Genomic DNA, 72089 nt, shown 5'->3' on the forward strand with positions numbered 1-72089 from the left:
CTGGTCAGTATCTCTCTGTGTATGTTTATTCTGTCTCGTCTGTCTTGTTTGTCGCTCTGGACACCAAGGACCAGCAAACTCATACGGCCATCTTTGTGTCTACCTTCACTCACATAGCCTCCAGTCTTTTGTCTCTGTGCTCACCTCCTGGGACTCCTGCTGATAACCAGATTCCAAACACTAGGCCAAGCAGTCAGGCCACCTTCTGCCTGGGCTGGAATGCAGAGGGTGTGTCTGAACCCTTTCCACCTGTTTGTGTGTTTCGTGTTTGCAGCTCTGCAGTGCTTTCTCTAAAATGTTCTGCTTCCCCTTTCTCTCACCCTAAACAAAGACCTGACTAACGTCCATGTAAACTGGCCATAAAGCCAGACCCCCCTCCCTCTCCTTGGCTTCCATTGTGTCTTTCTGTTCCGAGGTCTTTGTCTGTGGGTTAAAGCTGCAGGCCTGCGCCAGGGAACCCTCTTGTTCTGGAGATTCCAGGACTTTCCCACTGGGCCCCTAGCTCTGACCAGTACACCTCTCAGGGTTACCGGGGCACCTCCTGACCGATAGGTGCGAATGGGGACCAGGGGACGCCCTTCTTCTCTGTCCGTACCCCCTGCAGTTTGAGACACAATAGGAAGTCTTCTGTCCCAACTCCCTAAGGACAGTCCTTTGGGGTGCCCACTGCCAACCTTACTGAATTGGGTTTGGTTCCAGATCTCTGCCCTAAACGCCTGGTCTTTTTCTGTAACCAAGTTTGGCCTCAATACCAATTGGACACTGCGTTGCGCTAGCCAGAAAATAGCATTTTCGATTTTAACATTCTCTGCAACCTCAACATTTTTTGACAACAAACTCAAATAATCAGAAGTCCTATATGCTCAGGTATTTTTCTCTCTCTTTGCTCCCGTCCCTCTCTACTACCTGTTAGCCTGCTCAAAATCTCTTAGCCAAACACTCTTAATCAGGCCCAGACAGTACTCCCCTTCCGTCTTTCTCTGGACCCCCTGACTCCTTATCTGCATCCCCGGTAAAGCTTTTTCCATATTCTGGGTACCCCTCGCCATCACCTCCCCCGCTACCCTCCTCAACTCCCAAAGGCTGAGGCACTGTGCCTCTGACATCCATCCCCAGCCCAGAGCCAGACCTCTCAGACTCCCTGGAGTCTTTCCCACTCTCCCCTTCTCAGCTCCCTCCCTGCTCAGCCTCCTCTGAGCCAACACCCGCAGCCTCTGACTGACCTCCCAGATAGGGAATCCGAGAGCACAAATCCATGGTCGCTACCCTGAGACCAGCGAGAGGGAGGGGTCAGAAAGCTCTGGTAAGTATCAACTTTTGCCGCACTTTTAATTTCAATATCCTCTGAAATCTCCACTATTTCTGCCAGTAAGCTCAAAAAGAGTCTGAGATTCTGTACATCTAGGCTGCCTTTCCTCTGAGCTTTCGTCCCTTTCTCTTTATTTCCTGCTCCCCTTCCCCAGTCCTCTTGACTAAAGAAAATTCCTCCTCTCCTCCTGCTTCTGGACCCCCTCTGGTGTCTGCCTTTTTGTACCTGCCTGAACACCTTGTCTTCCCTCCCCTCCTACTCACCGCTCTCCCTATTCTGGCCACAACCAGAGCCCCGCCACGTTCTCTTTTCCAAATCTACCTGCCTCGCTGGAGGAACCCAATCTGCACTTGCCCGCCCACTGGTTAGCTAACACGTGAGATCGCAGAACCCCCCTTGTCCTTTGTCCACTCTGGAAAGTGGCGGGAACTGAAAGTGGTCCGGTTCATGTTCCCTTCTCTCTTACTGATTTATGTCAAATTAAAAAGTGCTTAAGCTCCTTTATAATGATCCCACCACTATGTTAAGAAGTTTCAATATTTAACTCAAGCTTATGCTTTGTCCTGGCATGATATTTTTGTCATCCTTCCCTCTACCTTAACCGCCGATAAGAGGGAATGCTTTTTTCTCACTGTTCAGCAGCACCCCCATCAGGCTCATTTAACCTACCCTGATCTAGGCGAATTCCAGACAAAAACCTGACTGGAGTCATCAAATTAACAATTAAGAGGTAAAAACAACATGCCCACCACAGTAAAATGCTTCAGTGTGTCCTGGCTTGGCTTCAGGCCATTTCCCATGTAGGAGTCAATTTTTAAAATCTTAGGATCACTCAAAAGCCTGACCAAAAAATCCAGCCACCTTTTTAAGCTGCTTAACTGATGCTTTACATGAAAAGCTTTTTTTAAAAAAGCAGAAGAAAGGCCCTCAAACCCTGGTCCAAGATTTAGCGAGTATGGCATTTAAGGTTTTAACAGCCGTGAGGAGCAGGCAGTCAGCCCGTGATGCCTGGTTCTAACAGAAGGTAAAATTTCAACTCAAGCCTTAATAGCCCAGGCCTCAGGCGGGCAGCGTGGGGCAAGGGTGTATGGAACATCGACCGCCACCTGGCGCCTGCTTCAAGTGCAGAGAAGGGCACTGGTCACAGAAGTGCCCCAGGCTGCAGCTCCAACCAAACCCTGCCCGGCGTGTGGTCAAAGCGGACACTGGAAGTCCGACTGTCCTTGGAAAAGCGACAGACCCTTTGCGTCTCCACGTGGGGGGACTGGCCTTCCAATTCCTGACCTGCCGTTGACCCTGCTGGGATTGGCTGAGGTCTGAAAAGTCCCTGACTGGACCCCCATCAGCCTCGCCAAGCCTGGGGTATTGCTCAAGGTATTGGGTGAGTAAATTTCCTTCTTACACAGAAGCTATCTTTTCTGACCTGCCCTCATTTTCTGGGCTAAGCAATCCTTCCTAAATTTCGGTCATGGATATTGATGGCAAGCCTACCTGCCCCAGGTGTACTAGCCCTTTACTCATTCTTCCTTAGAATCCCTTTGTGCCTGGTCCCTCTGTTGAGAAAAATAAAACATTTAAAATTAGTTAGGAACCGCCTTACACCTTACTTTTGGTCTCACAGCACCTCTGATCCTTCCCCTTCTTTCACCCGACCTGGAGGAACTGGCCCTACAGACCCCGTTGCTTTCCGATGTTAACCCATCATACAACGCTTCCTTTCTAACAACCTCATTATTTCTACCCACTCTCCCTGAAACACTCCAATCTTACCAGTAAAAAAACCCAAATGGTACTTATCATTTGGTCCAGGACCTGCGCCTCATTAACAAAGCTGTTATCACCAAACACCCAGTAGCACCCAACCCCTATATTTTTTATCCCACATTCCCCCCTCCACTATACTTTTTTCACCATCCCCCTTAACCCAGCTTGTCAACATTCCTTTGCCTTTACCTGCAGCCCCTCCTAAAACAGTTCTAAAGCAGACACAGCCCAACTCCCTTAAATTCTCTCTCCCTCAAGACACACCTATCTCATTCCACTGCTATCTGTTTAAGCCTTTGCGACACCCCCACCACTCAGAGTTTAAGTCAAAGCTGCCTTTAACAAACTCCAACACAACACGCCCTCCTTCACCCCCACCCCTGCATCTACCAAAACCCGCCAAATCTTTTTATTCTACACAGGCAAAAAACAAGGTAAAGCAGTCAGAGTCTTGGCTCAGCCCCTGGGGCCCACTCTATCCCCTATAGCTTGTCTGTCTAAGCAACTAGATATAACAGTCAGGGTTGGCAACCCTGCCTCCAGGCCTTGGCGACAGCTGCCACCCGCACCCAAAAAGCCCTAAAGTTAACCCAAGAAAAGCCTACTCCCACAGGCTGTAGGACTTCCTCTCACACCTAGTACAGTCTTTGCTGTCTCCAAGCTGCTTGCAGAAAATCTATTGCATGTTTATTGAAAACCCTAACATAACTCTGCGCCAGCCCCCCTCTTTAAACCCAGCGACCCTTTTGCCTCAGCTCCTAAACTCGCTAAAACTTAGTGGTCACTCCTGCCCCCAGGCAGTTGAGGTACTAACACTGCCCCGACCCAGACTCTGATCAACTGTATCCTAACTCAGATCTAACTTTGTTTGTTGATGGCAGTTCTGTCATTGATGCCCCGGGGCAACAGCAGGCTGCATATGCTGTCCTCTCACTTGACCAATACTGGAAAGCTGCATGCCTCCCAATAAAACTACTTCTCAAAAAGGGAAACTTGTGCTTTCCATCTAGCTAAAGGGAAAAAACACGGCTAATAGGCTAATATATATTCTGATTCTAATTATGCATTCCTTATAGCTCACTATCATGCCACTATCTGGAAGGAGCGGGGATTTTCTAACTACCAAAGGGTCCCCCATAGTAAACGGTAACTTAATAATTAATCTCTTACAGGCTCTTCAGCCGCCAGCAAAAGTAGCCATCATCCATTGCAAAGAACCTCAAACTGATAACTCTTGTCTCCCTCCAAAGGCAGTTAACATCCTTAGCACGAATCACCCGATAATATCACTAAGCTCTTGACTTATTAACAGCAGATGAAAGAGGAACATGCATGTTCCTAAATAAAGACTGTTGTTATTATATTAATGAATTGGGCATAGTTAAAGAAAATGTTAAGGCACTCCGCACCATGGCAAATAAAACCAGGAAACATCAGTGGAGCACCACCAGCTTCTCATGGTTTCAAAATCCTGCCATGGCCTGGGTTATGCCCCTCATAGGGCCTCTGATAACAATCTGTGTACTTTTCCTTTTAGCTCTTTGTGTATTTAAAATCTTGCAGGAGCAGATGAAAGATATCTCCAACCTGACCTTCAATCAGCTTCTTCACCCTTACAGTCCACTGCTGACCAGCCCTGCCCTGAAACTTCCAAATCTTAATCCCGTTCTTTACTCTATCTCAGCAGGAAGTAGTTAAGACAGAAAACGTTGCCCCATTACCAATATTAAGAAGTCTGGAATGTTTGACTGTCTGAACTAGGCAGCCCCCCCATTTGGATTAAACTGAAGAAGGTCCGGGTCCTGCACGAGATTCCCTTCATAACACCAAGGTCAGCAGTAGCAGATAAGATCACCAGTGAAACCAGATGTTACTGTCTCAAAGAAAGCAGCAAGGAGTCCACCAGCAATTCTCCTGGTTTCCATGCCCCTTATGCTAATTACCCTACATTCCTCACCACTCCTTTAAAAAGCCCTCACCCCAGCTGCTGAGCACCACTTCCCTGACCTTTTGTCATAAGTCATGGAACCTGGTCCGGGAGAGCTGTCCCCACCTAAAAAAGCTATTTCTGCTCTCACTTGTCCTGTCATGTCCACCTTCCTCCCTGTTCCTCAGTTTTGTCTCTACACTTACCAATAAGGTTATAGGCTCAATTAATCCATTTTGCCTTTCAGACTTCTCACACTGTATGATTTTACAATCTTGCAATCACCTCTCTTGGTTAACTTCACTCATTCCTTCCATGTTGGATTTAAAGGAAGTTAATAGGAGGGTCTTATGCCCTCCTGAATGCCCTAAGGAAATGTTCCTGTATCCAAAGTTTAAAAACCTCTTCCCTTCAATTTTAATTCATGTGGGGGCGCTGCTGTTTCCCGACAACAGCATTCCAAAAGACCCCTTGATTTAAAGTGTGGTTAGATTTCTCAAGTACTCTTTCCTGATAGACATACATTTTTACTCTAGGAATGCAAGGAAGCAAAAATTGGCTTAAGCAATCTTCTTTTATAAACCATTATATATTAGAATTCATCATTGTTTTATATAATTCTCATCTCCTAGCAATTGATGAACCCCTATATCTATGCCATCTTCTGCATTTTTCTGTGCTCGTGCAAGGGCTGCTTTGTTTTAAAGCATCTGATATTGCAAAGATTATAAAGGGGAAAAGCACACTTTCATCAAAGCTTTCCAGTCTGCCGGGATCCAACATTCCACATCTGTCATATTCTTGACCATGTCAATTACAAATGGTGAATCTGGACCATAACTAGATACTGCTTGCTTGAGATCTTTCAGTAGCTTAAGGGGAAAGGCAGTATATTGCCTTTCTTGATTCCCTTTGGGGTGATTCTAATCATGCTCCCTGTCTATAATTCTAACAGGATAAACCATTCTGAATTCTAAATCTGCTTCTTGAGCTATACACTTCTCCACCCTTGAGAGTAAAGGTGCTTTCTTACTCCCTGACTCTTTGCCTCTCACTTTCTGAGCCTCACTTTCTAGGTTAAGTCTCGCTATTTGCATTTCTTTGGATCTAATCTCTTCTCCTCCAGCACTGGCTTGCTTGATAGTATTGTGGTTCTCTGAGCTATACTCTGGTGGGGCAGATGCTTCTACTCTGCCATTTCTTGATTCAAACTTCACCTTCTCAGCTACACTTAAAATCTTCTCATCCCCCTGAAACTCATTCTGCCTGCTTCTCACCTGACTCAAGTCTGTGTAGCTTAGAGGGTTCTCACTGCTCTGCTGGTCTTGCTCCGCCTTCGCTCTCTCACCCTGCAGCAGCTCCAACACTACTTTAATCTGCACCCACAGCTCCCAGGCCTCCATGGTTATGCTCTGTCCTTCCCTGTGTGTTTTTCTAAATTAATGGCCACCTTAATCCAGATCTCCATATCAAAGGTTCCTGACTCCAGAAAAGAAGGATTAAATTTCTTTACCACTTGAAGAAACTCTTTCATTCTCTTATTGATTACCACTACATTTTGTTTCTTCAAGAGGTGGCAAAGAGTAATACCATACTCTGTATCCTTGCTCTTTGCCTGACCCATATCTCACTCAGACTAAAAACTTCACACTTAAAAAATAAACTCAAAAAATAAAAACTTTCCCGATTAACATTCACTGTCCGATGAGGCCATACAATTGTTATACACAGGATATAACTCAAAAGAGTTCTTTTCCTTCAGGGCTCCACGTAATGGGCACCATTTGTCTGGGGAAGCCAGCCCATAACACATCATTACGGGTTTGGTGGCACAATTGTACAGCGATAATAAGTAAAGATTAAAGTAAAGTTATAGAGACCATGAGAGATAGAAGTATTTAAATTAATGGAGTCAGACGCAATTCATAATAGCATGCTCACCTCAGCCCCGCTTAGTGGTCCACATGGAGGGAGAGAGAGACTCTTAAATGCTACCCAAGGCTTTTATCCTCTGGGGATATGCAAGCCCCCTATTACAGGTGAAGACATAAGTCACAGGAAGGGGTTGTGCTGTAGGTAATACAGTAATGAGAGGGGTTGATCTAGGGGTATCCACGCAAGAGGAAGAGGAGGGATTGGGGTACATATGTGGCAAGATGGGTGGATCCTAGATACAGGATGGCAGCCTAACTTTTGATGTCACAGAGCTGGGTTGGCCTGTTCCCTGGATCAACTGATAGAGACCATTATCAGTGGGGTGAGAACTCCACCTACAGGAACCAAGCTAATGGTCGCAGGCCCCCACACCTGTGGTGTAGGGAGACAGCGGTGTGGCAGGGATTGCCTTCAGGGAAGATGCCTGTGAACATCTGACCTTCCCCCATATGCGGCCAAGAGGTTTCCTAGACCCTTTTAAACCTGAGGTGATGTCACTAAGGCCTGGTCAAGATGATAGAGCAAGGGTTGAGTGGAACTTCTGGGAACTCTTCTTACAAGGGAAGGGTGTGGTCCTCCAGCTCCTTCCACTGTTCTGCTGCCAGAAACAGGGATGTGATGGATGGAGACGCAGTCAGACCCTGGAGGATTAAGGGTCAGAATGAGAGGCGCACCATCCTAAATTAGAAGAGCCTTGGGTGCCAGTCTTCTCTATGAGAAAAAAAGACACAATTCTAGCTTTCTTCAATCACTGGTATTTTAGGGTCTTGATAAGATCCAGTTCTCTGTACGTCTCAGTGCTACAGTCTGCATGCTGCTATTCTGTGCCAGCCCTGAGCTTAAATCTTTCACTCCTTCTCCATGATCTCATTGGTCTTGATCTCCCTGAGCCTCCTGATTCCCCCTGCCACATTTGGTCACATATTTTCTTGGGTGACAGGAAACGGGAATACTTCCCAGCTCCTGAACTGCTACTACTGGACTCCCTGTTGAAGGGTCACTTCAGGCAGGGAATAAGTGTCCACTGGGTGCAGTGCTTTGGCACAAGTTGCTTATCTGTCCCCTGCCCTCCTGGAGTCATCTTGAGACGTTTGAACAGACCCATGTTGCTTAGGATTTTCCAGAAGAACAGTGAGGTGGGGTGGGGAGGGGTAGAATGCTTAAAAGAATCATCTGGAGTTAGAATAGTCTCTGTAGACAATGGGGGCCAGAGAAGAACGGCCACTGTCGAGAGTTTAAACAGTGGAGGTTTCTACCTCCTGGGTTGCATCCTTGTTGGAAAGGTTGCCTGAAATGTTGTCAGAGTCCAGCAGCTCCACTATGCTGTAGGGGGAGCAGTCCTCCAGATCCAGCTTGCTACAGAGCCAACCACAGAAACCTTTCTCCATGTCCTGAGCTGCGTGCCACCAGGCACCCCAGGACCAGGAGAGCTGCACCACAGCAGCATAGAGGCCCAGGGAAGATGCCAAGGCCATGATGAGCACTGGGTAGAAAAGAACGAGGCAGGGGCAATAGGAAATCTTGTGCCAGAAGGTCCTCTCCTCGTTGTACACAAGAAAGATGTTATACCAGGTGATGGTGCCGTAATAGAAAGAGACAACAAAAGAGAGGACAAAGACCACTGGCAGGCAGACCAGTGTCCAGAGGACCACATGAGGCCCACGGTCAGCTCCCATGGCACAGACCTTCCTTCCTTCAGGGGTAGATTCCCTCGATGATTCTCTCGGCTTGGTCAATTCCTGCAGCTCCTTCTCTGTCAGTGTGACATGGATGTCCACCATCTGACCCTTTTTCTTCCCTCGCGTGATAGTCCCAGTTAAGGTGACGTAGTGGCTATCCAAGGGCATGTTCCACATACCTACAGGCCACAGAGGAGGTGAAAGTCAAGATCAGGAAAGAGACCATGGCATGTACAAATGTGCTTGCCACAATGGGTGACTGGATGGATTGTGATGAGTTGTATGAGCCCCCGATAAAATGTTTGTTAAAAGAGGTTGAGGTGGAGATGAGGATGTCTGTCCTCTTACACAATGCTGGCCACAGTGTCCAGGGAAACTCAGTGACTTTGGTGACTGAATGGGCCTCCTTCAGAAGGCCACTGGCTGTATTTCTCCCACTCCCGCTCCCCGAGAGGATTCACACACATCTGTCCTCTGATAAAACTGTGAAGTGCACTGTCTGTCTTTCATACCTTCTCTCTGACTTTCTGGGCCTCCTTCATGGCAGGGTCTCTGTGATGTGGACAAACGTAGGGAGACAAGTTTCAACCCTTTTCAAAGCATCCATACTCTTTGGGTGGGTGTTATCCACCCTATATATAACACAAGCAGGTAGCAATTGATACCTCCATAATATAAGTACCATAGAGTGGCTATGGCCGGCATCAACTCAATGGCAAGGCGTTTGGGTTAAAATACATACATAACCATATGCATATGCACATAAATACACTTCTATCCAACACACACAGATCATGAATCCAGGGCAAGACTCCGTCTGGAAGCCCCTGATAAGTTGTGTACCGCACCCACTTGCTTTGATTCCCGTGACAACACAAGAGTACCAGTGGAGTCAATTCCCTAACACCACAAGTTGGAAAGAAAGAGTTTATTTGTCACAAGGTGGCCTCAGTGAGGAGACTGACAACCAAAGCACCGTCTTATTGGTGTCTTGTTGGAAATCAGAGTCCATGGACAGTACAGACTTCTTGCCTCAGAGTTCCCGCCCTGGGGGAGTCACATGCAGATGCTTTACATAAACTCAGATTTTAGGATAGCCACGGAAACAATTGTTGACCTTGAGAAAGTAAACAGAGCCACAGCTTCTGTACGTTTTTGGCCATTCTCAGGAAGTTTCTGTTAAGAAAAGAGTTATCTGGCCCTTCAGAGACACAGTCTGTTTGCCTCTGAGCAGTGTAGTGACTTGGGAAAAGTTCATAGAGACTGCATGAAGTCAAGTACCTTAGGCTAACTGCATTGAGTAAAGTAATTTGGGCTACATCTTCTTGTGTCTGTCATATGTCCATAGGCCTGTGGACATCGTATCTGACATATGCAAATATTTTATACACATATACACACTCACCACCACCACATTGACAAACAGCTGTCCATCGGCTGCTCTGGAAGTGAATGGAGGTGAAGGTATGAAAACAGGCCATTCCATGGTCCTTGGCAAACAAAAAGGTTGTCTAGAAGTTAAATAGGTGTGTGTGTGTGTGTGTGTGTGTGTGTTGGGGTGCACAGTAGTGATAGACAGGCTCTTTTCAGACACGTCTCCTGGGCCTTGGAAACTCCTTGGTTGTTGAAGGGCGGGGCAGAGCCATCTAAGGAGAAGGACGAGGAGAGTTGGCCATCTTTGCCAAGATGTAGAGGTTGTACTAGTCCCCAAGGCCCAAGTTCCAATCTCCCTCATCTCAGTAAACGATGGCTCCTGTGTGAGTCTGGGTTGACCAGAGAAATAAATTCATAGACACTCATGGGTGTATAAGAGGGAGTTTTATATAAAAGAGCAGTTGGATATCGAGAAAACATCCAGCCCAGTCCAGATCAAGTCCATAAGTCTGATATTAGGTCACATGTCCGATACCAATCTATCAACTCCTCTTCAGACTCACGAAACACATGCAATGATGCCGAATGCAGAAGATCACAGGCCAGTTGGTGGAAGGTCTTGTGCTTCCAGCAACGGTGTGAGCATCTCAGCACTGGCAGGGTCCTCCAGTGGCTCCTCCAGTTCCAGAGCTCTAGCAATGCTCCATGTGCCTTGTCAATGGAGATGTCTTGCAGGGAGTGAGCCTGTGTCCCGCCTCCACAAGCTCTCTATCTCCTTAGTGCCTCCACATGAGGTCATCAAGTTGCGACCTAATTGACAGCCTAAACTACACCCCTTCCCTCATAAGTCTCAAATTGACAACTTCCACACCACCTTCTGTCCTTTCAGTTACTCATGTCATCATTGATCCTTCTCTTTCCTGCACCCGCAATGTCTAATCTATCAGCAAGTTCTAAATGACACTCTGGATTGCTACACCTCTCTGGAGCTGTCCCTCTAATCCTAGTTTCTACGTTCATGTCATTGTGCTTGCAGTGCTGCAATAGGCTCCCATTGGCTTGTCTTTACCCTTTGTAATCCATTCTTCACAGAGGAGACAAAGTGAGTTTAAAACAAAAAAAACTCTCTAAGTGAGATGAAGGAACTCTTCTATTTCAGTGTCTTCCATGGATGTTCCCTTGCACTCCTAACAAGCTCAAAGCTTCTTCTTACAACTTATGAGGCCCAACATGGTCTACATATTGATCTGAGGCCTTAAAGGCCAACCACGGCCCATCTTTCAGACTTCTTCTCACCATCTTCCTGTGAGTGCTACTTGCTGTTACTGTTGTCATGTACTATTGAGTTGACCCCACCTCAGAGGAAAGAACAGAATTGTACTGTGGGGTTTCCTAGCCCAATATCTTTATGGAAACAGATTATCTGCTCTTTCTTTTGTTGCATGGAGCAACTAACGGGTTCAAGCCACTGACACTGACCTTTCTAATCATAGTTGAGCACTTAGGCATTGTGCCCCCAGGGCTGCCCATACTCTGCTGTTGTGGTGAAGTGCTATGGAGTCAGCTCCAACCCATGTCGACCCTGCATGTTGCTGTGTGATCCTCAGAATTGTTCCAAAGTCTGAAGCCATTGTTGCAACCACAATTCAACCCATCTCGTTGAGGGCCTACCTCTTTTTCACTGCCCTCTACTTTATCAAGCATGGTGTCCTTCTCCAGGGATTGGTCTCTCCTGACCATATGTCCAAAGTATGTAAGACGAAGTCTTGCCATCCTTGCCGCTAAGGAGAACTCCGGCCCTACTTCTTCCCAGAGAGATGTTTGTCCATGCATCAAGCCATGGTATTTTCAATATTCTTCTGCAGTCACACAGAAATAATTCCATTCCATAAATGGGCCAAGGTTACTCTTATCTCTAGAGTCTCACCTCTGCTGTCTGCCCTTCTGGAAATGCTCTGCCAAGACCTCTTCACGGCTGGCTCCTTCAGATCAGCTCAAACATCCCTTCCTCAGAGAGGCCTTCCATTATCTGCAATCTCTCCCCCAGGACGTTCCATCATCATCATGGTTTCATGTTCTTTATAACACTCACCTCTACCTGAAATGATCGCAGATTGTGACTATATCCCCCTGACCCGACGCTAAGCTGCATGGCCCCAGGGACGACGCCCCTTGTTCTCGCTGGCGGCATCTATGATCCAGACCCATCCATAGGTGCAAATTGATCGATTTCCCCTGTTTCTTGGTACACAGGAATCCTGCATGAGCACACTCCCAGTTTCCTTTGCTGCAGCAGCAGCAGCAACATGCTTGTACCGACCTCCTGATGCTCATGGGCATAGATTCCCTGGAGTAGATGGGAACTAGACAGTTGAATTTCTGGATTTTAACCCAAATTGATCCACTTCCCTCCGGAGTGGTTTCCACTTCCCCCTGAGTGTATGAGGGGGCCTTCACTTCCTCGCATTGATGTGCTCGTGTTTTCACTATTTTAGAAATCTGAACTCCTCACTGATGTTATCACTTGTATTTTCCTGGTCATTCTTGAAGGAATTAGTATTGTTTCATGGTTAGTAACGAACAGGGTTGACTTGTCTTACTTATTTTTGTGGACAGACAGCTCCGTCCATTACCCTAGGAGCTCCCAAAATGCAGAGATCGCGTCCACATAACGCAGCGTAGAACATAGTAGGTGTTCAGAAAATACTGTCCGATGATTGAGTGCATACTCTGAAGCACTGTGAGAATAAAGGTCATCACGAAGAGCCCTGGTGGTGTAGTGGTTAAGCGTTTGGCTCCAATCCACATAGTCAGCAGTTCAGGACCACCAGCATCTCTGCAGGAGAAAGACTACTCCCGTCAACCGTTGGCATCTCAGAAACCCACAGAGGTCACATGACTCAGCAATGAATTGCTGGCAATGAGTTTGGGCTTTTAAAAGAAGATACTGGCTGTGCTTTCTCCCTATCTCTACCCTTGTGGTGTACACAGCACACTTCCTCACGTGTCATCTCAGAAGACTGTCAGGATCAATAGATTCCTGGGCAGGACCTCAATGCAGCACTGTCCTAGTCCTTGATGGACTCGAATGAAAACAGATCATAACATCAGGCACAGCTCCAGGAGGAGGCCCTGGAGAAGGAAACGCCGGGGCTGTAAGGAGTTGTACATACAAAGGCTCTATCGAGTTCATCTGTATTTCACCACACCAAGCGGAAGAGGTTGCCATTACCTGAAAGATGGGTTTGGTAATAAATGGGTGGGACGTGTTATTTGAAAGAAAAGAAGAAATAAATCCGTGAGGGGATACCTGCCTATTATCAGACATTCTTGTCTAGTTTCTTCCCATGCCTATTCGCTCACGGCCACAGAGACGCCCATCGCCATTGGCTGTGCTTAGGCTCACGGCCACAGAGACTCCCATCGCCATTGGCTGTGCTTAGGCTCACGGCCACAGAGACTCCCATCGCCATTGGCTGTGCTTAGGCTCACGGCCACAGAGACTCCCATCGCCATTGGCTGTGCTTAGGCTCACGGCCACACAAACTCACCATCATCTGCGGGGTTGTCTAGAAAGTCATCTCCTTCCTCTTCTTTAGGCCGCTCTCCACCTTCCAATTCCTCTGGATCCTCATCCATTTGCTCATTATCCGACCGGTAAATAATGATAGATTCTGGGCGGGACTCTTTCTTCTTCCTTTTCCTGTGACTCATGGTAGATTCCCCATCCAGGGTCAAGGCAGCAGCCATAGCCTTCCTTAGAGTGCCCTGCTGGGAGCTTGGGAGCTGGCTCTCTCCTTCCACAATTGCTGGCTCTTCCATCCCCGTGCCCACAGCAAGTTCTGTTCAGGAAAGGGCCCAGCTTGCTTGAGATAAATTCACAACCCACACATCTCAGAGTCTCTTTATGGAGGCAGTGAGGCATAGAAGTAACCACGGTGTGTTGTACCTGAAAGGGGGAAAGTCTAAGTCATCCACAGGAAGCAAATAGAGTGATCAAGAGAGGGCCCTGTTGGGAAATGGCCTTTGATGAGGCAGAAGTCTTCTCCTCTCCTTATTTCTCTCTTGGAGTGCTGTTGCAAAGACTGTTACAAGAATGAACTGTTGTGATAACGTGGTTGTGGTACTACCAGTGGTCATATTTGTGCCATGCATACATACAAGGTTGTTATGAGTCAGACAGACTTGATAGCAGTGAGTTAGACACTAATATTATGTGAACCATTAACATAGTGGGAGAATTGAAGTACAGGAAGTTGGGTGGGGGAGTACTCTAGAGCAGTGGTTCTTAATCTGTGGGTCTCAACCCTCTTGGGGTCGAATGACCCTTTCACAGGGTTCACCCAAATCATACAGTATCCCTGTGGTTTTATTTCCATTTGGGAACACGGTTTTCTTTGTCATGTTAATGAGTCAGTATTACTGTAGGGTGCATCTTTTTTTTCTTTGTTTTTCAATGAATAGACAGAAGCTAAATCGAAAATGTTCAAGTAGGAACAGAGTACCATTCACAGTGTGTCTCCTTTATGATATTTGGCAATCTGTATAGGCCCTGCAATAGGGCCCTTAAGTTTGTCCCAATTCTCCATTGATTATCCTGATAGCTCTGGGGTTTACATTTGGTTTCTAATCTATCTTAAGTTCATTTTTGTGCATGGGGCTAGATATGAGTCCTTGTCCATTCTTGGGCAGGTGGAGATAAAATTTTTTCCAGTGCCATTAGTTAAAGAGGTTGTCCTTTTTACCAAGTAATGCTTTTTTTGGTCTTTTGTTGAAAATCAGTTGCCTGCAGCGGTCAAGAAATCTGATGCAATGAATACGCATGAAGAAGCCTTGATGGACTGTGTGAGGACATCAAGAACATCATTCACGAAGAAAGTGAAAGGTCATTAAAAAGAAAATAAAGAAAGGATCAAGTTGGACATCAGAAGAGACACTGCAACTTGCTCTTAATTACAGATATTAGAAGAAATGATGAAGTCAAAGAACTGAATAGAAAATTTCAAAGGGCAGTCCACAAAATAAAGTGAAATATTATAATGGAATATGCCAAGTCCTGGAGTTAGAAAGCCAAAATGGAAGAACACACTCAACATATCTTAAACTAAAAGAACTCAAGAAAAGAATTCAAGACTCAAGCTGCCATATTGAAAGAGTATATATGCAAAATATTGAGTGACGCAGAAAGCTTAAAAAGAAGATGGAAAAAATACACAGTTACACTTTACAAAAAGAACTAGTAGACATGCAAACCTTCCAGGATGAGTGAGCATAAAAGCAAGAACCAATGGTACTTAAAGAAGAAGTTCAAGCTTCACTAAAACCATTAGTCCAAAACAAGGCTCCAGGAATTGATGGAATACCAACTGAAATGCATCACCAAGGTGATAAACCACTGGAAGCACTCACTTGTGCATACCAGGAAATTTTGGAAGACAGCTACTTGGCCAACTGACTGGAAGAGATCCTTATTTGTGCCCATTCCAAAGAAAGGTGACCCAATAGATACTCTAATTAGAGTATGACATCATTGATATCACATGCAATTAAAATTTTGCCTAAGATCATCTTATAAAAGTTACAGCATGACAGTAATCTGAAAGAGGTTCAGGCCAGATTCAGATGAGAATGTGGAAAAGAGGATATCATTGCTGATGTTGGCTAGATCTCAGCTGAAAGCAGAGACTACCAGAAAACATTTATTTGTGTTTCATTGACTGTGCAAAAGCCCTCAACTGTGTGGATCAAAACAAATTATGGACTACCTTGAGAAGGAGGAAAATCCCAGATCATTCATTCATTGTGGGAAACATAAAGATTTTTCCCAAGTTGTCTCCCCCAAATATGTTGGACTAAGGCACTGCTTGCAGCTAGCGGAAAATGATGTTCAAGTTGCTGCCTTGAAAGCAGTCTGTTGCCAAACAACTACTGTCTGGAGTGGTAGGGCCCACTCCCTGCTGTTAAAGGCAATGGGCTACTTCTCCCTAAAAGCTTACAGTAATCAATTTAGGTGGACTTTTATACCATACTGATAATGGTTTCTTTAGTGAGTCGGAGAACAGGCCAAACCAGCTCAGTGACATCCAGAGTTAGGCTGCCATCCTGAATCTAGGGTCTGCCCATCTTATCACATGTATATCCCCAATACCTCCCCTTCCTAGTACGTGGATACCCCTAGATCACGCCCTGTCCCATTACTGTATTACCTATAGCACAACCCTTTCCTGTGACATATGTCTTCAAATGTAATTAGAGGGCTTGCATGTCCCCAGAGAATATAAAAGCTTTGGTTAACAATAAATCTCTCTCTCTCTCTCCACGTGGACCACCAAGTGAGGCTGAGGTGAGCATTGCGTCTGACTCCATGATTTGACTCTCTCTTCTATCTCTCATGCTCTCTATGACTCTATTATATTCTTTATTTATTGTCGTTGTACAATTGCACCTACCTGTCCCAGGATGATGTGGTAGGGCAGGTACCCTGACACTTCCTTGTGCTCATGCAGCATTTGTACATGGTTATGGAGACAATCGTGTGAACAGCACACGGAATGATACATGGCTTAAAATCAAGATAGGGGTGCTTCAGGGCTCTGTCCTCTCACCACATTTATTGAATCTGTATGTTGACTAAATATTAGAGAAGCTGGATTATGCCAAGAAGAAGAATGTAGCATCTGGTTTAGATGAAGGTTTATTAACAACTTGAGATATGTAGATGATACATTACATGCTGAAAGTGAGGAGGACTGGACACTTACTGAAGAAGAACACGGTTGCAGCCTTCACCAGAATCCATGTAATATTCATCTGCATGCAAATGCAGGTAAGGTCACTTTCAGGATCCCACATGTGTCCCCAGAGAAGAATTCATTGTGCCTAGAAAAAAAGCTTTATGAGTTTCTCCTTTAATTTCAATCACAAATAAAACAAACAACAATATTAATGAACTTACATCTATTTATCCATCACCTTTTAAAAGTAATAATGAAAAATTTCTGGGCCAGTCTAGTTTCACCTTCCCCTACTATTTAAAAGCAAATCTCAGCCATAAAGTCATTTCACCTGTAACTATTGGGGAGACCTACTCCGGCCATCTGCCCAAAGGTATTCTTTTGTACTTTAAAAAAAGAAAACACAACTAATTTTCAGACTAGTAAGCAGCTTAGAGGAGATATTTGGCTTTAGTAGTTGGATTATTTTGAAATTTTATCTCTGTACATTGAGATTTAAGTGGGAGGAACTCCCTGTTTTGACTAGAGCTATAAGATGTGTGGTTTGTCACTGGTGATTCTGTTGCTATAATGGTTATGTAACCGATGGACTCTGAACCATGGCACTGTACTTTGATGTCATTGAGAAATTAACATAAAAAAACAAACTCACTGCCATCAAGTCAATTCTGACTCATTGTGACTCTATAGGGCAGCAGTTCTCAACCTGTGGGTCCCAACCCCTTGGGGCGGGGGGCATCAAACTACCCTTTCATAGGAGTCTGCTAAGACCATCAGAAAACATTTATTTCCAATGGTCTTCGGAACTGAGATATCGCTCCTCCATGCAGATATGCTGATCTGATGAGAAAGAAGTTATCTCAACCTTCACACCCACGCTGGCTATTTACACATACTGTTGCAAAATGTAGCAATGTAGTTTACTCTTGTTATATTAAGACTGTTACCCAAGTTACACAACGCTTGAAGACAAAATTTCATTTTTTGTCATTAGAAATAAATATTTCACAACATATAATTACATATTGTTTTTGTGATTAACCGCTATTCTTTAATTATGTTCAATTGGTAACAGTGAAAATACATCATGCATATCAGATATTTACATGACAATTCATAACATAGCAAAATTACAGTTATGAAGTAGCACTGAAAGTAATTTTATGGTTGGGGGTCACCACCACATGAGGAACTGTATTAAAAGGGTCACGGCATTGGGAAGGTTGAGAACCACTGCTATGGGACAAGGTAGAATTGCCCCTGTGCATTTCTGAGACGGAAACTTTCACGGGAGTAGAAAGCCTCATCTTTCTCTTGCAGAGTAGCTGATGGGGTTGAACTGTTGACCTCGTGATGAACATCCTAATGTAGAAACACAACCACCAGGACGCATATAACCTATTATAAGCCCCTTTACTGTCCCCTCATTTTGGTTTTACCTGATTCAACTGTATCTCAAAAATGTCCACCTGAACCCTTTGCTGTTGGGTCAAATCTGCTCAGCAGCAAGTCGAACTGCCCTTGAGTGCTTCTCCACAGACGCCGAAGGCCACATCCTGCTCCTGCAGAGCCGCTGGAGAGTTCAAACCACTGACCTTCTGGTCGGTAGCCAAGAGCTTTTAAGTATTGTGCCAACAGGGCTCCTTGAATTGTATCTACTCACAAAGGATTTGTGTTAATTTGGGGTGTTTTACCTTTTTGCCACAAGGCAATTTCATAGTTGCAGTTTTCAGCTCTGGTTAAAAAGGCATCCAATGTCCAGTGGGCTCTTTACAGAAGTTAATATTCATGGGTGACCATTGCCTACACCCCCAGGAGTTAACTGTGCACTGCCAAGGAGTTGATTCCAATTCATATTGACCCTGTGGGACCCAGGATAACTTCTTAAAGTTTCTGAGACTAAATATTTTAATGGCTTTAAAGAGCATATTTACATTATTTTTTCTCTCGTTATTTTATTTGTTTTTTTTAATCCTTTTATTGGGAGCTCTTACAGATATTATAACATGTTTCCGTTATCTCAAGCAGTATTGTACAATTGGTACCACAATTAGATTCAAAACATTTTCTTTCCTCTTGAACTCCTTGATATCTCCTCCCATACGCACCCTAACCCCAAGATTCATTATTATTATTATTGCCATATCCTACATATCCAAAATATCCATTTACATAGAGTTCTGTTCATCCCATCGAGTGGGGTTATACAGTCATGAATGCTATCAGCTCCCTATCCCCACCCCACCCCCTTTCTGTACTCTCAGGGAACTGTTACCGAAGTTACTATTTCTGAAGGATTACTTATCTTGGCTTTCATGTATCAAATGATCTTAAATACATAAAGGAAGTGATGCAAATCTAACATGACTAATGAGGAAAAACAAATAAAACCCAGAATAGTAAGGGGAGGAACTATTAAAGAACTAGAGGATAATTATGTGATTCATCAGTGCTATACTACACACTGGATTTATCATCCCTTCTGTGTGACCCTTCTGAGAGGGACTGTCTAAGCATCTTACACGTGGTTTTTGGGTCTCCACTATATCCACGCCCATCACACTGATTTGGTTGCTTGCATTTGAACTTCTGATACCGCATCCTGTTGACTCCTCATGATCACACAGGCTGGTGTGCTTCATCCATGTGGGCTTTGTTGCTTCCCTGATAGATGGCTGCTTGTTTAACTACAAACCTTTTAGACCCCAGATGCTATATCTTTTAACAGCCAGGCACCATCAGCTTTCTTCACCACATGTGCTTATGCACCCGTTTTGTCTGAGAGTAAATTTTATGGAAGCAGACGACCTTATCTTTTCTCAGGGAGTGGTTGGTGGGTTTTGAGGTTGCATCCTAATCCTAAACATACTATACAACAAAGGTTCCTTATGAATTCATTGTTGTTCCTGTTGTTGTTGTTGTTAGGTGCTGTTGAGTTGGTTTAGATTCTTAGCAACCCCATGCACAACAGGCTGAAACACTGCCTGGTCCTGCATCATCCTAACAAAATGTGTTTGAGCTCATTTTTGTAGCCACTGGGTCAGCCCAACTCCGTAATAATCTTCCTTGACTCCAATACCCTTCCACTTTACCAAGCATGATGTTCTATTCCAGGGACTGGCTGGCCTGATAACAGATCCACATTTCAGGAGATGAAGCATAGATAGGCTTCCTTCTAGGGAACATCCTGTCTGTACTTGTTACAAGAAATATCTTGTTTGTCCTTTTAGGACTCCATGGTAATTTCAATATTCTTCACAAGCTCCATAATTCAAGTGCATCGATTCTTCTTGAACTTTCCTTATTCAGTGTCCAACTTTCACCTGCATATGAAATGACTGAAAGTATCACGGATTGAGTCAAGATCACCCAACTCAAGACATCCTGAGTCTCCCACACTTCTAAAGATGTATTTTGCAGCACATTTGCCCAACATAGTGCATCTTTTGATTTCTTTATTTAAAACATTTTAAGTTTGATTGACATATCAATCACATATCATGCAATGCACTGGTTGAATCATTTTCAAGAGTTGTGCAGGCATCACCACAATCAATTTTAGAATATTTTCCCCTTAACATTTTTTTGAAATGAACGTGTGTATCACTAAAGAATCCAAGTCCCCTTCAGTTTTATGTTTCCTCCTTTTGTAGCCTATGTTTGGATCTGAGGGGGTAAGTCAGGAATCTGGAGGGTTTTAAGATTGTGAGTCTTCACTTAAAAAATATAACCTTATTTACTTATCTAGTTTCTTTTCTAAAGAAAAAGATATTCTGTGTGGTTTCATAGCCAATCTCATCAAATCAAATCAATAATAGTATCACTTCAAACTTCTCATAAATGGGATTCTTGTTTTCTCCCCTGCCTTCCCTCCCTCTATAATTTCCTGTGCCTCCCCTCTCCCCATCCCAGTTCCTGTCTCTGCCCTCAATATAGTCTTCAAAGTTTTATCCCTTGATGTGGAAACCACCTTCCTTTTTCTTTGCCTTTCATTATAATTATGATATCATTAAACATTTATCTTTATGAGATTGACTGTCATCTCTAAGCATGTTGTTCCCCAGTTTTGCGCATGTCTTGCTGTGTTTGAAAGAGTTGTCATTGTTTTTTATTGATGCATAATATTCCATTGTATGAATGTACCAGAGTTTGTTTATCCATTTCCCCAAAATCAAAGTTTTTGGTTGTTTTCACCTTTTTGCTAATATGGAAATTGTTGTGTTCTTTATTTCTTTAGGGTATATGCACAATAGAGAGATTGCAGGGTTATATGCCAATTGTATTTGCGTTTGTTTAAGAAAAGACAATATTGATTTCTAAATATATGAGGTAGTTAGTTTATTGTGCCAGCCTGGCCGATAAACACAGGTGGGGTAGGTTGAGGGGTGGAGAGATAGATGGCTCAGTGAGCCTCGCCTTTCTAGTCTCTTGCTCTTTGATCATTGGACCAGTGCGTGGCTGCTTCGTTCTGTGCCTCAGTTTGCAAGCTACACTACCTGTGGGACACCTAAGCAGTCGACTGTGTCACTGTAATTTGAGGTCCCTTCAAGACCTGCTTCACCACACAATTGGAATTCACATCTCCTGATCTGGGGACTGACTGTTGGTAGCCTGACTGAATGTTGGTGACCTAGCTGACTGTTGGTGACCTGCCTTGCTGTTTGCTGCCTGGGCGGGGATAGCCTGAATCTCTCTACAGAGGGCTACCTGGTGGCCCTCAAGACTTGATGGACTGCCAGTGTCTCACAACTGTCTAACACATTTGAATGATACTGAGCCATTTGTACTGCTGTATAATTTAACTGTTCATTTCTTGTGTTATCTATCATCATCAATCTATAATTATTAGCGATCTGCTTTTGTCTCTCTAGAGAATCCTGTCTAACACAATCTATTTTTCCCAATCGGTGGGTTTTCTTTTAAGTCTTTTGGTGAATGGAATCTTTTGGTATGCATAAAGGTCATATTTTTATAAAATCTTAGTCCTTTATTTGGTCTTCTTTAGTGTAATTCTTTTTCAGTACGCTTGGTAGTGTATTAGGGCCCTTAAATTTGTCCTTATTTTTTCATTGACAGTCTTTGTGGCTCCAGGGTTTATATTTGGGTCTTTGATCCATCTTGAGTTTATTTTTGTGCTTGGTGTGAGGTATGGGTCCTGTTTCATTCGTTGGCAGGTGAATATTCAATTTTTCAAGTTTATTGGAAAGCCTCTCAGTTCTCCACTGAAGATGTTTTAGTCCCTTATCAAATATCAGCTTCTATGATATGAGAATTTTAAAATATTTACCCACATTTCCCAATGTTCAGCCCTGCTCATGCGGTTGGGAAAGTGTAAGGACTCCTACCCATAAATGGGCAGTCCAAACACACTAGCCCCTCCTCAGAAGAAAGGAGATGCTATTGCTCCCTGAAGATTTACACTTTTAGTTGGAATTGACTCAATGACTATGGGTTTGGTATTTTTGGTTTACCCATGACAATGGCTAGATTCACAAACTGGCTGTCCTCATCCCTTAAGACTGTCTAATACCAATTAATTCCAAGTAACCAACTTTCTGTGACCGTTTCCCCTATTTTCATTTCTTTTTGCTGTGCTCTTTGGCCATTTCCTTCCTTCAGTGCCAAGTGTATGCCCTCTGCTGTCCCTTTATTCCTGAGAATAAAGTTCCTCCTCCCATCTGCTTCCATGTCTTCACCAATGTTTAGTGAAATATACATTCCATCAAAGGGGTGGGTGGGAGTGAGGAATGGAAAGATAGAAAGCAAAAATGAATTTCTCTGGTGGGACCTAAATATATCAGTTAATCTGAAGCACATCTCATGTCCAAAAATATTGGTAATTGGCATTTGGGGGATTAGCATGGGGCAGAATCAATTCTATAACATATTCTTCAAATGCCAAAATATCTATATTTTGCCCTCATTTCTCTGTTCCTAGAATATGGGTGTCTTATACTCTTAGAACCGTTTGTCCCCTCAAGATGAGCCACCTCTGCAGCAGCTCTATCTTTATCTTTAGAGACCTCTTCCTCAGTGCCACCTCTGCTCTAGAATGTTACAGGTGTCATTTTTTACCACCCCATTACACCACAGGAACTACGTCTTAACTCACATTTGTATCCTGGGCACTTAGCCTAAAACCTAAATTAGGTGTTCGATGGAATCACTTGGAATGTGTTCATTTGAAATGTGCACGCTGTTGTGGACAGGTTTCACTAAGCCCACAGTTCAAGGCTTGCTTCAGAGAACTAAACAAGAAGAGTCACCAATGTTTGAACTCTCGCTCATCGGGCTTGTAGAACCATGAAATTCATTTGATGGAGGGATTCTCAGAGTACAAAGGTAGTAGTGAAAAGTAAGAGCACAGGAGCTCCTGAAATGAATAGATCCAGAACACAAGGAAGCCAACCCTTATGATATTGAGTTCCCACAGGGCAATAGAGAAGCCAAACAAGACTTTGTACCATAGTAGATCCAACACAGAAGAAAGTGGACACTTACAACCACACAAGCGGCCATATCATGACAACCCTATGAGATGCAGAACCTCTGGGCACATCACTTTATGCCTTTTCTTTGGGCTGCTAACCACAAGGGCAGCAGTTCAAATTCACCAGTCATTCCTTGGGGGAAATATGGGCTTTTTTGGTTCCTCTGCTGCTGCAGTCATGAAGGTCAAGGTGTGCAGTTTTAGTGGGTAAAAGGTTTACCCCGGACATTGGAGGGCTATCACTGGTGCATCTCTGGCTGATTCAATGGCCAAGAGGAATCAGAAACCTGAAGTTAGAAAGGCCCAATGAGAAGAGGCTCTCTGGGCTGCCAAGGAAGCAAAAGAGGCAAAGCAACATCTGAAAAGACAGGCATGGTTGTGACTAAGGCTCCTATAAAGGCAGCACCTGAACAAAAGATTGTGAAGCCGTTAAAAATTCCTGCTCCCCAGGTTGGTGGAGAATGATAAGTTGACAGATGACACTTTGAAATAAAGATGTAATTGTAAATAAGGAGAGAGAGAGAGAGGTGGAGTCAAGATGGTGTCCAGGTAGAACCACCCACCTGTGGTTAGATCTGAAAATTAAGAGGTAGGAGGCCAATGTTGGGAGGCTGGATGCTAACAATACATTCAGTGTACTAGGGTCTGGTTCAGACCTCCCCCTGTGATTTTCAGCACAGAGAAATTTGACAACGCTCAGAAATACTCTAAGTTCATTATTTCTGCCTGTGGGCTCCACTAATCTCTCACCAGATGGAGCAGGGTAGTGTCTACCACCCCTTACTATGCTCAACATAGAAATTTGCAGCATGCATTAATTTCCACAGGCTGCAGTCTGAAAGTGGTCATAATCCCAGGCTTGCAGAGAGCCTCTGAGAACTAGCCCCAAGACCTAACACCAGAGTTCCTCTCTCGGCTATCCATCAACTCTTGCATTCTTGGCCTTTGCAAGCTACCTCCCCAGTCAGGAATTGAATAAGTCCATCAGCCATCACCTTTCCCCCTTTCACCACCTCTGCTTCTGTGTAATGATAATTAGTCACTGGGTAATGAGAATTTGATAATGATAATTAGTCACTGATTTATAGCAATTAAGGAGCCCCTGAGATATTTATCTATGGCACATGGTGTAAGAGAGCTGAAGAGACACAGGAGTGCTGCCAGAGGAGAATTTAGATCGAGTTGGCCCTCAAACCACTGGGCTAATTTGATCTCCCTTCCCTGGGGGACAAGACAGCACAGCTCTGATACCACAAGCCCATTATGAAAAACAAAGCAAAAAATGCTTAAATTCGAGGCTGTGTGTCTTTAACACAACTTTGAATGTAAGCCACCAGAAACTTGGTCCTGATCTATTAGCATAATATCAGCATAACAATACAGAGGATAGAAGTGGAAGGAAAATTCCTCAACTTAATATAAGCTATCTATGAAAAGCCAAAGACCAACATCATAGTCCATGAAGGAAAGATGAAAGCAGTGGACCATAGAAGGATGCCCCTTGTCCGCATTTACACTCAACCTCATACTAGAGGCACTAGCTAGCAATGTAAAGCAGTGGAAGGACATTAAATGTATAGGAGGAGCTGAAACTTTCTCAATTTGCAGATGACATGATTCTGTATAATGAAAATCCCCAAAGTTTCCACAACAGGAGTAAGGGAAGTGATAGAGGAATGTGGAAGAGTGGCAGGATGCAAGACCAATAAATAGAAGTTCATTAGTTTTCTATATGCATCAAACAATACTGTGGAAGAGAACAAGGAGGCAGTACCCTTCACAATAGTCAAGAACAAATGAAATATCTAGGGCAGGGGTCCTCAAACTTTTAAAACAGGGGGCCAGTTCACTGTCCCTCAGAGTGTTGGAGGGCTAGACTACAGTTTAAAAAACAAACAAAGTATGAAAAAATTCCTATGCACACTGCACATATCTTATTTTGAACTAAAAAAACAAACGGGGCAAAAACACCCAGTGGGCCAGATAAATATCCTCGGTGGGCTGCATGTGGCCCTGGGTATAGTTTGAGGACCCCTGATCTAGGGATATACTTAACAGCAATAACAAAAAGATTTATACAAGGAAAACTGCAGGACCTTACTACAGGAAACCAGAAGTGACCTCCACAAATGGAAGAATACCCCATGCTCGTGGAGTGGAAGATTCAATATAGTAAAGATGTCAATCTTACTCAAGGCACTATTTAAATTTCATGCTATTCAAATACCAATAACTTTCTTCAAAGAATTGGCAAAACTGACCACCAATTCACATGGAGAGGGAGGAAGCCCAGAATCAGTAGAGCACTCCTGAAGAAGAAGAACAAGTTGGAGAGCTTTCTTTACCTGACACCTACCACACAGCCAGAGTGTTCAAAACAGCATGGTACTGGAATAATGACAGATATTCAGACCAATGGAAAAGAAGAGAAAACCCAGAATAAAACCATCAGCATATAGAGGACTATATACTGTCTGTGTGCAAAAAGCATCAAGTGGGAAGTTGATGCCTTCTTTAACAAGTAGTTCTGGAAAGAATGGATATCCATTTGTAGAAAAATGAAACAAGATCCCTACCTTCACCCCATGCACCAGAACAAACTCAAGGTGGATCACTGATATAGAAGTAATACCCCCAAACTACCAGGGCAATCAATGAAAGAATCAGGATAAATCAATGAACCTTGGCTCAGGGAATACATAGGCTAATTGCAATCGGGAAGGATATACACACAGGTGAACCTTAAATCGACAAGTGAGATATGCAGTGTTTCTCCCCAAATAAGACACTATCTTATATTTATTTTTCCTTAAGAAGACACACTATGGCTTATTTTCAGGGGTTGTCTTATTGTTATTAAGTAAGGTACGACAATCTACATTTATGCAAAGAGAGTTAAGTCGTCTTCTTCTGGAACATCGGCCCACAGCGCTGAGTCCAACGGCAGCGCCAGCTTTCCTTCTCCCCACTGAGCACCTAGAGCAGAGCGTCCTGCCCCTCACAACACGGAGGAGACATGGACGTTCACTGTCTGCGTCTCCCTCCGTGCCTCAGCTTGCAGAACGCACAGAACACACGGGGCCTGACAGGGGAGCCGACCTTGTGGATGGGGCTGCCCGCTCCTCTCGGGTCCCCTCCGAGATAGCAGCTGTCAAGACAGGGCACATGACAAGGGCTGCCGGACTTCCTGACCGCTCTGCGCTGGTGCTCTCAGAGCCACGCCAATCACGGTGTCTTATTTTTGGGAGTGGGGGGATGGCGTATATTGTGCAAATGCTTAGAAATCGTGGTACAACTTAATTTATGGGTATGCCTTATTTTCAGGGAAACAGGGTACTAAGAATAGAACACCCGTGTGCATCACCAAGCGAGTACCAAGAGAACCCACAGACTTGGAGAGGATTTTTAGCAATGACACAAAGGCTTATTACTATAATCTACAATAGCCATCTAACCTGCAATAAAGAAGAAAGCTGTTAACCCCTGAGGAAGTGGGCAAAGACCTGAACAGAAGTTTCATGAGGGAGGTGACCTGACTGACCAATACATATACAAGAAAATGCTCCTGATCATTAGTCAACAAAGAAATGCAAATTTAAATAACCATGAGATACCACCTACCACCCTTGGGAATAACCCAAATCAGAAAATCAGAGAGGAACAAATAAATATAGGAGGGTTTGTGGTGACATGGGAACTCCCCTCCACTGCTGGTGGTAATGTAGATACATACAGCCTCTGTGGAAAGCAAATATTATTTGCAAATGGAAATTGAACTACTTTATGGCCCAGCTAACCCTCTACTGGACCTTTACCTAGAAGAGGTCAGAAACAGACCACGGCCACTTGCCTTTGCTCAAATGTTTATTTAGGCACAATTCACAATCGCAAAGAATTAAAAACAACCTAACTTTCCATCTATAGATGAGTAGATTAGAAAGTCTAGCACATACACACTTTGGAGTACTACACATCACTAAAAGTACTGATGATACCATGAAGCAAATCGCCTCATGGGAAGAGTTGAAGGAAATTATAGTGAGGGAAGTTAGCCAATCACAAAAGGACAAGTACAACATGAGTTCACTGAGGTCATGGGTTGAGGTATAGGCAGTCAGGTGCGGGGCAGGTCAAACCCAAGGAAGTATGTGTCATTCCAACACCAAAAAAACAGGGGAAAGGGAGGGAAGGGAGAGGATGAGAAAAGGGAGAGGGGGGAGATGATGGCACTGGGCGAATAGGGCACTAATCCCCCCAGGGGGAGAGTATTGGTTATGTCTCCACAGAATTGGGGCTGTGCATGCCGACCCCACCACAGCACACCAAACCTTGAGGACAATGTAACCACACAGAGCAATGCATGAACAGAGTGGGCTCCAGGGCCGGCCCCCATCACAGTGAAACTAACCCCTCCAGAGAACTAGGTGCTACAAAGAACACCACCAAACCCTCAGGTTAGGGAGAAGGGCCAGCTTCACACACCCACACGGAAGCAAACCAAGAAGGAAAGGGAAAGAGTGAGGCTTTAGACCCCATATCAGTGACAGAGGACAATACTTGGGACACACAGCATGAAGTGTGTCTGTTCTGAGTCCCCAACAATGGGGCAAACCAGGAGAGATAAGAGATCAGCAACAGGAGCAAAGTCAAGCCACAATGCCGCTGAAGAGCCCCCAAAATAGACTTCAGGCTAGGAGGGGAAGTTCCCGGGACCTCACCCCAACCCCCAGGACCTGTGGGAAGACAGTCATAAAGGTCAGCAGAGACACCTGTAATTATCGTTGTTTTTTTTGGGGATGGGTGCTGTTTCTTTCTTTCTTTTTATTAAATTGTTTGTTTTATTTTTGTTTGCCTCTGTTACTGTTGTTTTTCCTACCAATATACGATAGGGGTGGGAAGCAAGCCAGAGAAGAAAGCAATAGGACTGACAGTTCCGGAGGGACGTGGCTGGGAGAAAGAGTGAGCAAACAACGCCATAGACAGGGGAACAACTAGAGAATTAAAAGCAACGATGAGTAGGATCTAGAGATTCTGATGGTGTTGGAGCAACAGCAATCGAGTTCAGAGAAACTACTAAGAGGCAGAAGGGCAAGAATGATGGTGGGAAATGAGGAGGTAAAAGGAAACAGGAATGATCCAGAAAGCAAAGCTATGGATACAGGTATCAACACATAGGTGTGCACTTATGTAAATATATTAATTCATAAAAGTATGGTATTTGCATAAGTATATATATTCACATGACAACACATGGAAGAAGTGAACAGAATTTTGGCCTCTGATTAAGCACTCCCTCTACACAAGAACACTTTCTTCTAACAACCTGGCATTCTGTGATGCTCACCCTCCTGACACGATTGCTGAAGGAAAAATGGGTCCATAAACATATGTGGTTAAGAAAGTTGATGGTGCGCGGCTAACAGAAGACATAGCATCCATCTGAATTTCTCCTGCGTCTTGTTATTTATGCAAAGATGGGTGTTCACTTGATGAGCCTGCCTCCTATTGCCTTGCAGACGAGGGCACCCTCCCAGGCATGGCAAAGGAAGAAGACAGCAGGGATAAGAACCACTCTCACAGCTGGGAATCCCTTTAATCTTATAATGGACTGCAGTATATAGAGAAAAATAACCCCCTACCTTTTTTTCTTAATAATAAATTTCTATTGTATTTTAGAACAAACTATTGATTTAGAGGAAGTTAGAAAGCCTGGCACAGAAAGCCTGGTCTGCCCTTCACTTGGCTTTCCCCATGGAGACACATTAGTTCTCATGGTCCACTAGAGCATCGGGGTAATTCTGTTGTTGGTTGCTCCCCATGTCTGACTCATGGCAAATTCAAGAGCGTAGAGGGAACCTGCCCGCAGGGTCTCCTAGACTGTGGCCTTTGGGAAACAGGTCGCACAGGGCTGCCTGCTGAAGTATGTCTAGGGGCATTCAAACAGCCAACTGCTGGCTTGCTAGCGGAGTACTTCACTGCCTGTGCCACCCAAGGACCCCATCATGACAATCTGTGGATAGATGCCTGTTCATGTCAAACCATTTGAAAGCCTCACCTCTTGATATTTGTAACTGTATCTTCCTGCTCCTGGAAGGTTGGTGAACAGGAGCTGAAAAGCTGATTCTTATCACACGTATTTCAACTTCTTCACCTGCTGCCAGGTGAGGGCTCAGTCAGATAATGTCTCTGCCCTTCTTTGTCCTATTCTGATACCCATTGTTCTTCGCAGGCACCTAACATTTCCACTAGGCTTCATAAGCTATTGCAATGGTCTCCCACAACTCACAGATGAGACTCATGACTGAGGATGTTATTAGGGAAATGGATAGTCACAAAGCCAAGATCAGAAAATATGAGGGGCTCAGCCAGAGGTTCACAGAAATACTGCTTCTTGGCCAGCAGCCAATTTTCTCTCACTTTCTGGTTCTCAGCCTCTCAGTCACATGGTCCCTTGACCTCTTGTCTTCATGGACCAGGAAGACTGCCTGCTGCTCTGCCTCATGATCTTGTTAAGTAGCATGAAGTAGGGACAGGGTTGTCCCTCTCCATGCCTGCAGGCCCTCCCTATAGGAGGTTGATTCAGAGAATCAGGTGAGCCTCACAGAGCCATAAACGCTATAGGGTGTGTACCAATTCAAGCCAGAGTCAGGGGGGCAGTACACCTACATGGCACAAACTAGGCCCAGGTGAGATTAATTCAGCCAGTGTAGCCAACCAATACCTTCAAGCACAACTACCAGCAGAAGGCCCCAAATATCGGGACCTTGAGATCGCCTGGCACCATTTTGTCATCTTCTTTACCCTTCTGTTCAGCCGTGCTGTGGTCTCTCTGACCTCAGGCCACCACGTGTGGGGGTGCAGTCCCATGAGGTTGCCTGTGCTCCGTGAGTGTCCAACCTGAAACTTCTTCCGTCCTTTATAAAAACTCACTTGGATCACAAACCACGCTTCGGCGTGAATTCTTTATCTTGTGAAGCCAAGAACCGAGGTATTTCCCTTCCCAAAAGCCCTAACAGTCTCAAGTCTCGATATTGCTGCTCTCTCTGGGACTCCTACTTGCCTGGGCAATTGCTCTCTCGATGCATGGCCTCTGCCTCTTCAGACAGGCGTTTCAAAGATACTGCAGCGGTGTGGTCCCAGGAATTCTCTCTGTTCCTGCTTCTGAGGTGGCTCAATCTCACAGTCAAGGAAGTGGCACTACAACTGACCAATCTTCTCAAGTTTCATACCCTCTGTTTGCACGGTCAGAGTCACAGAGTCATGGATAGAAGAGCCTTCTGCAGACATTTCACTTTCCACAGTTCTCACCTCATTTGGACAGAGGCCGACTTCATTGTCATGAGCTCCACGTGATTGCCCTTCACAGGAATCATGATGCTTCCTTTCAGCAAATTGAAGCCTTGTGTCCACTCTGTGAGCAAGTCTGCTGGTGTCATTTTCCAGTGGCGCACGCTCACTTGTTTCTGTGTCATGTTCTGGTGACTCAAGTTTGCAGTCTTTCAAACTTCTTCCGAAGGTTATTGCCCACTGAATAGATGATTGCTCAGAGGCACCGAGAAACCCCACAGTGCGTGGGTCTGCTTTATGGGGCTATTCGCTTTCTGCGGGGGGTCTGGACCCAACCCCCGATCTCACCGTGGTCCCCTTGAACTTGGGATGTGGTGACTTGGTGGGAGTAGGAGCCAGGAGCCTTGGAGCTGTGCCCTTACGTTCATGCAGGGAAGCGAGCATCCTAAGAGGGTCGAGAATGGGTGGAACAAGCTCATAAGTGGTCGTGCCATCGGTTGCCATGCATGCCCTCTGGCACAATAAGCAGGGCTGAAGGCTTCTGGACACAAACAGTTCCATTCTCTAGAGTGGGCGCCTACTGTCCTCTTTTCCTTTACTGGCAAGCCCGCTGGTCAGCTATGGCTTTCATAGGAAAATCCATTTTGGTATGGATTGTCTCACATTTCATGTGGATCTATCCGATTTTTCATTGATGCATCGGGTCCAAGTTTAAGCAGACCACCACCAGAACAAGCAATGGACTACAAATGGCTGCTAATGTCCGCCTCTGTCTTACAAAGCTTCCCAATCTGGGTTCCCTATTCCAATGGGTTAAGAGCAATAGGGAGTTGCTTGTTTCCTGCCCTGACTTCTTTTTTTTTAAAAACGTTTTATTAGGGGCTCATACAACTCTTACCACAATCCATACATATACATACATCAATTGTATAAAGCACATCCATGCATTCCCTGCCCCAATCATTCTCAAAGCATTTGCTCTCCACTTAAGCCCTTTGCATCAGGTCCTCTTTTTTTTTTTGTTTCCCCTCCTGCCCTGACTTCGACTTCCATCAGCACACTTCCTTCTTCCAAAGAGCCTAAGGGGCTGGGGCTGAGAGGAGGATGTGTCATCACTTTCAAGTGCATTCACTTCTAATAAGTTAATTTCAAATCCACCCAAGTGAACTATGCCTCCCCTCAGTCCTGCTGCTCTTCCCACCCTCCTCTGATTTGTGAATCCTTGTAAAAATGGGCAGTAATATCTGGCTTTATTAAAACTGACCAAACTCATTGCCAGCTTGTTGATTCTGATTTCAAATGATTCAATGGGATGGAGTAGCACTTCTCCCGTGTGTTTCTGAGGCTCTATCTTTAGGGGAGTGGAGAGTCTCATCTTTCTCCTGCAGAGCAGTTGGAAGGTTTGAACTGCCAGCGTTGGGTTTAGCAGCCAACACATAACCGAAGACACCACTGAACTCCTTTTCTTGGTTGGCTAGACTCTCCCAATTGTTATCACATCATTAGACATGGGAACAACTAGGCGATAAGGAGCTGTCCCCATTGCCACCCAGAATAAGCAGTGGCTTTTCAGGGAGATGCTCTCAGCACTGGAACGATGGGAAGGATTCTGTCTAAGGTGGGTGTGCAATGATGGGAACCATGATGGCACATCGGACCACTCCCAGGCCACTGTGAGCTGCTGTTGTGCACACACAGGCAAGAGCTGCTTCCTCCGTGGTTTCTGGAGAACTTGCTGTTGAGTGTGTCTCTTGTCAGTGCCTACCCTATCTGCTCTGGAAGGCTCTCACCTGGAGGCAGTTGAGCACTTGTTCATCACCTCTCTTGTGAGCAGAAGGGGAAGTCCAGGAGCCTCTGACTGTCTACAGGAGAAATCCTTCCTAGAAATGAGGGAGGGTGTTTCCGAGGAGATTGTGCCTCTGCTTGGGGTGGGAGCCTAGGGAGCTGATCTTCATTGTCTGATGTGCTATTGTCCTGCCTGTGTTCATCCTCCACTCCCAGACTTCAAAAACCCAGGCTGTGGAGTAGACCCTACAGGACAGCATAGCTCTGCCCCCGAGCATTTCCAGAGGTGTCCATCTTTCTGGAAGCAAGCTGCCACAGCTTTCCCTCGCAGTGTGACTCGGGGTCCCACTGCTGACTCTCTGGTGGGCAGTCCAGTCATTCACCATGGTGCCACGGTGCCAGAGTTGGGCACATGGCAAGTCACTCAGTCGTTTTTGGCTGAGTATTACAAACTAGTCTTATCCATGTGGGTTCTCTCAAGAGCAGTCTTGCTTTGAGGTGAACAGGGATCAAGATGCCTCAGTGACGTTCCTTCAGTGCTAGGCTGAGTCCAGACTTTCCAGAATCCAACAGGCCCCAGTTAGTCTGAGCAAGCAGCTGCTTGGTGGGGGCTGGGGGGGGGAGCGTGTTGAGGAGGAGGATACCAAGCAGATGGGGTGGAGAAAGGTGGGAAGCTGCCTGAGCAGCCACACAGCATCTCAGAAAACCAAGGAAGTCCCAGCTCATGTGTGACTAAGTGTGGAAGGATTACGGGGTGCTTTTTCCCTTCCAGGACAAAGGAGGCAGCGATGCAGAGTCCCCCGATAAGAGCAGCAGTAGTGTGAGCCAAGGAGGGGCCAGTGCAGCCTGGGTGATTCCCCTGAGGGGAGAGTGCCTCAACTCAGGTGCCCAGAGCTGGGATGGGAGACAAAACACCTTCCAGCAGCAGAGCGAATGCCAATGCCTCTGGTCTTATAGGATGAGTAGCCTGTCAAATGCTGGTTCCCCTTAGTTTTAAACAAAGGTCTCTAGGAGAGATCCCATATCTCTCTTCATCATGTCATCCCACCAGTTGTGAAAAAGGGCTCTCTGACTGTTGACTGTGACCCTCCATGCTGTCATTTCCTTGGAGCTGGAAAAAGGCTCCTTGGTAGGCTCTTCAGCAGACAGAACATCTCTCACGGAGAGATGTCAGAATCCCTTTCTCAGCCCACTCAGTGGCCACTGAGGCTGTGGTACAGGGAGGTTCTCTGAGTCCAAGGTCCAGAACAGGTCTGAAACTACCACATTAAGTTATATTGTTAAAAAAAGCCCTATGGAGGGCATTTGTAGAGGTCTAAATACAGGCATTACATGTCAATATATTTATATATGATGACAGGAAGTAGATCTGTGTGCATATACTTATAGGTTTAGTATTAAGGTAGCAGGTAAACATTGGGGTTCTACTCAAGTACTCCCTGAATTAAAGAATATTTTGATTTATTAAATGGGCATTCCATGATGCTAACCTTCCGGACATGATTGCTGAACATAAAGTAGATACATAAGCAAATGTGGTGAAGAAAGATAATGGTGCCTGGCTTTCAAAAGATATAGCGTCTGAGTTGTTAAAGGTTTGAAGATTAACAAGCGGCTATCTAGCTGAGAAGCAACAGAGCCCATATGGAGGAAGCACACCAGCCTGTTGATTAGAAGGTGTTGATAGGATCAGATATTAGGCATCAAAGAACAAAAATTTATAACACTGTGAATGAGGGGGAGTGAGGAGTTGAGACCCAAAGCCCATCTGAAGGCTACTGGCCATCCCCTTCCAGAAGGGTTGAAGGAGGATATGAGCCAGTCAGGGTGCAATATAGCATAGCACAAGTGAAACATACAACTTTCCTCTAGTTCTTCAATGCTTCCCCCCAATGCCCACTGTCATGATCCCAATTCTACCTTACAAATCTGACTAGACCAGAGGATGTGCACTAGTACAGATAAGAGCTGGAAAGACAAGGAATTCAGGACAAACCCCTCAGGACCAATCATGATAGTAGAGATACCAGAATGGTAAGGGGAAGGTGGGGTAGAAAGAGGCAACTGATCATAATTATCTACATATAATCTGCTCCCTAGGGGACAGACAACAGAAAAGTGTATGAAGGGAGATATCAGACAGTGTAAGACATGAAAACAATTTTTAAATTATCAAGGGTTCGTGAGCGAGGGAGGGTCAGGAAGGGAGGGGAAAATGAGGAGCTGATACCAAGAGCTCAAGTAGAAAGACAATGTTTTGAAAATGATGAGGGCAAAGTGAAAATGTGCTTGACACAATGGATGGATGGATTGTGAGTTGTATGAACTCCCAATAAGAATTGTATGAGCCCGCAATAAAGTGATTTTTAAAATAATAATAAAATTTAATTTAAAAAAAGCCCTATTGAACAGGATTATTAGAGTGTGTTGTAGTTATGCTTTGAGCGGGTAACTTCAAGGACAGCAGTTTGAAGCCACCAGTGACTCCGTGGGAGAAAGATGGGGCTCTCTACTTCCATAAAGATATAGAGTTTCTGAAACACAGGGGGGGCAGTTCCACCCTACCCTGTAAGGTCAAGATGAGTTGGCATTAACTCTATGGCAGGGAGAGTGAGTTCCCACCCCTGCCCCCCACCATGTGTGGGTGGAGGGAAGCATGGAATTTTTTGGAATTATGGAGTGAGATACCCCTCAGAACTTTTTCTGCTATAAAAGAATATTTCTGTCATTAGGATCAAAGCACCACAAATTATACTTTCCTGCAGCAATGCTTTGAATTTTCTGATTTCAATTTACTTTTCTATTTTTTTAAAGACGTCATGAAGATGATGGTATGATTATTTTCATTTGGCCATAGCTATGCAATTGGCTTTGGTAGAAGATGCTAGTGGGTCCTCTCTACATCTGTTTGTTGTTAGATGACATTCAGTCAGCTCCTACTCATAGGGAACTTTGGGGTGTAGTGTTTCTGAGTTAGGCTGTGACCTGCAAGGTCAACAGTTTGAGACTACTACCTCCAGCAATCCTGAAGGGAAAAACCCTGGGTGTTCCACCCCTGTAACCAGTTACAGACGTAGAAACCCCCAGACAGTCACTATGAGTCAGCATTGACTCCCTGGCAGCAAACTTCGGTTTTTGGTTTGGTACCACAGAACAATTCACCACCGGTTTCTGCACCATCACGATGGTTACGTTTGAGCCCATTGTTACATACCCTGTTGTCAATCTATCTCCTGGAGGCTCCCCACCTCTTTTTCTTCAGACTCTATTGTCCCAAGCAGGATGTCCTTTTCCAGGGTCTGGTAATCGTGTCCGAATTACGTGAGATGTCTGAGCATCCTGTTTTAAAGAGCAGTCTAGTTTCACTTTCTTCCTTCATGCGTACGCACTGGAATTTCATTGACTTTGTCTCTCTCACGTTGGACATGTTATCTGAAGGGACCAGTTCCCAAAGAAGGACATCATCATGCTTGGGAGAGGGTCAGTGAAGAAGAGGACACTCTGATGAACTCAGTGGCTGTGACTCCAACTCACCTGCTGCTGTGCGGATGGTGATATATAGTTTCAAGATGAGTGGGACCAACCTGCCTGCACCCATCAGCAACTATCTGGAAATCTATCAGCAAGCAGGAGAAGGGGAAGTGTTTCTGAAAAGGGGTCAGACGAGGGCAGGGGGCTGGTGGGAGGGGAGGCAGGGTGGGTGGTGAGGAAGAACTGCAGCCCTGTTGGTGGGTGAGACCCAGTGGAGTAGAGGGGCCTGATTCCACAGGAACCAGCCGGTTTTCCAATGGGCTTTGTGAAGCCTAGGGGGTATCCAGCAAAAGAACGGTGATGCGGTGATGTTCGCTTTTAAATTATTTTAATAGCTGACAAAGGAAAATGCAGCACCCGGTGTAGCATCTGACTTAGACAGAGCAGCCTGCCCAGCCTGGTACTGCCACAGCACCTGCCACAGCTGGCGAGTTTTCAGTCCACGTCTCACAGGGCTACTCCGGGTGCAATGATACTGTGGTGGATTGAGCGAGATGAACAATAGGGATGACAATACGACTAGCCCGTCGCTGTCACCAGGCACCTCAACTCAGTAAGACATCTCCCCCATCCTCATCAGGCGTGTTTCTCCATAAGGAAGGAGCAAGACCCCCCAAAACACGCTACAATTGCGGGTGGTTTTTGTTTGTTTGTTTATTTGGGTTTTTGGGTGTTTGTGTATGCTTTGCAGGAAGCATGCACCACCCTGCAAGACAATATCCACTTTGGGGTTCAATTGTTTGGCACTTTGGGGTTCAATTGTTAGGCAGTCTGGCTGACTTGGATAGGTTCCCAAGTCTGGCTTTGGTGGCTTCTTCCCTTCATTCCTGGGTGGGGAGAGGGAAATGAAATGGAGGTGGGGCTGAGCTGATTTTGCAAATCATTTATTATTTTAGCTTTGGGGACAACTGCTACCATAACCGTCACTCCCACGCCTGTGCTCACACCAAGGACAAACAGGTCTGAAATGCTGGGTTTGTTCCCGGACAGACTGCCCTGCTGCACACAGTGGGCAGAGCCCCAGCATCATCCAGCGTCCGCTGATGAAGGGCCCGGCAAGGCCTCCTGATCTGAGGCTTCTCTTTTCCAAGCTGCCTTGGGGACTGAAATTTAATTAACCGTGAGAGCGATAGCAATGAGGAATTAATTTCGGAAGAGAGCACACCCTACATTTTGTACCCAGTTCCTCCCTCAATGACATTGAATTCTATTATTATTTTAAAGAACGAGAAGTCTCACCCGCACGTGCCCGACGGTCGGAAACCGCAGAGGATGGGGACCATCAGGGAGCTTCCATTCTGAAGCGGTCCAGCGCTGAGGTTCCAGAGCCCGGCCTGTGGCGGGCGGGGCCGCTGGGAGGGGTGGGGCTGAGCGCCGGGGCGGGGCCGAGAGGGACGGGGCGGGGATGAGCGGAAATGCTGTTGGAGAGAGGAGGGTTGGGGACGGGGCGGGGCTGAGAGCAGGGGCGGGCCAAGCGGAGCGGCGGTGGGGTGGAATTGGGAGGGGCGGGGCTCGGGTGGTCATGTGGGATGTCCTTTCTAAGGTCTGTGATCTGCTGGTGTGTCTGCAGTTGCCTGTTTGGTGTTTCGGGATCATGACTTCCAAGACCAAGAACAAGAGTTGTCTGGCGATGGACCTGCTGCGGAATCAAGTGGCCATCGTCACCGGCGGGGGCACCGGCATCGGAAAAGCCATAACAAAGGAGCTCCTGCACTTGGGTGTGTGAGTAGGCCTTGCGGGCGAGGGTCCCAAGAGGGAGAGTAACAGTGGCACAGGGAGAGTGGGGGGTTGGAAAACAAGGAGGGGCAAGAGCATGGGAGAAAGGGGAAAGGGCTTCTCCTGGAGACATTGTGTGCGAGACTTGGAGGCACCAGTTAAAAATGGAACCAAACAATTAAAAAAGCCAAAGTTATTATGTCCAGATGTCCAGGCTATTTATTAATAACGACATCTGTGACTTTTTGCCTAAGGAGTAGCTATTACCTACCTATTTACGTAGTATTACCTAGTTGGAGCAATCCGGAGCTCTGGAAAGAGGCCATTTAATGGCCTAAGGACACTAAGATTGTTCACTGTAGCGAGAGGGGCTGACCATACCTTCTTGATCTCTTATCAAAAGCACAATAAGAACCTACATTCAGTTTTTGAAGCTAAGTGGTAAAAGGAGGAGTTTGTCAGCACATAATCAAGTCAAGAAACCCCAAGGGGAAAATAGGTCATCCTACCGCCATGGAGATATGTCTCCTGGCTGACTCCAGCATACACATATTTTAAAGCTTAGAGGAAAGCTTTTCAAACATATGACAAATTGTCTTATGATAGGAAGAGCTCTCACAACTAATTCAGGAAAATAAGCAACACCCAAACAAAAAACAGTCCAGCGGAGAGTTTGTTCCCCCAGAACTACAGGCATTGGGCTACTCACCTCAAGTCAGAGGCTGAAAACTAAGGGTAAGGAGGATGAGGCTGCTTGACTCAAAGATTGGGTCTCAGAAACTAAATATATAGAAACTATGTGTTGGAATTGACTTGCTGGCAGCGGATTTGGTCTTTTCAATCTGTCCCTATGGCACCCAGGTGGGGCTGTGGGTTAAGTTAATAATTAATAGGGCTGTTGGATGTTAACTGTATGGGTGGCAGATCAGACCCAGACAACCCCAGAGGCTGCTCCAAGGGAGGGAGACAGATGGGGCTCTCTGCTCCTGGAAAGACCACCCAGCTAAGAAACCTCAAGGAGCAGTTCTCCTCTGCCTGTAGACTTAATTATGAGTTGGAATTGACTTTATGACATTGGGTTTGGTTTCTTGGTGGAATCTGGCCCTGGTGTAGTTTTACTCCCATCTCTGCCCACTCCATTCTCAACACCATCCTCTGTCCTTTTTCAGGGGTATCACCCAAACCAAAGGTAAGTCTGTCAAGCTGATTCTGGAGCAGATGGTGCTTTTGAACTGCTGATCATGTGCTGAGTGGCCCCACAGATACCCAGCAGGCTACAAAGAATCCCCTGAAAAAAATCAGAACTCCCTGCCGTTTTACTCAAAAGGCGGACCTAGACTTTTTATGAGTAGGATCTTTGTTTGCCCAATAAGATCCTTGATAGTTTTCTTTTTTATTTTGCACACATCTCCAACAGATTTTTTTTTTTTTTTTGAGAAGCATGAATTGTGAGGAAAGAAAAAAAAAAACCATGAGGCAGGGCAAAGTATGGAATAGAAAATAAATACAAATGTAAGCCGTTTTGCTAATTGCTTTATAACCACAAAGGAGTCCAGAGGAGGTCCTGTACCAAACAGCACAAAAAGGTTCAAAGGTGGAGGTGTTCCTAGCAAGGCTGAAGAGTCCAGTCTCTGGTATTTGGAATTGAGGCGGCAGTCCTTGGTTTTGGATGGATCCCCGGGTGTGTGGGCACAATCCATGCTCTAACCAGATTTCAACAGAAGGATGGCCACTTGGCCCAGGTAGAAGTAAATGAAGGGCTTCGTTTCATGTGTCACATAACTACCAAAGTTTCTGCCCACAATGCAGTGCCAAGTGGGACTGTACTTCTTGTCAAACTCCTTCTTGATGTGGCCGCAATGTCCTTCTCTAGGTTGTATTTCTCCAGCGCCTGAGTCGCGCACTCCACCGAGTCCTCTTGCATCTCCTCCGACATGTCGGCATTTTGGATCACGGCCTTTCGGTCGCACGTGGTCACCGTGAAGCGCGGACTAGCCGACTGCGACGGTCCTGGGGGAGGGGTTAGAGCAGCTCAGACACAGCGAGAGCCGTCGCTACAGAAGCCGTGGCGCATCTCCCTTGATAGTTTTCTTAATGCTGTATTTTCTTGTTCGGTAAATTTACATCAGCACTAGAGCTTTTTTTCCCCAGCAGCACAGTCTGAAGCCTTAAGAAGACTGGCTTTTGTAATTGATGGTCACCATGGCTCCACGATTCTGGTGAAGGAAGGAAGGCTCACCTCACATGTTCAGAGAAATAGCATATGCTTAATTTTGTGTGGGGGAAATAGACTTCTTTCGGTGAAAGGAGTTTTACCATGACATTTATTCCCCCAGAAAACGCTTTTTTTAGGAAGAAATACACATATCATACTGTACAATAGCTCAGTCACATCCAAGAGTATTGTGCAATTTCTTCCACAATCTTTCAAAACATTCTCATCTTCTTGAACTCCTTGATATCAGCTCCCTTTTACCCACTGCCCCCCACACACCAAGGAACCCTCTTCTATTTGCTATCTCTGTAGGTTCATCAATCCTGCGTTTCTTATACTGAAAAACAGAAAAACATGTAACAAAAATTCAAGAGCGTCACCCTCCATGACAAAAGTCATCTGAGATAAATCCCCGATATCAACAACAAACCACGAAAAATTCACAGAAAATGTTGAGAACCAGATAATTCCCAGTGTCCATCAGAGGGTGGATTACCTGACAAGGTTTTAACTGTTCAAGTCAAGTTTATCATCTTGATCTTGTGTAGTCATCTTGCCAGTGCACTCTGTTTGGTAATGTTGTACATGAGCCCGACAAGAACAACTGAGATGTGAGATTGGAAGAATAAAGAGTTTATTAACAAAAAGGACGACGACGAAGAACAACAACAACAACAACGTGCGCAGGGACCAGAAGCCTGAAAGGAAGAGGGAGCTTGGCTGGTCGGTCTCTCCTGCTTACAGACTTAGCTTTTTATAGGGCTTCATCAAACAGTCGGCTGTGCAGCTCAGCAAGCAAGCTGGTACAGAAGCCCACTTTGTGGTTAGGCGGTGGCGCACTTACCTGGTACAGGATAATCTATTGCCAGTACTAAGAACAAGGGGCTATTTGGTTTCTCTGAGAATGCTATAAGGCCTGTGGTTGCACTTTAGGTCTGGTGTAGACTGTTTACTTAATTAAAAATGGCTTTACTTCGGCTAATTATTACAGTAACCAGTTTCCTCCCATCCTTCTACCTTCTACTATGGACAGGGGGAGATCACTGGCAGATTTTGTCCTGTGTGGATCTCACAGATGTCTCTCGGGCTCACACTGTCATCCATAGCTTTCTGCAAACAAGATTCTCACAATTTAGGCTCTGATACTGGATTCCCTCCATTAACTTTGGATTATATGATGTACAATCCTTTGGTCACTGTTGTTGGTGTGCTACTTCAATGGGAACTTAGTTGACATCTCACTGAGATGGCTGCTTCTCTGGAAACAAGCTTTTAAGACCTGAGATGCTATTTTATGTGATAGCCGGGCACCATCTAATTTTTTCACCACACTTTGCTATAGCACCCATGATTTCTGTGTTCCCTTTCTCAGCGTGAGTACTGAGCGGGACCATGATATAAGAAGTAATTGTTCTTAAATTGGAGCTAGGTTTGGTGGGTGCCCCCAAACCCATTCCTGGATCTTTCTTCTTTTTAAATCTGCCATTAGAGTCCTGCTTGTTCATTTATGGCAGAGAGTCTTATCAAACATCTCCCTATTATTATTGTCTGTAATTAGGCCTTGGTACTAATTTTTTTAAAACTCTGCTGAGAGAGGGATATTGGGCCAATGTAGGCTAACATCCTATTACAGTACCTGAATTATTTACTTGTACAGAATAAATCCTTTCATGGCTGGATGGTATTTACACGAACAATGGGAGTTGGTTCTCTGGGAAATTTTACAATAATACTCACTGAGAATGTCAGTTACAGGTTTGCCAGAGTAATATATATCATACGGGCAGCATATAGGGCATTGATGGAATAAATCAATGATTGTCTGCCTACCCACAGCTCAGGTATCTTGGTATAGCTGTCTTCTGCTTCTTCAAGAACCATGAATGTTCAGCTTTAAACCCTCAGCTTACAAGTGTGTTTGTTAACTATGATTTTGTTAGGGATTGCATTGTGTCCTCCCAAATACTTGTAAAGCTCCATGCCTGTGGTGATAATTCCATTTGGAAATGGGTTTTTTTGTTATGGTGATGAGGCAGGGTTAGAACTGGGTGTATGCTGAGTCAATCCATTTTGAGATATCAAAAGGTTAAACTGGGGGGACCAAGCAGAGATGGGGGAAGGGAGATGCCCAGCTACATGGAGACTCCCCAGGAGCAGAAGCTCATGGAGATAAAGCCCAGTCTTCCAAAGCTCACAAAGAAAGCTTTCCCCTAGAGCCAGCACAGTGCATTTTCACTTCTAGCCACAGAAGCATCAGGAAATAAATATCAGTTGGTTGAAGCCACTTCTTGCAGGATTTCTGGTGGAGCATCGCTAGGTAACTAACACAGTGACTGTTTCCCTTATGTGGCGCAGCGGGCACTCAGCTCAAAACTGGGGGCGCCCTCTGTAAACCTCTGTCCTCTTCCATGGGCACTTCTCTGTGCCCTGTGCCTTGGAGCTGCCTTACCCTCTCTGGACTTGTCTCCTCCATCCCAGGAGCTGTTGGTCTTTCCCCCCTCCTGCTGCTGCCTGCACACTCCCCCTAGGTCAGCGTTTCTCCACCTTGCTAATGTCGCGCCCCTTTCATACAGTTCCTCATGCTGTGGTGACCCCCCGAACCATAAAATTATTTTTGGTGCTATTGCATAAGTTCATTTTGCTAGTGTTATGAATCCGGCAACCCCTGTGAAAGGGTCATTCCACCCTGAAAGGGGTCCCGACCCCCCGGCTGAGAACCGCTGCTCCAGGCGTTAAACTTGGCAGTCACAGGGCCCACCTTTCCGCTCTATCAGGAATTGCAGTTTTGTGCCACCTGATGCCCGATGCCTGCAAACTGCTGTTTCTTAGATTTCATTCCTTTCTTTGCTGCTTTGTGGTGGAGTATAAATCCGGTTCCTTTTGCTCCATCTGGTCCAGACACATGAGTATCATCCACCCGTTTATTTAGTTCTTTTACAGGAACACCAGCACTTTTCAAGCCTGAGCCTATTTACTGTTCTCTCGCTGCTTTTCTCCGCAGGGTGTAATGTGGTCATTGCATCTCGCAAATTTGATAGACTAAAGGCCGCTTCAGAAGAACTGAAGGCCAGCTTGCCTCCCGACCAGCAGGCTCAGGTCACTCCTATCCAGTGCAACATCCGCAAAGAGGAGGAGGTAATGCAGATGCACCTGTACCTTTGCTTCTTTTCTGTCCCTAATCTGACAGCATTGCGCGCCCTCCGTGGGCTAGGAGGTCTGGGAGGAGACTCACTAGAAGCAGAGCCTGTGAAGGAGACTCATGACCAAGTAATGGATGTGACAGAATAGCCCCCATAGAAGGGGCCGGATAGGGAAGTTAAGCAAGGATGGGTTCCCCAAGACACAGCATTTCTAATTCTTGCTGCATACATTTATAAGTTTCTATAGTTTATTAAGGATCCCCAGTGGCATAGTGGTTACGCACCGGGCTGCTAACCAAAATGTCAGCAATTTAAAACCACCAGACACTCCTAGGGAGAAAGATGGGCTTTTCTACTCCTGTCAAGAGTTAGTCTCAAAAAAAACCAAATGTTACGTCTCCCAAACTCACAGAGGTACTTCTACTTTTTCTTTTAAGGTTGCTGTGAGTTGGCGCGCTGACCTTTTGGCGGTGTTTTTTTTTTTAATAGTTTATTAATTCTCTGACAAAATGCCTCATAATTGTTGCAGGAAAACTCATGGCTGAATCTGTCTTCATTTCCTTTTTACTGGTAACAACCTTGGCCTTGGCAGTACCTCCACCGCTCCTCATTCCACAGCTGAATTTCTTAGACCCGTTGGCTAAGGTCCTCATATAAACTAAGCCTTACAAATGGGCGCATGCGTTTGTTTGTCTCTGCATCATCCAAGTAACTGCCAATCATGCCAAAGCCACTAAGATGACATCTGGTGTGCCCTCGCACCTTTTGTCCAGTTTCTGTGTCAGGGCTGCCACGGGGAAAGGACCTCTGTGATCATTTGTTTTTGCTGAACATGTTTGGTCATGAACTTCCAGTCCAACCATTTCCTGTGCCATTCACAATGGTGGTTACTCTTTCACCAGCCTGGGTTGGAAACAGAGAGAGGGAGAGAGAGTGTGTTTAATTGCCTGCCAGTTAATTCCAACTCATAGCAACCTCTGTGTACATAGCAGAACTACTCTGTAGAGTTGTAATGGTTATGATCACTTGGAAGCAGATAGCCAGCCTGGCTCCCAAAGTACATCTGGCTGGATTTGAACCTCCAGCCTTTCAATGAGTAGTCTTAATTTTTGTGCCAAGGAAGCCCTTACTGCATGCTCATTTTCACCTGATTTCATCAAGAGGCATTCGGCTTGGGTATGGTGGCTGTTCAGTGCCATCAAACCCGTTGCATCCCATAGCGACCCCCTGTGCACAACAGAACACAGCCCTGCCCTGTCCTGTTCCAGCCTCTCCATTGTCTGAGCCCATGTGGCAGCCACTGTGTCCATCCTCTCCTTGAGGATCTTTTCTCCTTCACTGCCCTTCGACATGGCAAGCATGTTGTCTTTCTCCAGGAACTGGTCTCTCCTGACAACATGTCTAACTTATGTGAGATGGAGTCACCCCATCCTTGCCTCAGGCCATACTTCTTCCAAGAGGGATTGTGTGTCTTTGTAGCTGTCCATGGTAATTTCCATAGTCTTCTCCAGCATCACAGTTCAAACCTAACAATGCTGTGGTTGTCTTTATTCAGTGTCCAACTTTCACATGCATATGAGGCTGGGCTCGAGGCGCTAAAGCTAATATGACCTTTGCTTGCCTCACTGGGTGAGTCCATGCCCTTGGGGTGATCTTATGCAAGCTTGCTTCCCTACAGCAATCAATCAGCACAAGCAAGAGGATATGATTGATCAGTTTTTATTTTGCATGCCTTCCTCTAGGTGAACAATTTGGTGAAATCCACTTTAGATCTTTATGGTAAGATCAATTTCTTGGTAAACAACGGGGGAGGCCAGTTCCTGTCTCCTGCTGAACACATCAGTGCAAAGGGATGGCATACTGTGATTGAAACCAACCTGACAGGCACCTTCTACATGTGCAAAGCAGGCAAGTGTGACCTACCGCCTGGAAAACCAAGGTGTCTTCTTTGGGGATCTCAGAGCACCCTCAGAGAGGGACCCAGAATCTGTCTCGCTTTAACACCTATCACCCTGATTTCCTCACGCCTGCCGGATTGTAAAAAAGGAGCCGGTTGTGAAGTGGTTATGCGTTGGTTTGATCACTGCAAGGTCAGCAGTTCAAAACCACCAGCTGTTGCTAAGGAGGAAGACGAGGCCTTCCACTCCTGTTACAGAGTCTCAGAAACTCACAGGGGCAGGTCCACCCTGTCCTCTAGGGTTGCTGTGGGTCAGAAATGACTTGATGACAGTGAGGATTTTCTGTTTTCGTTATAGGGTTATAAATTACGATATTGACTTAGCATTATTTGTAAAACAAAGGTATCTTTGATTTTACCACCTTATTTTTAGGGATTTGTCAAGAGAAAATGATTAAATATCTGTACAAAGATCTAACTAAAAAATTTCATTAAATTACAGCAAATATTCACATTTATTCTTTCAAAGAAGTGAATCTGTTAATCTGTAGTAAAGATCAACGTATTAATTATTGAGAGAGATCTTCTGTGAGAACAGTCTCCTCAGAGAATGAGCCCCATGATTTCTAACAATTTTTAATTCGCTTGGGTTGCTTTTCGATGATAGATTATGTTTTACTAGGCTGTAATGTTAAATTCTTGATGCTGGATTTTAAGGATTCCTTTATATATCATCTAAGACGTTTTAAGATGACAAAGTAGAGAACAACTTTATAATTCTGACCCTTGGGGTCTTACCCTATGCCAAACATAGGTGTTTGGTCAAGCTGCACAGTTCGTATATTTAAGTCCAACCCTTAAGACCCACTGCTGTTGATTCAGATCCATCAGAGCTTAGAGACCAGCGTCGAACTGCCCCGAGAGAGTTTCTAAGACTGAGAATCTCCATGGAAGCCCCCTGTCCCATCTTCCCCACAGAGAGTGCCTGCTAGGCTTGAACTGCCCACCTTCTGGTTATCAGCAGAGCACTTTAACAACTGTGTCACTTTTGAGTTATAGGTCTTACAAAGAAATCTTCACTTTCATCTTTAACTACTCGTATAAAGTTCTGGATTAAAAAAAAAGGTCCAGTTTATTGTGATACATGGTTGGTTGTTATTGTTGTTAGGCGCCATTAAATCGGCTCCTACCAGTAACGACCCAATGCACAATTGAAGGAAACACTGGTTGGCCACTCCATTGAAAATAATAATGATAAAAGGTGCTTCAGTGAGATAGAACTTTATTTCTCCCTCCCATTAGAAATCCTGTGAGGTCACCCAGAGATCAAGTGTTTCATGCAACAAAGAGATAACAGATGGTTGCTGTTGACTCCATTCTCACCCATGGGTGGGTCAGACAGTCGATCTGGTGATCACCAGACCTTTCTTCTGAGCGTCTCTACATCAGAGGTTCTCAACCTGTGGGTTGTGACCCCCTTGGGGGTTGAAAGACCCTTTCATAAGGGTCGGCAGATTCATCACAGTATCAAAATAACAGTGATGAAAGGGAAACGAAAATAATATTATGGTTGGGGGTCACCACATCACAAGAAATGGTATGACAGAGACGTGGCATTGAGGAGGATGGAGAACCAGTGCTCGAGGTGGAGTCAAACCCCCACCCCTTTCAGTGAGCACCCATGGGCTTAACCATTGCACCGAGGGATGTCAACTGAGGGATAGGATCGCAGCCCCAGCCTCTTTCTGCATTCTTAGCATGTAGAATATATGAACCTCAGAAGCACGCTGAGTGAAAGACGCTAGACAAGGAAGACAGCATGTTGTCTGATCCCATGGGAGACCTGGGCTTAAAAGGGAGACGTGTCATTGGAGGCTGGGGTGTTGAGAAAGATCAGGGGGGTACCTGGAGGGGGCGGGAGTTGGTGCAAGGGCTCTGAAACTGGATCGTGCTGATGGTTGCACAACTGTGCGCGTTTGTGAAAATATAATGAAACTGTGCACTCCAATCAGTTGAATTTTATCATGTATGATATAGAGCAATAAGACTTCTTATTTTTAAAAAGGATTTAACACAGATGGAGTTGGCAGCCTGCAGCGATGGAAATGGGGGGGGGGTGGATTGAGGACACTATTTAATTGGGCTGCCCTTGTGTCATACAGTGTACAACTCCTGGATGAAAGAGCATGGAGGATCGATCGTCAATATTGTTTTTCTTAGTGAATATGTATTTCCCATGGTTGGGTAAGCATTTTTTTTTTAAGATCATTTCATCGGGGGCTCTTACAGCTCTTCTAACAACCCATACATCCAGTATATGAAGCACATTTGTACATATGTTGCCATCATCGTTTTCTAAACATTTACTTTCTATTTGAGCCCTTGGTATCAGCTCCTCTTTTTTCCCTCTCTCGCTCACTCTTCCCACCCTCGTGAACACTTGATAATTTATAAATTATTATTATTTTCATATCTTATACTGACCACTGTCTCCTTTCACCCACCTTTCTATTGCTCATTTCCTTGGGGCTATTGGAGTATGTGTCAATCATTTGATCAGCTTTCCCTTCCTTCTCTCCTCCCCCCAACATTCGCCCTAACCTCCTGCTATCGCTACTTCCCGACCTGGATTCTTTGTGTTGTGAGCCCTTATCTGTAGCCTTGTACATGCTCTGGTCTAGCCAGAACAGAAAGGCAGGATTGGGGTCACGATAGTGGGGGCGGAGGTGGTGGTGAGGAAGCCTCAAGGAGGAATGTTGTGTGTCTCATCGGTGCAATGGCTGTGTAAGCAGTTGTATGTATTTCTTCCTCTGTTGGGGCGTTTTGCTTTCTGAATGTGGGGAAATGGGGCAGGGAAAATTTCCTGAATTGAACTCAGTTTCAGTAATTAGCATTTCCCTGTATTTGTACTTTAAAAAAATTCCCATTCATACAGATGCCAAAAGCCCGAGATACCCAGTTAAATAATTTTCTAAATGTCCCAACAACTTTGTGAGAGATGCTTTTACTAAATGATTCTGGAATGCAAAGTTTTGTTTACCAGACTTATCCGGATGCCCTGTGTTTTTCTCTGATGATCCTAATCGAGAGGTTAATCAACTGGGCATCAGTGTTTGGGAAGAGCCTTTTCTTTAAAGTGTGGACGTGAAGTCCATCTATGTGTTAACTGAGGTTTGCATAGAATGGGTATTCCTTTGCAACTGTAGGCAGAGCTGCTCAGCGGTTACTACTAAGGATCCACAAAAAGATGCCCCAACATTTCTAATTCACAATAAGCAGAGAGTACTCCCTCTAAGCAAATCCCACCAGCCTGCCCACTGCGTTTATTTCTCATTACATGGTCAGTTGACTAGAAATAATAAAATCTGAACACACTTAAGCAAAAATCTAGGGCAGAGGCACTCACATTGTGATGTCTGGACCAGTAGTGTTATAATCACTTGGGAACTTACTTGGTAGAAGTGCAAATCCACCAGCCCCACTCCAGACCGTCAGCATCAGCAACTCTGCTAAGGGCACCTGACGAGCTGGGTGTGTGAGCCCTGCCAGTGATGCCACGGCTCCTGGAACCACCGCACAGGGAACTTGCTAGGGGCAGCCATGATGTTGTCAGGGGTCTGCCTCTTCCCTTGGCTTGGCTGGCCATGCAGTCACCTCCCTTGCTGTTTGTCAAGGCCACCCATTCCTGTTATTTCTGTCATAGCGCTAGGTCATGAGGACGCTTGGTTTGGTTTTAATATCGGAAGACCTAATTGCTTACCTATTGTTTTGGCAAACATCAACAAGACAGAAATTTATAAGCAGAATGTACTTGTAGGGTTTTCATACAGTTGTCAACTTAGGTCATTGAGAGAAATATTCATTGGAATATGATTTATCTAACATTTATGTTTTATGTTTTTAAAGGCACAGTGGAGCTGCAAGAGCAGGCGTTTATTACCTCACCAAAAACTTAGCTTTGGAATGGGCCCACTGTGGAGTAAGGATCAATTGTGTTGGTCCGGTAGGTAAACCATTGATGTGAAACAGTTTTGCGACAGCTGTTGACAAAATTGTGTTTTTCCTAAATCCTCCTGTGGTATATTGATTGAGCAATTTGTTATATGTACATACAATATTGAATATTTACTTTGTAACGTAGATCCAATGGAAAGCCTAATTTATATTACAAAAGTATTTGGTTAACAATAATGTTGTTAAGAAGTTTAAATTAAGTCAGTGGTTTGCGATCGTGGTTGTATGTTAAAATGATCTGTTAAATGTTTTAAGAAAAAATAGCATTGTATGAAGCTTACCCCAACCTTGGAAGCCCAGACATCTTTATATTCAAGAGTTCCTGAGGCAAAGCAAATGCACAAGGAAATATTCAGCTCACGTTGATATTTCTTTGATATTATTAATCTTTTGCCAGGAAAAAAAAACCTAAAGTGAGATTTTTAGATAAGAACTCCCAAGTGAGGATTTAATTAGTAGTTAAGAGAAAAGTTCCCTGGAGTAGTAACTAAATGAAAAACAAAACCAAACAACAACACCCAAATACAAACAGCATAGTCAACTTCAAATACCATGATTTTTGAGAAACAAGCTCTAACTTTTGCTTCTTTGAACATTGCTGGCCATGAACTTCAAAAGAGAAATTAAACTAAATATCTCTGCCAACCCGCAAAACTCAGCTTAAATTCTACTTCCTCTGTGCTGTTGTCTGGTCTTTGGTGTGATAAGCATGGGTTCTATTAAACTTTGACCATGTTCAAGTGTCCTTGGTTCCTGCTGTGCACATCTGCATTCTGATCCTTAAAGGATGTTGCAGCTGGTCCTTCTCCTTTCTAGTGGTGCCTCCCCCACCCCCACCCCAGCCAATGCAGGGCCTGAGAGAGTTGCTCCCTCCATGTCAATGTCATGGTCAGCTCTCCGCTGAGGAGGGCTCTCTTCCCTCATCGTATTTTGAGTGCCTTCCCACCTGAGGGTGTGATTGGAAGCCAATATCATTTGGAGTAATTCATGCTTCCAATTGTTTCTCAACTTCCATCTCATCTCTCCTTTTTCTTCTTCCTCCAAACTTCTGTGTAGTTATAAGTCAGTAACAAGTAGCTCAATCATTCCCTGTGGCATTTTGAGCTCTTGAACGCTGGTGAAAAATAAATAAGAGAATTCTTCATGAAGATGTTAGTCTATTTATTGTCACGGGAGGTGAGAAGCCAAGACAGCGCTACAAAGTCTCCTAGGTGTTCCATAGCCAGACTCACCTTGTGAAAAATACAAGCCCCATGATTCCTAGCCAAGGCCCTCTCTGATCTATTCCTAGAATTATGCTTTTCAGGAACAACGTCTTTTATGGAAAAAGAAAAAAGAAACCAAGGCTTGGTTGGCTATTCAGGGAAAGGAGGTCACAGACTGAAAGTTTAGATAAAATACGCGTCAATAGTTGCTGACTAAGCTGTGACAGCTCAGATAAAGGATCCCTGGGCCTGGAAATTTACAGTGTTTACGTTAACTTTCCTTTTCCATGTAAGCTACTTTATTTTGTGATAGGGAGTCCTGGTGGGGCCCTGGGTACCTGCTCATCTGCTAGCTAAAGTCAGAGGTTCGGACCCACCAGCCGCTCCGTGGGAGGACAATCTGCTTCCCTAAAGATGGCCACGTTGGCCTCTCTCGGGCAGTTCTCTTCTTCCTGCAGGGTCACCCGGGGTTGGAACCAACCTGGCAACTGGCTCGCTTTTCTGGTATTCGTTGCTCATGGTTAGAGTCCACCACGGGACTGTGCTGATGTCTTAGCAGTTAACACTGACCTTCCCGCGCTTCAATCCTTTCTGCTCTCCTTTCGATCATAGGGCATCATATACTCTGAGACTGCTTTTGCCAACTATGGTGATCTTGCAGACGAATTGTTTGGGAACTATCAGCATATCCCAGCCAAACGACTAGGAACTCCTGAGGAGGTAATGTACATTTCTAAGGTCGATGAAAATGACTGCTCTATCTTGGACATTTCCAACACTTGGGGCCCTTTTGATAGGGTCTGGCCGACTGACATAGGATGATGCCCACTTCCTCCACACCATTTCCTCTGCCTGCTGGCTTTCCAGAACATCCTGGTTGTGTTTGGAATAAGAGCAGCGGTCTTTACTCAGGTGTAAACTCAGTGCGACATACGAACAGCATGTGCCATTGTGTCACTGCCCCTTCCAGTAAATGAGTTCCTGGCCGTACAGGTACGCAGGACGCTCAGTAAGCCAGAGGATTATGGCTTTCTGAGTCTACACAAGATTTCACTAAGGACACGTGATAGAAGTATGTAAACCCAATAACTTTTTAAAATGCCAACAATATCAGCCTTGAAATGTAATTTCTTTAAAAAAATCATTTTCTTGGGGGCTCTCACGACTCATCACAATGCATACCTATATCCACTGTGTGAAGCACATTTGTACATTTATTGCCATCATCATTCTCAAAACATTTGCTTTTACTTGAGCCCTTATTTTTTTTAAAAGAGATATTTTCCCACAATAATAGTAAAAACTAAAAGAGACAGGAATAAAGCCAAACCCAACCCAACAAACGTCTGCTGTCAAATCCTACTCAGACTTCCCCTGTATGGGTTGACCTTATTGGAAAGAGCGAATCGTGTCCCCGGGTGTCTGCAGCTATAAATCTGGAAGGAAATGGGCTGCCTCATCTTTCTCTGCAGAGGGCTGTGATGGGTTCAGACCCCTGATCTTTGAGTTCGCAGCCAGAGACCCTGTAACCCAGGACAAAAGCCCCTGTGTTACTAGAGCTGCCTCCTCAAACCAAACTTAGCTCTAAGGAAAACAACGACAAACAAACTCAGACTCGGGAGCAGAGGGAAAGACCAAACTAAACAGAGAGACATGCTCAGTGGGGAGGAGCAGTTCTGTTCCCCCAAATCAGGGCAGAAAACGGATCTATTGGTGTCATTCAGCACACAGATTCTAAAGTGTGTCTACCAAAAATATACGTATGCAAGAATAGCAAAAAAATTATCTTGAGAAACAAGAATGGCAAATCATGCACTCTTCCAGATACCCCAATGCCGTGTAGCTATATAGGGAAACCACATGTAGAACTCACGTGGCTCTGAGGGTTAGTCTCCGGCCTGTGAACCACAGCGTTGGCAGGTCAAACCCAGCAGCCTTCCCTTGGAAGAAGGATGAGGCTCTCTGCTGCTGTCGGGTCTGCAGTCTTGGAAACCCTCGGCCAGGGCTCTGGGAGTGGAGCCAATGGCACTCAATGGCAGCGGGTGGACATTGAAAACTACAGGGGTTTCAAAGTCTGAGTACTGTTCCCATAATGGAGTAAACTTAGGACAGAACAGATTCTTGATTCATGCACATGATAGTTTAGTGCAGAATAAAGCTAACATTTAAAATCTATGGAAAAGATGAATTATACAGCAAAATTTCGGCATCATTGACTGTTTAATTAGGAGCACTCTCTACCAATTAATAAAACTAGCTTTCCTTACCAGTTTGATATGCGTTTTAGAAATTTATTATGCATAAACAAATATACATATGTACATACGTGCTTACATTTTAAAAAAATCATTTTATTGGGGGCTTCTACAACTCATCACAATCGATCTATTCATCCAATGTGACAACATGTTACATTTTTTACCAAAGTGATTCTACTGAATGCTTTTCATTACAATTTGTTGTGGATGTGCCATAATTTACTTAGGTTATCAGCCCTCACTGTAGAACACTTACCGTAGGTTATTCTTAAATACCGTATATACTCACGTATAAGCCGAGTTTTTCAGCACAAAAATGTGCTCAAAAACGGGTTCAGCTTATACACGGGTCAGTGGTACCCCTGCGAGGTGTAAGATCTCGCGGGTAATTGCTGTTCATTCAGAGCGCCACTGACACTGCAGGGCTTTGAATGTTTGTTTACTCACATCTAACCAATCAAAGCCGTCCTATGATGTGATGGCTCCAATTCCAGAAGCACCCTTAGTGAATCACTTATGCCCTAAACTGAACTGGTAAGGTTTGGTCTGTTGGTGTGCTGCGTCTCTCCCCTCTGGTCTCTGCAATTCACACCCTGCATTTCCCACCCTAGGCTTATACTCGAGTCAATCAGCTTTTCTGGTTTCCCAGTTAATAATTAGGTACCTCGGCTTATACTCGGGTCAGCTTATACTCGAGTATATATGGTATGTTTTTTCTATTTGTGTTTTTTATAATAATTGTACAGTGAATTTCCTTGATCACAGTCAGGCACTTCTGAGGGAAGGGGTAAATTTCCAAATTTCATGAAGCTAAGCTCCTGAATTAATAGATACCGCATCTTATACTTGCGAGGATATTGGTGAGTGACTTGGGGACCAGGGTAAGCAAGATGCTTGGGCGTCTGAAAGCTAAGAGGAGTCTATAAAGACTTTCAATCAAGAGACACCTGTGATACCACTTTCACTTTGAACAGACTGCTATCATCCTAGGTGCCCTATTCTTGATTTTACTGTATTAATGTGAACAAAATCATTTAAACTGGTTAATTCATTTAAGAGTAATAGTAATAAGTGCGTTACATGCTAACATCCAGAATATTTTTTATTAAATACTGTTAATGGGCCTCTTACAGCTCTTATAACAATCCACGCATTCATCCATTGTGTGAAGCGCATTTGTACGTATGTTACCATCATCATTTTCAAAGCATTTCTTTCTGCTTGAGCCTCAAGAATATTTTTAAATGAAAAAATACCAACGTTTGCTAAAGGAAAGCAGTGAGCGCTGTAATGTGAAGAATGGCATTGTTCTACCTGTCCTGCATATCTCACTCATGCCGGGCTAGCGGACCGTCTCTATTTCTCCTGTCTCTCTGAGAGCAGTCTTTCACAGCACATAGTTTCGGTTGACCTCCATGAAGAAAATCTGCCCTCACCCAGGTAGGTCGATGGAAAAGGAGAAGCTGTCATTAGCCTGCTCACATCGTTGTGGGTGTTTTTTCTCTGAGATTCGACAGGTAGTTTCATCTCAAACACTGCAGGGTGGAGTGAAGCCATGCCGAGGGCCTTTTTGGTTCTCCGTTCCATCAGCAGTCATTGATGTGTCTCACCCTTGGCAGATCTCTCACCGTGCAGGGCTTTGTACCATCAGGATGGGCCTTCTGGGAAATAGTAGTTCATTATTGAGTTATGGAAATCTTCTTCAGGTTGTCATACTTCGTGACACATATGAAGTGACATTTATATGTAGCACCAACAAACTTCTCAGAAAAGTATTAGGAAGCGGTCAAGGTCATGGTGATGGATGATGCAAGCTTTCCAAAATTCTCATTTTCACTTGAAAGCTCAAATGTTGCCATTGGCCACAAATGCTGCTGGTTGTTTTCCGTAGCGCGGCAGGCTCTGTTTACTTTGGGGGAAACGTCTGCCACGAGTCCAAGGGTCAACGCCTGTAGTTGGATCCATTCTTTTAAGTAAAACTGGGGTTTCTTTAACATGAGTATTTGAAAAGATGTGTGTTGAAGGATAAAGATATAGTGGAAGTAACAGATTTTACTCCTTTATGAAGGATATCCTAACATTACACAGCCTCCCTCCCCCACCCCTCCCCCACCTCTCCCTGGATGCGGCTACCAAAGAGTAAGGTCACTTTGGTTAGCGCCCTTTCATGTTACTACTGTCTCCAGTCAGACTGAGGCTTTGACAGGTCCCCACCATTGCTTTTGCAGCCTTGTCAGCACGAAAAACTTGACACACAGGGCCTTAGTATGAAGGCAGATGTGTTTCCCTGGCAACCCCCCCAGAAAGGGCTTGGGGACGTCCAGACTTCTGCTGACTGCACATGGACAACTGCTCAGGAGACCCTCCCCCAGAACCTCCGGGAGGGGCAGAAGAGAAAGTGGTGGCTACAGAGAGAAGAAAGCGTTTTCCAGGGCAGATACATTTGAGGATGTAACCGGGATGGGAAAGAGCTGGTGATCAGGAAGGAGTTGCAAACAGAGCAGGGAGGACAGAGGGCGGCCTGCCGAGAGGAAACAGTGAGTGGCTTCTTGGGTAGGAGTTGAAGTTGAGTTAGATGTGAGACTTCAGCTTTACTCAGTCCTGCGTCCCTCGTATCCTTTCTCTCTCCCAGCGCCCCACCTTAGTAAACCGTGGGTGCCCGCATCTCTGCCTGCTCTGCTTCTCGGGCACCTGCCAAGGACTGTCCACAGCCCTACGAAGTGGCTCTGATTACCTCCACAGCTCTCCTGTTGAGCCTAATCTGGTCGCACGCACATAGTTACTCAAGAGAACCTAAAATAAATCGAGCAGTTTCCGAACCAGCTCTCCTGGGACATAGGAGCACCCACTACACCAGGCCTCAGGAAGCCAGAAACACAGACCCCGGCACCTGTGGTTTGCAGGGCAGGTGCCTTCTCTGTTGATCCCGACCCTGCTGGTCTCCCACGAACACAACTCAGTTCCTGTCTGCCTTTGCCTCCATCTCTCCTGGTGCTCTCATCAGCCTTGACCTTAGTCAGGGAGCAGACAACTCTACAATCCTTTCCCTGCACGTGGCAGACCTGGACTCGGATCTGACCGGTGCACTGCACCTTGATTTAAACGATGCTCAGAGAGGAAGAGACTGCCTGCTGCCACTCCGGTGTAGTTGTACCACAGGATTTACGGTTACAGCCCTGAGCTTGGAGAAGGCTGTATTGTGGAGTGCAAAGCTGCACAACCTGGGAGTGGCTGCTTTTACCTGCGCCTGAGTCCATTTGTCTTTCCAGGTGTCCTCGCTGGTGTGCTTCCTGCTATCTCCCGGAGCTTCCTTCATTACTGGGCAGCTGGTGGATGTGGATGGGGGCCAGTCTCTGTACAACCACGCAGTCCACATACCAGGTGAGCAGTGCAGGAAGGCGTATGTGACTAGTGTTGTGTTAAGCCATTGGTGTAGAACAGATTTCTGTTCTTCTACAAGTGGGTGGAGAGCTTTTCTGTTTGTTCAGGCTAGGGCCATTTCGATATTTATAATTCACAGCCCATAATGGTCAGACATTTAATTCACTTGTAATGTGATATGATTACTGGAATTGCTTCTCTCCGGCAGGCATTGGGTGTCAGCTGGTTTTGATGACTTCAGGGGCCTTATACGGCCTTTGGGCCAGGCGTTCCCATCCCCTTGTAGACCAGGGGTCCTGAAACTTTTTAAACAAAGGGTCAGTTCACTGTCCCTCAGACCCGTTGGAGGGCCATACTACAGGTTAAAAAAAACTATGAACAAATTCCTATGCACACTGCATATCTTACTTTGAATCAAAACAAGATATGAGGCAAAAACACCTGGTGGGCTGGATGAATGACCTCTGCGGGCCGCATGTGGCCCACGGGCCAGAGTTTGAGGACCCTTGTGAAATCTAGATTATCAAAGTGAGGATGCCGAATGTTTTTATTCATGATAAGGCTTTTAAATGCCATGTTCTAAACTGCAGAAAATATTCTTATTATATAATGTAACATTATACATTAAGTGTAGGGTTTCTGTTTGTGTGTGCGCATGCCCACAGTTGGGTGAAATTTGAACCCTGAGAAATATTCTCAGTATGGATGCACAATGTGTGTGTGTGTGTGTGTGTTTATGCCTCTCCATATATGTAAGCTGAAAGTGTGGTTGTGAATTCTTCCTTGGCTGACTTTCAGAGATAAGGGCTTGTCACTGATTGGTTGGCTAACAAATGACCTAAATTTTCTACTTCATTAACAGATCATGACAACTGGCCTGAAGGAATAGGGGACTTTTCAACTGTCAAAAAACTGAAGGCATTTTACAAAAATAAGCATAGGCTCTAAGCTAAGAAAACGAGGCTTTCTTTTTCCCCAAGTGCCTTAACATCTCGAGAAAGACATGAGAGTTTATACTTTGTATTAAAAAATCACATTCTGCTTTCTAGAAGTGCTGTACATTTTATTGATGCAAAAATTATTTCTCAAAACAAATTCACTTTAACTTGTAATTAAATAAAAATTAAGAAGGGAATATGTGAACAATAATAATTTATAATCTATCAAGGACCATGACGGTGGAGGAAAGAGGGAAAACAAGAGGAGCTCTGGTACTAAGGGTTCAATAGAAAGTAAAAGTCTAGAAAAGAATGATGGCAACATCTGTACAAATATGCCTGATACAACTGATGGATGGATTGTAATTAGAGTTGTAAGGGCTTCCAATAAAATGTTCTTTTACTTTAAAAATAAGTAAATAAAATTAAGAAGAGAAATTAAAATACTTTTAGAAATTAAAATAGGAGGTCTGGTGACATACTAGGTTATGTGTTGATCTGCTAACGGCAAGGTGGGCTGTTTGAACCTGCCAGCTGCTCGTTGTACGAATGCGGAGGCTTCCTGATGCCGTAACTATTTACAGACTCGGGAACTCACAGAGGCAGTTCGACTCGGTCTTGTCAGGCCCTATGAGTCAGAGTACACTGGATAGCAGGGAGAGATAGCTAAGAAAGGCATTTAGAAAATGAGCACACTGAAATCAATAACAATTACATGGGTTACGAACCTTCAAAATATTGTTTTTACTTAATTGTGAAGGTAGAGAAAAACTCTGAATGGTGCTATAACTATGATTATAGGCGAGGTACAGCATAGCTGATTTTTATAGGCAAATACTTTGTATAAATAGAGCCTTATATAGTAATCAATGTATAGCTTGTTTTGTTAATGAAGACATCTTTGTATAAACCCTCTTAAATCAAGGGAAAAATAAATTTATATCCAATATTTTCTTGCAGTGCTTAATTTGCATCTTGATTTACCAGCCAACATAACTTCCTATTTCATTGCTTAAATTTTATACAAATTTATAAGTGTTGGATTCTGTCTTCAATTGATTCTTCCTGGGAATTACTTTTGTTTAAGAAATATCATTAGCAGATTACACCAACCCATATTTTGGTCTTAAACCATTAAAACGTCTCTCTGTTGATTTCTTCTTCCCAGTTGTGATGCAGCAGATATTTTCCTTTCTTTATCACTGACACCACCTCATTTCAATGATTACACTTTACCAAGCATAAAATCTGGTTGCTAGGAGGTCACAAGGCTTTCAATTGTAATGTTTAACAACAGTTGGTTATATTATATACCAACAGGTGAAAGAATTTGCAATACATCCCAAAAGGGATTATGGTCAGACAGACCTCATTGATAGACTATATCTCAACCACTTGATACTTTGACACAACTTTCATGGATTAGCTCTTCAACATGGCAGAGTCTTCCTAACTGACATCCATTGGAGTTCTGAAAACACTCAGTTCAAACTGACTGACACCTAGTGGATTCTGGCTTCTAGTTGTAAGGCAGGTTTGGTGAAGGAAGAAAGAAAGAAGGAAAAGGCAGAAACAGTTTCAGAGGTTTATTTCAGAAACCTGGGACAGGCTCATGGGTCCCTGATTGGGGCCAGAGAAGGAAGGGAGTATGGACACAGAGACGGGAGCATCCTTGGCACCCTGGCAAGGTTCACAGGTCCTCAGCTGGGGCCTGCAAAGTCGCACTGTCTGGGCAAGAGGTGAAGAGTTTTATAGCCTGTATGTGGGGGAGGGAGTAGCAGGGGAATTTTCCACTGGGGCTTGGCTGTCTGCAGGGACGGGATGAAGCTACAATGTTATCTGTAATGGTCAGCCTCCTGCATCTGGCCCTGGAAGGCCACCAAAGGGGAGGGGGAGGCCTGGCCTCTCCCTAAATCCTTGAAATGTTTTCCCCAGCCCCGGGCATCTTTCCACCTGCCTGCCCTGCCAACTCTCGCTTCTGCCCGACAATAGTGCACCTACTAAGCAGAGTAGACTGCTCTTGTGGGGTCCATCCAGGAACAGAAACCTTCGTCTTTCTCCAGAGAAGTGGCTGGTGAGTCAAAACTGCCACTCTGGGTGCAGCAGCCCAGCAGTGACCCACGACACTCCCAGGGCTCCTGAACCAGAAAGACTCACGGATCACGAAATATTTCTAACACCATCCACCTTAACTCACAGATGAACCTTGTCAAGCACATTCATTGTGTGCATTTTGATGGATTTAGGAGGCTGTTGATAACACTTTCACTACATGATTTATTTTAATTGGGAATCCCTTAGACCATTTAAGACATGAGCACCACCATGCCCCTTTCCATGACCCCCACTGAGGTAGAAAATGGAGCCTGGCCGTTTTACTGAGCTGTCTATCCAAGAAGAGGGTAGGCTCACATTTCTTTCCAATCACAAGAAGGTTCCACCTTTACTGTGACGTCATTACTCTTGGGATCACTTTTTCCCAATGTTGTGCCACGAAGTAGCTGGGATGTGGTTGAGAATACCCACTCCAGTTCTAAGAATTAGAATCCGTGGGGCATTGCCTCTGCATCTATGTTTTAAACAAGGATGTACACTGGCGTTTGGGAGTTCCTAGCTGGGTGAATACATAGGCCTGTGCTGCTTGGTGCACAGACAGACACTGGCTGCCCAATGGTGTATCCAATTATGTTTGTACATATCACACATCTGCACAAAACACTTGCTGAGAATCCTTCCACCCACACAGTCCTTGCGGAGCCTTCAGTGCCCTTTCCCCTTTCTCCCCTCTTCTCTCTGTTGCCTACCCCTCTTTTGAGCCCTCTCTCAAGCCTTACCTGCTTTGTGAACTCTATGAAATTCTGTGAGAAGTAGGTTTCCCTCTCCCTTATTGTAACTCCACCTTTCAAGTCCATAGACCGCCTTCTTTCTGGTCATTCCTCCTCACAAGCATCCCTGTCTGCCAGTGCTGTTGTGGTCAATGTTTAACTCTTAGTCTTTAGGGCAAACAGCCCAAATATGTAGAGTTCACCTCTTCCTATGGTGTAAACACTTGCACTGTGACCAATTTCAAACTACTAACAAGCTGTTACTGAATGCAGAGATTTGGGAGAAAGTGCTAAGATAGTATTATTATACAATATTTCCACCAAGCAGATAGATGTTAATAACCAGAAGAGCATGGGTCATAGTAAACTATAGTAAATAATTAGGAATTGAGGGATTTTAATATTTATTAAACTTGTTCTAATAAGATTTATTTGGTTGTAAGTTTATATCACAAATTTCATAATGTGTGTGTTGAATAACCAGCTCCAAAAATTCTTAAGGTTTTTCATTATTAGCTCTCATAAGCTGATTATGAGCCACGTGCACCACTGTCTTTGGTCTCCATCTTGGCCAAACATTGCCTCTTCCAAATCTTCCTCCTTTTCACTTAACACATCTTGTTGGGCCGACCTAGGAGGAACTAAAAAGAACCCTAAAGAATGCAGGGATAGCAGATGCAATGAGCAACCATCACCCCCATAGAATTGACTTGGAGCACCCAAAGAAGCAAGCCCTGTACCCGCGGCAAACACACAGCCTTTCAGGGAGGGTATGGTGGTGCCTTACTGGAGGGCAGGGGTGTCGCTGTGGTGCTATGTTGGCACAATTTGCTGGAAATCTGTCCCCCTAGGGTCTTTGAGAAACTGTTCATGGATGGGTCCTTCACCAGAGGCTTCTCAATACACTTGGGCAGGTGCTGGGGGAGCTACTGGCTGCAGGCTGCAACTGGCTATTATGCTTTCCAAGAACCTGTAGTTGGAGAACCTGATTGCACTGTGTCTCCTGCTGCACTGTCTCTCCACCGCCCTCTACTGGACAAGCTTTCATCACTGCCATCTCCCTGCTGCCATCTTACTGCCATTAAGTCCATGGTTTCTGAGACTCTTTATGAGAGTAGACAGCCCGGTCTTTCTCCTGAGGTGCTTCTGGTGGTCAAGGAGAGCTGACCATGCGGAATTCAGATCTATTTTCATAGACCAGAGAAACAGCGAAGCCATAAGAACAACTACCGGTTTACCCACAAGTGGTCAGGAGGGCTCTGGAATGAATGGTAGAAAATTGAGGATTCTGCCTTGGTCGCTGCTGTCGGCAGGTGGGACATTCAGAGGCAGCACTAACTACATTAGCCTTGCTCACTGGGGTCCATACTGTGAGACTAATGTGTAATTATTCTCCATTTGTGTAGCTCACCTTCTGATTCTGGGGCAGCTGGTGAGTGCTAGCCAATCTCATCAGCACATATCAACAGGCTACGTCATCCTGTCTGCATGGTTGTCCAATGTTTCTTCTAGAACAAATACTTCCTGAAGGGGTAATGAATGTGTGCGATGAAAATGAATGCTCCCGTAGGCTCATTACCAGGCCTTCGAATCATGACCAATGAAGTGAAATTGGAACAGATGGAATTTTTTTAGGTTGGCAAAGCAGAACCAGAACAAGGAGGGAGAAGTTATGGGTTGAAGCACTCAGTGAATGGGTCACCCGGAAAGAGGTAGCATGAGCTTTCTTTCCGGGGTCTGCTGTGCCAGCATCTTTGAGCGTGACATTGTTCTTTCTGACTCTGCCATTCAGGAGATGTGGTTGCTACATAACATGCACACAGCCTTTGTTTTCGTTTTCTTTTAAAAAACATTATTAGGGACTCATATAAGCCTTATCACAATCCATACATACATCAATTGTATAAAGCACATCTGTACATTCTTTGCCCTCATCATTATCAAAGCATTTGCTCTCCACTTGAGCCCTTTGCATCAAGTCCTCTTTTTCCCCCTCCCTCCCTGCTTCCCCTCTCTCATAAGCCCTTGATAATTTATAAATTATTATTTTGTCATATCTTGCCTTGCCTGGAGTCTCTCTTCACTCCCTTTCTGTTGTCCTTCCCCCAGGGAAGAGGTCACATGTGGATCCTTGTAGTCATTTCCCTCTTTCCAACCCACTCACCCTCTACCCTCCCAATATCGCCCCTCACACCCCTTTTCCTGAAGGTATCATCCTCCCTGGATTCTGTGTGCCTCCAGATCCTATCTGCACCAGTGTACATCCTCTACTCTATCCAGATGTTCAAGGCAGAATTTGAATCATGGTACTTGTGGGGGGGGGGGAGGAAGCATTTAAGAACTGGAGGAAAGTTATATTCTTCATTGGTGCTACGTGGCACCCTGACTGACTCATCTCCTCCCCTACACTCCTCTGCGAGGGGGGGTCTCCAGTGGCCGACAAATGGGCTTTGGGTCCCACTCTGCACTTCCCCCTTCATTCACCATGGTAAGATTTTTTTTTCTGATGATGCCTTATAACTGATTCATTCGACATGTCGTGATCGCACAGACTGGTGTGCTTCTTCCATGTGGACTTTGTTGCTCTGAGCTAGATGTCTGCTTGTTTACCTTCGAACCTTTTGGACCCCAGACACTATCTCTTTTGATAGCCAGGCACCATCAGGTTTCTTCGTCACATTTGCTTATGCACCCGTTTGTCCTCGGGGATCGTATCATGGAGGTGTGCACCCAATGATATGATTTTTTGTTCTTTGATGCCTGATAACTGTTCCCTTTGGAACCACTTGATCACACAGGCTGGTGTGTTCATCCATGTGGGCTTTGTTGCTTCTGAGCTAGATGGCCTCTTGTTTATCTTCAAGCCTTTAAGACCCCAGACGCTATTTCTTTTGATAGCTGGGCACCATCAACTTTCTTCACCACATTTGCTTGTTCATCTGCTTTGGCTTCAGCGGTTGTGTCTTGAGGGTGAGCATCATAGAATGCCAATTTAATAGAAGAAAGTATCCATGCATTGAGGGAGTGCTTGAGTAGAGGCCCAAGGTCCTTCTGCCACCTTAATACAAAACCTATAAATATAGGCACATATATCTATTTCCCCATCCATATATATATATATATATATATATATATATATATATATATATATATATAACAAATTAAGCTAAAAGGATTTTCCACATCAATATTACCATTAGGAGTAAATGCAAACGTGATTCGACATAATTTATTTTCTTGTCAATTTACGTGTACTGCCACCTGATATCAAAGACTGGTCAAGGGGCTTGCTTTTTAACCATTTTTTCCTCCTCTTTTTCTCTTTCTTAGTCTCTCACACTCTACTGGTAACCTCCAGACCACTCCCCTTAGCCTAGAGCATTTATGACTGTGCCACAGGCTGGTAAAAGCCCTGCTGCCCCCCCACCAGGGGATACGCGATCAACTTCTTACTGGGGAATTCCTATCTGTGTGCCTGGGGGCATAAGGCAGCTCGGCAAACACTCCTCAACAAAAACTGCTGCAGGAGCCTCTGCCCAACCTCCGCAACACCAAAGCAGGCAACCCTTCTGGGTCACTCCCCTGAGAGGGAAGCCAAAGGAGGATAAAGTGGTAGGTTAATTCCATAATGAAATAAGCTATAGTCAGTTCAAAGAAACACTCTGAGAAGTCTCCCAGAGAGAGCCAGTACTCTTCGACTCCCTGGAAAATGGCACCTGGCTCATCTAAAACAATGTAACGCAAACAGCCATCAGCCCTAACAACCTCAACAAAAAAACAGGAAAAACAAAAGGCAATGCCAGAAGACGTCCTGAACATAATTGCATGCGTAGAGGAAGCAGACATTGAGCTGCCACAGAAAGAAATTTTCAGAATGCTACTTGGAGTCATAGAGGATATGAGGGAAACAATACAGAAAAAGGATGTAATCATAGAAGAGGTAAAAGCCATAAATCAAAGAGAAATACAGGAGCTTAGGGAGGAGATAACAAAAACCAGTAGCAGACTCACGGACCCCAAGAAGCAACTGGAGGAATCAGAGAATGACATCAGTCACTTGGAGGACAGCCAAGCAGACTTTAACAAATGCGAACAAAAATCTAATAAGATCATCAGAGAAGCTGAAGAAAACCTAAGAGCTATGTCTGATGCTATAAAGCAAAACAACATTAGAATTATTGGTTTACCGGAAGAAGACACAACAAAGAAGTCATCTGCAACAATAGTGAGAGAATTCTTGGAGGAAAGTTTCCCCAGCTTAGTGAATGAAAACCAGGAGGATGAAAGAACCCCAGCAAGATTGGTTCCCAAGAAGAAGTCACCAAGGCACATAATAGTTCATTTATGCAAATTTGAGGAAAAGGAGAAAATCGTGAGAGCAGCTAGGGAAAAACAAGCAATCACATCTAAAGGTTCCCACATAAGAATATGCTCAGACCTATCAGTGGAAACTATGAAGAAGACGCGAGAGTGGAGTAACATATTCCAAAAATTGAAGGAAAACAATGAAAACCCAAGAATACTCTACCCAGCCAAATTATTGATTAAGATAGATGGAGAAGTAAGAGTCTTTCCAGACAAGGAAAAACTCAAAGAATACGTTAGAAGAAACCCAGCCTTACAAAAGATCCTTGCCGACACGGTATGGGCAGAAGAACAACACTCACCAAGCATAAATAAGAAACCACCATATAGAACAACCTCACCCAGAGGGCAAAAAAGAGAAAACAAACCTCAAGATAGCATTGACTTAAATATAGAAAGACTTGAAAACCTGCAGAGGCAAGCTATAAAAAGGCAAATGGGGCATACGGAAAAAGCTATGGTATACAAATATTCCTGTGCTGAGGACCAGGTGATATGGCAGGGACCAGACCAAATACAAGGATATATATTGTAATCAACTAAAAAAGGAGATGGGGAAAGGAAAAAAAGTAATAAAAAAGAAAAGGGTAGCAGGGGCACAGAACACTAACTCACCCAAGGGGAGGGTATTGTTTGTGTCTCAAGAAGGGAAGAGGGACCAGACTTCAATCTGATACTCCAAGATGTGAATGCAACATGCCGGTGTGGAGTAGGGAACCAGTGTAGAGGTCTGGGGGGCCAGCCCCAACCCCAACAACTAAGTGGACACCTGCTCCTCCAATAAGAAGAATTTATTTCAAAGGATGGCACTGAATCTACAGCATCGGAAGAAGGACATATCTGATCAGAGCACACAGGAGCAGATGAAGGGCAAGGAGGAGAGAGTGGAGCACATTCTGGCCCACCAGGCTAGGAAGTCGATGTTCCCAATTAGAGCAGCCAGTCCACAGAGAGGATCACATGGCCGGCCCCACTATGAGACATGACCCATAGCCCTACTGGGGACAACACCAGAGACACAGTAAGGAAATTGCATCCAATTGGATCCTGCCACACCGAGGCAAAACATTAAGGGGGTGCAACAGAACAGCAAGGGAATGGAGCGGTGAGCACCCCAGGGAATGCTGAAGGTTGACTTTGGAGCGTGGGCATGGTGCCCCAACAGACTGGGTGGAAATCACTCATAAAGGCCAACAAACAATTCTTAAACTAACTACAAGCTTTTCTTTCTTGTTTTATTTTTGTAATTGTTTTGTTGTTGTTTTGTTGTACATTGTTGCTTGGTTCTGCTCTGTGTTGTTTTTGTGCATGTTATTATCTTCGCAGGTCAGTTTAAATAAGATAGGCTGGATGAACAATTGGAGGAGGAAGCAACGGGACCGATAGTTCTGTGGGGATATGGGAGGCAGGGAGGTGGGGGGAAAGGTAGTGTTTTTAGTAAACTCAGGGACAAAGGAACAACAAGTGATCCAAATCGGTTGTTAGGAGGGTGTGAGAGGCCTGGTAGGGCATGATCAATGGTAATGTAACCAAGAGGAATTGCTGAAACCCTGGTGGGGACAGAGCATGATGGTGGTACAGGAGGGAAGTCAAAGGAAATAGAGGAAAGAGTTGGGAGGCAGAGGGCATTTATAGAGGTCTAGATAAAGACATATGCATATGAAAATATTTTTATACATGAGGATGGGGAAATAGATCTATGTTCCTATATTTATAGGTTTAGTATTACGATGGCGGAAGGACATTGGGCCTCCACTCAAGTACTCCCTCAATGCAAGAATATTTTCTTCTATTAAATTGGCATTCTATGATGCTCACCCTTCCTACAATACCGCTGAAGACAAAGTGGGTGAACAACTAAATGTGGTGAAGAAAGCTGATGGTTCCCTGCCAACAAAAGAGATAGCATCTGGGGTCTTAAAGGCTTGAAGGTAAACAAGCGGCCATCTGGCTCAGAAGCAAAAAAGCCCACATAGAAGAAGCACACCAGCCTGTGTGACCACATAGTGCTGAAGGGATCAGTTATCAGGCATCAAAAAAATCGTATAATTTTGTGCTCACATACAGATATGATCGCTGAAGACAAATAGGTGCATAAGCAAATGTGGCGAAGAAAGCTGATGGTGCCTGGCTATCAAAAGATATAGCATCTGGGGTCTTAAAGGCTTGAAGATAAACAAGCGGCCATCTAGCTCAGAAGTAACAAAGTCCACATGGAAGAAGCACACCAGCCTGTGTGATCACAAGGTATCAAGGGATCAGGTATCAGGTATCATCAGAACAAACATCTTACCATAGTGAATGAAGGGGGATGTGCAGAGTGGAGACCCAAAGCCCCTTACAGAAGGGTCTTGGGGAGGAGATGAGACAGTCAAGGTGTGACGTAGCAACGATGAAAAATACAACTTTCCCGTAGTTCCTAAATACTTTCTTTCACCCCCTCCTACTGTCATGATCCAAATTCTAACTTGCAAGCCTGACTAGATCAGAGGAAGTACACTGGTACAGATGGGAACTGGAAACACAGGTAAGCCAGGGCTGATTATCCCCTCAGGACCAGTGGTGTGAGTGGCAATGCTGAGAGGGCATAGAGAGGCTGTGTTGGAAAGGGGGAACCTATTTCAAGGATCTGCATGTGACCTCCTACCTGGGGGACATACAAAAGAAAAGTGGGGGAAGGGAGACGTAAGACAGAGCAAGACATGACAAAATAATAATTTATAAATTATCAAGGGTTCATGAGGGAGGGGAGAGTGGGGAGGGAGGGGAAAAATGAGGACCTGATGACAGGGCCTTGGGTGGAGAGCAAATGTTTTGAGAATGATGAGGGCAAGGAATGTACAAATGTGCTTTACCCAACTGATGTATGTATGGATTGTGATGGGAGGTGTATGAGTCCCTAATAAAATAAATAAATACATACAAAAAAACTCACTTGGATCACAGACACACACACACAAATCTAGACAGAAAAATGTGTTGGCTAGAATTGACACAGAACCTGAGTGGAAACGAGTTCAAATCCTCTCGTGAGAACGGTAACGTTTGATGGACCAAGGAGCTCTTATATCTTGGCCCGGCTCCTTCAGCCGCCCAGAGGAGTTTCAATGGTTCATGTGCTCAGCTGCTGATCCGGAGATTGGAGAGACTGGCGGTCTGCTTCAGAAAACCAGTGTTCGTAGACCCTATGGAGGATGATTCTACCCTGACACATGTGCGGTCACCATAAGCAGAGTCTACTGCATGGCAAAAGACACTGGTCATTGTCATTTGCTTCAGAGGGTTCTTTCAAGAGGACAGACTCCGTTCGTTGAAGAAGAACCCACGATGCAGGTAGAAGAGGGCTTAACACTCATAATCTGACCCTGTAGCACACTGCACAAAGACGGCTCAAGGAAAGGTCCTCAGCATGCCCTCAGAAGGCAGGAGGGGAAAATAAATGGGCTGGTGACTGTCAGTAAACACTAGCTGAACAATTGGGAAAGTACTTTGCATTTTGCCAAACCACTGAGCGATAGGGGGAGCCGTACTTGACAGACACAGTCTCTTTCTTTTGGGGAGAAGTTGAGACAGGGAGAGACAGATACAGAGACAGAGAGAGAGAGAGAGAGAGAGAGAGAGAGAGAGAGAGAGAGAGAGAGAGAGAGAGAGAGAGAGAGAGAGAGAGATTGAGTCTTAGTCAATGAAGCCAAACTCTAGTTCCACAGGAAGAGAAGTATGCTCATGTGATTCGCTCGCTCCCTCTCTTCACAATGACCCTTTTCCTGCCTCTTCCCCTGTTTCAGTGAGGCTGTCTAGAGTTTAGGTTCTGGAAAAAAAAAGAAATGCAGACCCTGCTTGAGGTTAATGTCAGCAGAACCAGAAGAACATGAAAATCTCGGTTGACAGACCTCAGCGGAGTCCAGGGGATGGAGGGGAAGCTAAACAGGTCATGACCTTTGGAGACAGGCACAGGGAAGCCCCAGGGAAATGCCTGCCCTCAAGATCCAAACTACAGGAGAACGCTCTTCATTACTGGCTTGCCTTGGTCACCTGTTCAACCACTCGTGAAGGTGAGGGGGTGAGGGGTGGAGGAGCAAGTTGCTGCTGAGGTGGAAACAGGAGACACTGCAGGGACCTTTGATCGGCCTTTACCTGGGGACATCCGGTCTCGTTACTCCTTTGGGCTTCTCCAGAGCTGGAGAGCATCTTGGGGTGGGCTCAGAATGTTGGCTTATTTTCTTTATGGAAGACAGTTTTTCTGTACTCAATTTGGATAGCTCAGAGAAAGGCCTTTAAGATGTTTAATTTTCATGCAAACTCTGGGCTACTAAATAGCCCTTTTTTCATTTATTCAATTATACAGGGGTCCTAAAATGCAACCAGCAGGCCACGTGCGACCCGCAGAGGAAATTTATCTGCCTACAGGTGTTTTTGCTGCCCCTAAGTGGCCAGCTTAGTAGCCCGCTCGTCCAGTCTACATAGTAATTTGTTCATAGTTCTTTTTAAAGCTGTAGTTCAGCCCTCCAATGGTTTGAGGGACAGTGAACTGGCCCCCTGTTTAAAACGTTTCACGACCGGGGACTTCCGGGTAGATGGTGACGGAGTGACACATACCAGAGGGACTCTGCAGAATACAGGCCAGGAGAGTTGCTTAAAGGGAAATTCAACACTCCTAGAACGCAGGAGGAGCATCATAAAGATAAGTAGGCACAGACCCATGGGGATTTGCGGGGCTGGGGGCTTTTGGCTTACTTCAGTGGTAGCCGGCTGGGGCTTGACCTTGACCCTGCCACTGTCTCTGCTGGAGCCAGGGCCATTTGGAGCCTGTAGCTGGGCATGGTAAAACAATGACAAACAAACTAGACTCAGGGGCAGAGCGAAAGACCAAACTAAACACAGAGACACGCTCAGTGGGGAGGAGCAGTTCTGTTCCCCTAAATCAGGGAAGAAAACAGATCTATTGGTGTCATTCTGCACACATATTCTAAAGTATGTCTACCAAAAATATGTGTATGCAAGAATAGAAAAAAATATATATATCTTGAAGAACAAGAATGGCAAATCATGCACTCTTCCAGATACCCCAATGCCGTGTGGCTATATAGGGAAACCACATGTAGAACTCAGGTGGCTCTGAGGGTTCGTCTCCGGCCTGTGAACCACAGCGTTGGCAGGTCAAACCCAGCAGCCTTCCCTTGGAAGAAGGATGAGGCTCTCTGCTGCTGTCGGGTCTGCAGTCTTGGAAACCCTCGGCCAGGGCTCTGGGAGTGGAGCCAATGGCACTCAATGGCAGCGGGTGGACATTGAAAACTACAGGGATTTCAAAGTCTGGGTACTGTTCCCATAATGGAGTAAACTTAGGGCAGAACAGATTCTTTATTCATGCACATGAAAGTTTAGTGCAGAATAAAGCTAACATTTAAAATCTATGGAAAAGATGAATTATACAGCAAAAGTTTGGGGGCCATTGACTGTTTAATTAGGAGCACTATCTACAATTAATAAAACTAGTTTTCCTTATCAGTTTGAAATGTCTTTTAGAAATTTATTATGCATAAACAAATATATACATGTGCATACATGCTTTGATTTTTAAAAAATCATTCTATTGGTGGCTCATACAACTCATCACAATCCATCCATCAATTCATTGTGTCAACATGTTGCATTTTTTACCAAAGTAATTCTACTGAATGCTTTTCATTAAAAGTTGTTATGGATGTGCCATAATTTACTTAGGTAATCAGCCCTCACTGTAGAACACTTACCATAAAAATGTGCTGAGAAATGGGTTCAGCTTATACACGGGTCAGTGGTACCCCAGCGAAGTGTAACATCTCGCGGGTGATTGCTGTTCCTCCGCTGTTCATTCAGAGCGCCACTGACACTGCCAGGCTTTAAATGTGTGTTTACTCACACCTAACCAATCAGAGCCCTCCTATGACATGGACGCCTCCAATTCGCAGAAGCACCCAGAGTGATTCACTTAGGCCGGCAGCTGAACTGGTAAGGTCGTGCCTGTAGCTGCGCTCCGTCTCTCCCCTCTGGTCTCTGTGTGAATTCATATCCTGCATTTTCCACCCTACGTTTATACTTGAGTCAATCAGCTTTTCTTGTTTCCAAGTTAATAATTAGGTACCTCGGCTTATACACTGGTCAGCTTATATTTGAGTATATACGGTAGTTTATTTCTATTTCTGTTTTTTATAATAATTGTACAATAAACCTCCTTGATCACAGTCAGGCACTTCTGGGGGAAGGGGTAAATTTCCAAATTTCATGAAGCCAAACTCATGAATTAATAGATACCACATCTTATACTTGCGAGGATATTGGTGAGTGACTTGGGGACCAGGGTAAGCAAGGTGCTTGGGCATCTGAAAGCTAAGAGGAGTCTATGAAGACTTTCAATCAAGAGACCCCTGTGATACCACTTTCACTTTGAACAGACTGCTATCATCCTAGGTGCCCTATTCTTGATTTACTGTATTAATGTGAACGAAATCATTTAAATTGGTTAATTCATTTAAGATTAATAGTAATAAGTGTGTTACATGCTAACTTCAAGAACATTTTTTAATTAAATACTTTTACTCGGGGCTCTTACAGCTCTTATTACAATCCATACATTCATCCATTGTGTGAAGCGCATTTGGCCGTATGTTACCATCATCATTTTCAAAGCAGTTCTTTCTGCTTGAGCCTCAAGAATATTTTTAAATGAAAAAACACCAACGTTTGCTAAAGGAAAACAGTAAGCGCTTAATGTGAAGAATGGCATTGTTCTACCTGTCCTGCTTATCTCACTCATGCCGCGCTTAGCGGACCGTCTCTATTTCTCCCGTCTCTCTGAGAGCAGTCTTTCACAGCACATAGTTTCGGTTGACCGCCATGAAGAAATGGAACAGAATTAAGAAACCACGTGTTAATATGTTTACTATGAACAAATGGTCTTCGAGAAAAAGGCCTGAATTTCAGGCAATGTGAAACACCATCACTCCATCGTGTCAATTCTGACTCAAAGCAATTCTATAGAACAAGGTAGAATTGCCTCAGTGGGTTTCCAGGAGTACAGAGCCTCCTGTCTCCCTGTTCTTTATTAGTGCTCTGCTTATCCAGGATCTCTTTATTTTATATATACATTGAATGATTCATTTTTCCATCTCTTTAAAGAATGATGGGGAAGCTAGACCAGAGTAGCAAGTCTTGTAGATTGCTTTGGGTTGTATTGGCATTTCTATAATGTTAAAAATTCCTATCCATGAGCCTGCTATTATTCTTCTATTTATGTAAGTCCCTTTGGTTTCTTGTAGTAATATTTGGTCGTTTTTGTGTGTGTAGGTATTTTGTATCTCGGGTTAGATTTAATCCTATGTGCTTCATCATTTGGGTGGCTATAATAAATAGTAGACTCCTTTGATTTAATATGCCTTTTTAAAAAATACTGTTTATAATCTTTCTGCTGTTTGATCTTGTGTAAACAAACTAACTAAAGTAAAACCTGCAAACAAGAAATGTAGAAAAAACAGGAAGAGAAGAAGCTAAAATTGAAACTTTGTTAGCAGGTCTTAGAAATCCAAGAAGAAGAAGACACTGCCCCGATCAGCTGGTATTACACTAGGTAGGGGCTTTTTTGTTGTTGTGGAGTCAATCCTTGGCTAGTGTGACAACAAGTGAGGTCAGGCAGTTGCCTTGAAGAGAGCACTGAGCTCCATGGCAGTCCTGAAAGTCCTCTGCTCGGATCTCCTGCGGACGGCTCCAGTTGCCGGCCTCTGAGTCCACCATGGCTTTCACGTGGAGACCTCACTTCCCGCACCCAGTCTCAGGCACAGTCCTGCCAAATGGGAGGCTACTCCAGGGATGGGAAGCGCAAGGGCTTCCCAACAGCCTGGTCAACACTTTCTTAGACAGTACCGCCATCGGAGAGTCTTCCCACCCAATCTTGCATCCTGTCGCTTTCACAGGTGTCCAGCCTTCTTTAGAGCCACATTCAGTAGATAAATAGGAAAAGAGAGAGGAAACATCTTCCTAATGGCTGGATCTGCACAGAGTATGCCTGCTGTCCACACTGGGAAGCAAAGTGTCATGAGATGAGAACATAGGGAGATTCCTGAGCAGGGGCCAGTAGTCTGGCTCTTAGATCAGGAATCTAGATGATGAACCATGATGACGCAGGGCATAGAGGCATGTGGATTCCTCAGTGCTTTGACCTGGTTCTTTCCAGTTCAGTCATGACGGACAAAGTCAAGCTGACATGAATCCACATATTTAAAATGTGGGTGAGCTGGAAAGTTAACAGGAAAAATGACAGGTGAATGATCTACTAAAAATTTAATTT

The 72089-nt window shown here is 44.8% G+C and overlaps 2 protein-coding genes across 2 annotated transcripts; one reads left to right on the plus strand and one right to left on the minus strand.

The window, feature by feature from the left end:
• Nucleotides 1–1226: 1226 nt before the first annotated feature.
• Nucleotides 1227–37164, minus strand: LOC142424368 (transmembrane protein 169). The gene is made up of 4 exons (XM_075529526.1): nt 37055–37164; nt 16750–16867; nt 13540–13937; nt 1227–8793 (listed from the first exon to the last, which is right to left on the minus strand). The coding sequence occupies exons 3-4, from the start codon at nt 13808–13810 to the stop codon at nt 8171–8173; spliced, it is 894 nt and encodes a 297-aa protein (XP_075385641.1). The 5' UTR covers nt 13811–13937; nt 16750–16867; nt 37055–37164; the 3' UTR covers nt 1227–8170.
• Nucleotides 37165–37352: 188 nt separating this feature from the next.
• LOC142424428 (peroxisomal trans-2-enoyl-CoA reductase-like) lies at nt 37353–57500 on the plus strand. The gene is made up of 8 exons (XM_075529625.1): nt 37353–37533; nt 42748–42881; nt 44629–44794; nt 46946–47027; nt 48690–48786; nt 50615–50722; nt 55530–55641; nt 56504–57500. Exons 1-8 carry the CDS (start codon nt 37410–37412, stop codon nt 56587–56589), a joined length of 909 nt encoding a protein of 302 aa, XP_075385740.1. The 5' UTR covers nt 37353–37409; the 3' UTR covers nt 56590–57500.
• Nucleotides 57501–72089: the final 14589 nt, after the last annotated feature.

Source organism: Tenrec ecaudatus, chromosome 13 (assembly GCF_050624435.1).
Source record: "Tenrec ecaudatus isolate mTenEca1 chromosome 13, mTenEca1.hap1, whole genome shotgun sequence".
NCBI lineage: Eukaryota > Metazoa > Chordata > Mammalia > Afrosoricida > Tenrecidae > Tenrec > Tenrec ecaudatus.

Excerpts from the sequence above, each read along its gene's own strand:
- LOC142424428 (XM_075529625.1), top strand. The coding sequence starts at position 37,410 with ATGACTTCCAAGACCAAGAACAAGAGTTGTCTGGCGATGGACCTGCTG. Across the intron at positions 42,882-44,628 it reads ACATCCGCAAAGAGGAGGAG|GTGAACAATTTGGTGAAATC; the intron begins GTAATGCAGATG and ends GCCTTCCTCTAG. Across the intron at positions 48,787-50,614 it reads GGATCAATTGTGTTGGTCCG|GGCATCATATACTCTGAGAC; the intron begins GTAGGTAAACCA and ends TTTCGATCATAG.
- LOC142424368 (XM_075529526.1), bottom strand. The coding sequence starts at position 13,810 with ATGGAAGAGCCAGCAATTGTGGAAGGAGAGAGCCAGCTCCCAAGCTCC. Across the intron at positions 8,794-13,539 it reads AGACAACCCCGCAGATGATG|GTATGTGGAACATGCCCTTG; the intron begins GTGAGTTTGTGT and ends TGTGGCCTGTAG.